This window comes from Arachis hypogaea, chromosome 20 (assembly GCF_003086295.3).
Source record: "Arachis hypogaea cultivar Tifrunner chromosome 20, arahy.Tifrunner.gnm2.J5K5, whole genome shotgun sequence".
Classification (NCBI taxonomy): domain Eukaryota; kingdom Viridiplantae; phylum Streptophyta; class Magnoliopsida; order Fabales; family Fabaceae; genus Arachis; species Arachis hypogaea.
In genome coordinates this window covers 45045184-45117272 of record NC_092055.1, presented here as the reverse complement: position 1 = coordinate 45117272, position 72089 = coordinate 45045184, and the positions used below count along the sequence as shown (strand labels likewise).

Sequence of the window (72089 nt, the reverse complement as noted above, 5' to 3'; positions counted from 1 at the left end):
CTTAAGTCAAAAATAGAATAAACAGAGAGTGAGTCTAGTGATGGTTTTTCAGATGATGAACTTGTGTTTTTTGTTAGGAGACTTAGAAGGATAATGAGGAACAAAGGCAAGTACAAGGGTTCAAGCTCAAAGGAATACAAGAAGGACTTGAGCAAGGTGATTTGTCATCATTGCAAGGAGGCTGGACATTTTAAGTTCAATTGTCTGAAGCTCAAGAAAGAAGATAAAGGGAAGAAAGAAAAGAAGAGAGTGCTCATGGCATCTTGGGAGGATCTTGAGAATGAGTTCGATGAAGAAGAAGACTCCGAATGTGAAGATAAAATCTGCTTCATGGCTGGTAATGATCAACTTGTTGAGGTAAATTATTATGACTTGTCCATATATGATTTACATGCTATAATTGATGATCTCACACTAAATTCCTCAAAATTGTTGGATAAGTACAATAAATATAATCTGAAAAGGAAATGTTGAAAGCTGAAAATGATTTTTTGAGAGAAAAGGTGAAGGAAACTGAATGTGTCTTGGATATTATTGAAGAAAACAGATTTCTAAAATCTGAAATTGAAAAACTAAAAGGAAAGCACATTGTGGATCCTTCTCAAGAGCTTATTGCTGAAAATGAAAGATTAAATGAAATGATTAAAAGGCTGAATAGTGATTTAGCAAAATTTACTCAAAGTTCTAGTAACTTAGACAAATTACTTGCAAGTCAAAGACCATTGTTTGAAAAATCTGGTTTAGGTTATTGTTCCGAGGGTTACCTGAAACTGTAGCTCGATCTCGGACGAGATCTTCTGTGCTAATCGGCGCTGACGTGTCTGACTTGTAAGTGGTGGCCGGAGCTATCGCGTCCGATTTGTTGGACTGGTGGTGATGCTGATCCTTTGTCACCGGAGGGTGGTGGTACTTGCAAGGGACTCTGATGCTTAAGTTAGCAAGGGTATTAAGCAGGTTTTTAGTAGAATCAGAGTATGAGTTATACCTGGGTGCTCAAGTGTATTTATAATGGTGTGGAGTGACCTTTCTGGAGATAAGATAGTTATCTTATCTTATCTTATCTTTGAGTGAAGTCATCTTATCTTTAAGGGAACCGCCCTTATCTTTCTAGGCTTTGGCTGCCTTTAGATTTGGGATGTGTTCCTTCGTTTGGGCCATCTTGGGTCTCTGTAGTGATTTGGCCAAGCTCTTGGAGAAGAGGTCGGATGTTCCTGACCTGAAGAGGTCGGTTGGCTTGTCGTCGACCATTCCAGGTCAGACATCTCGACCCAGGGTATGAACAATGCCCCCTGCTCGAGTATGGTCTTCCTTTTGAGGTCGAGTCCTTAGTTTTAGGACTTTTGAATGCAGAACATTTTTCCTTCTTCTTCTTTAATTTTTGGAAACGCACGTTCCTTACCTTGGGAACATGTGATGGTTTTTAATGCCCTATTAATTCTTTAATGTTCCGTTTCCTTTGCCTCCCGCTTTCTCATTTCATTTTGAATTACACCAAAACTTTCTCCTTTCTGTTTCTTCTTTCTCTTTTCTTGCTGTAACTTCCCCCTTTCTCTTTTATTTTTCTATTTCGTTCGTGCCTCTTCGTTCTCTGGCCCCCAAGTTTTTACGTCTTCGTGCCTTCCTTGGAGGGGTTGTTGGTGTGGGCTCGCCGTCCGTCTTCATCGCCTTTCTTACTTTTACAGGTTGGTCCTCTTTTCTTCTTCTTTCTTCCCGCATTTTTGAAAAGTTTTGATCTTGCTTGGTTTCGTGTTAAAAAGCTTGAATCTTTTCTGTGTTTGTCGTGCATCTACTTATTACTGTAATGTGTGCTCTGGGAGTGTCTTTGATTTTGAATGATCCTTCTGCATTTAGGGTTTTTGCGTGCCATTTATTGTTTCCAGTTTGTGTCCTTTGATATGAACTGCATGTCGTTATTGAGGCTTATGAATCTGCTTGCTTCTAAAAAAGATTGCTCCTTTGATGACTTTCGCCATGTTGGTAGTTTTCTTTGCTGATAAATTTGTAGAAGATAGCAATTTTCTGATGGCTTGCTTTGATTTTCTTCTCGTGTCATTGCTTGTTTGGAAGGGGATTATTTTTGCTGTGAGTTTTGTTGGGATGTAACCTTGTAGACTTTTTTCTGAGTCCTTACTGTGTCCCTGCCTCCAAAGGATGCCCCTGGACCTTGGTGTATGTCCTGTGATTTTCCTTTTACTGTTTGTATGCTTGAGTCATGTTTTGTCCGAGCTGATTTCTTTTTTGCCCGAACTGTTTTGGTTAGTAATCCATCTTCTTTTTCTGGCTGTAGGACTAGTTGACCATGTCTTCTCGCAAAAATATTGTCGAGACGTCTTCCAAGGTTCCTGAGGGTATGTCCGACTGGCTGGACTCCCTCGTCCTGATGTGTGTTTCTGTAGTTAATTCTGAATTCTGTGCGGAGCTTAGAAAACATCATGGAATCTGTAGTAGTAGAGATCAGGAGAACAACTATGAATTGGTAGCACCTGATTCTGATAAAAGGGTTTGCTTCCCTGTTCTGACCCAGGGGGAGCGCCCATTCTTTTATGTGTATGACTTCTTTTTCAGCCAAATGAACATCACCCTTCCTTTCACCCCTTTTGAGACCGACTTGTTGTGGTCGTGTAATGTAGCTCCATCCCAGCTTCATCCAAACTCATGGGGCTTTATCAAGATCTTTCAGTTGCTTTGTCAAGAATTTGATGTAAAACCTTCTCAAACTCTCTTCCTTTATCTCTTTGTGTTGACCAAACCTGGGACTACCAAAAAGAAAGCTTCTTGGATTTCTTTCAAGTCTGCCCAAGGACACAAAGTTTTTTCTATGTATGATGAGTTTTTTAGGGATTTTAAGAATTACTTTTTTAAGGTCCGAGCTGTTGAAGGAGCTCGACCTTTCTTTTTGGATGAGAATGGCGCGCCCAGCTTTCCTTTAGAATGGCAAAGGATTGTAGTGGTGTCTAGGTACACTTGGGAGATGTTGGATGAAATTGAGCAAGCTTTTGTAACTATGTTGGAAGAGAACTGGGGCCAGCCTCCCCATCTTGATACTAAGAAATTTTTAGGAAATCCTTTACTTCTCCGAGCTGAACTGGGTAGGGGTCGACTTCCTTTATATTTATCGTACTTGTTTATTTTGTTGAGATCATTCCTTTTCCTTCCAGTTTATAACATGGTTTCTTGTGTATTTTCAGAGATGATTAAAAACAACGAATCTATGAAGGCCTTTAAGAAGGCGAGAAAAGCTACAACAGCACAGCACATCTCGGGTAAAGTTGCTGGGGAAGGATCTTCCCAGGTTCCTCCCAAGAATTTGGAAGGTAAAGAGGCTGGCGTAGGCGCCACAAAAGAAGACTTCCAACATCTGCTTGGAGAATTAAAGAATCCAACAAGCGACGTCTATCTTAGGGTTTTAAATTAAAAGCCCTGGAGAAGCATCCCCGCTAATGGGGCAACCGTTACTCTTGGACAAATTCGCCAGCCACGAGGGCCAAATATCGAAATGTTAATGCGTCTGCAACCGTTGCAGCTAAAGAAACGGAGGACTCTAATGCAATACCAAGAGATAGAGTAATTAAATCCCCGCTCATGGGAACTCAATCTAAACACACTAACTCCTAAAGCACTAAGTCCATACATCAATCCTCAAGAGAATGCCTTTCAACGGCAGCATTTACTCTAGCTTCTACTTCTGAAGTCAGAAGCCGTAAAGAGATTGATTTCATTACTATTGAGATTGAGAGCTAAAGTCTTTCTATTGAGCAGAAAACCCAAGCAAGTATTGATATTTAGAGTTACACATCCTTAAGCTGCAAGCAGCAAGTAGTATTAGAATACAGGCAGTACTACTGGGCTAAGGAAGATGATTCCTACGCCTCAGGTCTGTTTAGTTGATCCCCCCAAGACTTCCACTGCTACCTCTTCTCCCTCTGCCGGCCCTCTTCCAAAAAGACAAAGGACAGTGGAACCTTTTAATCTGGATGCTCCCGACTTCGATGCTGTTGGTTTTGTTGATCAACAAATTGCTCCTTACGGTGTTATTCCTACTAACAATGTCTCCCTTCTTTGCCATTTGGATTTCATCACTCGGAGTAGTATTAAAATGGCTCATATGGGAGCAGCTTTATATCGGACTGCTCAAGATCTTCTCATTTATGCAACCAAAGCTTTTATGGAAGAGGCCAAATCAGAGTTCGACCGGATTAAGGGTTTGAAGGAGGAGTTTGAGGTGTAGGTGGCGAAGCTGGAAAAAGATTTGGAGAGTGAGAAGACTCGGGCTATTGCTGTTGTGGCTTCTGCAAAGTTGGCTGAGGATATGGCGCTGAAGCATAAGGAGAGCTATGTCTTGACTTATAGGGAGATGATGGACCTTAGGGAGAGTTTAGAATCAGCTCGGGCTGATTATGCCGAACTCCAGGGTCATCTCGTAGGCAGTGTGACTGCTGCTTACGAGAATTTGAGGGATTAGGTTCGAGTTCTTGCGCCCGAGCTCGACCTAACCCTTTTTAGCTTGGACAAAATTGTAAGAGATGGTAAGATTGTCCCTGATGACCCTGATGATGATGATGATGATGATGATGATGAGGTTGACCCTCCTCCTGTACCATCTGCCAAAGCCTCTGTTGCCCTGCCTTCCTCAACTTCAGCAGCTGAAGTCGGTTAGCCTGAGTTCGATCCTGACGTCCAGATCCTGATGTCCAGATCCTGAACCAGGATGATGAGACGGTAGATGCGGTACCGCTTCAGACTCGTCCTCCTTCACCCCGAGATGCTGCTATTGGGAAGTCTTTGGATCCTTTATAATTTTTCTCTGACATATTATGTACAGCCCAGTCTGTGGGCTTTTTAAACTTTTATTTCTGTAATTGGTGGTTTGCCCGACTTTGGATACTTTAGTTGCTTTTCCTTTACCAACCTTATTTTGAAAAAACAAAGTAGTTTCTCTAGCTCTTGGGGTCGGCTTCAAGCGGCCTCTTGAGTCTGTTTATCATAGTAATCTTGTTTTTTTTGCAATATGCTTGTCGATTGCTTGCTTTAGCACTCTTCAGGGTGTTGGAATCTTGTTTTTCGACCTCCTTTGATTGCCTTTGTACTTTAATACTTGTAGATTTTTTGGGTCCAATTTGGAGTCCCTTGTGGCGCATATCTTCTGTCGATCGATGTCTTTGAATTATTTTTAGTAATCCTTTGAGGTTTACTTCTTATACTTCTGTAGCTTTGGTCCGACTTCTTCATCTCAGTTTGTCTGAAGTTATTTCTAGTAATCCATTTTATTTAGGTCTTTTTTATGGATTACTTTTTATAACTTTGTAGGTTTGTTTGGGTTGACTTCCTCATGCCAATCCCTTCTAAGTTATTTCTAGTAATCCATTTTATTTGGACCTTTGTCAGATCTCTTTTTATGGATTACTTTTTATAACTTTGTGATTTTGTTGGGCCGACTTCATCATGTCGATCCCTTCTAAGTTATTTCTTAGTAATCCATTTTATTTGGACCCTTGTCATGTCTCCTTTATGGATTACTTTTATAACTTTGTGATTTTGTTGGGCCGACTTCATCATGTCAGTCCTTTCTAAGTTATTTCTTAGTAATCCATTTTATTTGGACCCTTGTCAGGTCTCTTTTATGGATTACTTTTATAACTTTGTGATTTTGTTGGGCCGACTTCATCATGTCGGTCCCTTCTAAGTTATTTCTAGTCATCCTCTTTTTTAGGGCTGGCCAGGCCTCTTTCTAGGGATTTACTTTTTATAACTTTGGTTATTGTGGTCGACTGGTCCGACTTCTTTACGTCGGTCCATCTTTAAGTTATTTTTAGCAACCAATTTTTATTAAGACCTCGTCAGGTCCTTTCCTATGGATCACTTTCGATAACTTCTTGCATTATTCTGTTTTTGCCGTTTTTCATCTTTGCCGATTTTGTAGAAATTGAGTTTGATCCTCGTTTGGTCGACCTTTTGATGAATTCATCTTCGTTGGTCTTTATCGTGATCGAGCAGTGAATTTAATTTTCACTTTCTGCGGATCTGTAGGTTTGTAATCGGGCGATGATTTTTTGTATTTCAGATTAATGCATCTTGATAAGAGGATTTGTAGAAAATATAAAAACTTTATTCAAAATAAAGAATATGCAAATATATACATGTGGGCGTTTTATCCCTCTAAGTCAGGTAGTTGATGGATCTTGGCTCGGTGCCTCGTTAAAAAACCTCTTTTCAGGAAAAAGAGTACACCTCATCCTAAGATCTTTATTACATCATAACTGTAATACCATCTTAAGTTTCAGGCGTGCCATGACCTTGGAAGCTCTCGCCCTTCGAGTTCGGTCAGCCTGTAGTAGCCATTTTCGAGTACTTCTACAACTCGGTAGGGTCCTTTCCAGTTTGCTGCCAACTTTCCTTCTCCAGGTTGATTTGTTCCGATATCATTTCGGATTAGGACGAGGTCGTTCTCGGCAAAACCTCACTGTACTACCTTTCGGTTGTATCTTGAGGCCATTCGACGTTTTAACGCCTCTTCCTTGATCCGAGCTCTTTTTCGGATTTCTGGAAGTAGGTCGAGTTCTTCCTTTTGAAGTTGGGAGTTGGCCTCTTCACTGTAGTGGATTACTCTGGGCAATCCTTCTTCGACCTCCACTGGGATCATTGCCTCCATTCCGTAAGCTAATCAGAAAAGGTGATTCCTTTGTGGTGGAGTGTGGAGTTGTCCGATATGCCCATAGGACTTGTGGGAGCTCTTCAGCCCAGGCTCCCTTTGCATCCTGTAATCTCCATTTTAGCCCGGCTAATATAACTTTATTGGCGGCTTCTGCCTGTCCATTGGCCTGGGGATGTTCTACGGATGTGAATTGGTGCTTTATATTCAAGTCGGCCACCAATTTTCTGAAGTCTGCGTCTGTGAATTGAGTGCCATTATCTGCGGTGATGGAGTATGAAACCCCAAACCTTGTGACAATATTTCTATATAGGAATTTTTGACTTCTTTGAGCAGTGGCATTGGCTAGGGGTTCTGCCTCAATCCATTTTGTAAAATAGTCTACCCCGACGATGAGGAACTTGACTTGTCCTGATCCTTGAGAGAAGGGCCCAAGGAGGTCGAGTCCCCATTTTGCAAATGGCCAGGGTGAGGTTACGCTGATGAGCTCCTCTGGTGGGGCAATGTGAAAATTAGCATGCTTCTGACATGGTAGACATGTCTTTACGAATTCCATTACTTCTTTTTGTAAAGTTGGCCAATAGAATCCGGCCCAGAGTACTTTTTTGGCGAGGGCTTGTGCTCCGAGATGGTTGCCACAGATGCCACTGTGTACTTCTTCTAAAATTTCCTTTGTGTTGGAAGTCGGCACACATTTTAATAGCGGTGTTGAAATCTCTCTCTTGTATAGAGTATTGTTTATGATGGTGTAGTATTGTGCTTTCCACTTTAACCTCTTTGCCTCCTTCTGATCTGTAGGGAGTGTTTCTGTTTTGAGGTTGTTAATTATGGGAGTCATCCATCCTTGATCCAGACCTGTTATGGCTAGGACCTTTTCTTCTTCCGAGATTGACGGGTTCTGCAGCATCTCTTGGATGAGGCTTCTATTGTTGCCCCCTGGTTTGGTGCTGCTAGTTTTGAGAGTGCATCAGTTCGAGCATTCTATTCCCGAGGTATGTGGCGGACCTCATATTCCCCGAGTTGTCCGAGTTGTTCCTTGGTTTTATCCAAGTACTTTTCATGGTTGGATCCTTGGCATGATAGCTTCCTGCTATTTGTGAGGTGACTACTTGTGAGTCACTGAAGATGATAAGTTTTTGAGCTCCAACCTCTTTAGCCAGCTTCAAACCGGCCAGTAATGCCTCATATTCAGCTTGGTTGTTTGAAGCAGGGAACCCAAATTTGAGGGAAAGTTTTATTTGGGTTCCCTGGTTGCTTTCTATTATCACACCTGTGCCACTTCCGATTTTGTTCGAGGAGCCGTCTACGTAGAGATTCCATTTTGTACGGATTTCTGGAGTGTCGATAAACTCTGCAATAAAGTCGGCCAGATACTGTGATTTAATGGCTGTCCGAGCTTCATACTGAAGGTTGAATTTGGATAACTCGACTGCTCACTGTAAGATTCTTCCTACTAAATCTGTTTTCTGCAAAATGCCTTTTATGGGATGGTTGGTCCGAACTTTGATAATGTGGGCTTGAAAATATGAGCGAAGTCGTCGAGACGTTAGTATGAGAGCATAGGTGAATTTTTCTATTTTTTGGTATTCAGTTCGGACCCTTGTAGTGCTTTGCTGATGAAGTATATAGGTTGTTGTCCACTTTCGTCCTCTCGGACCAGTGCTGAGGCTACTGCCCGATTTCCTACTGCGAGGTACAACACAAGTGGTTCTCCTTCCCGTGGCCGAGTTAGAATAGGTGGTTGTCCTAGGAACCTTTTAAAATTCTGGAAGGCCTGTTCGCACTCCGTTGTCTATTCAAATTTTTTTCCCCTCCTTAGAGTGGCGTAGAAGGGGAGAGATCTTATTGCTGATTCGGCTAGAAATTTGGACAAGGCCTCCAGTCTTCCATTGAGTTGTTGCACTTCTTTGACACAGGTCGGACTCTTCATGTCGAGTATAGCCCGGCATTTATCCGGATTTGTCTTGATTTCTCATTGCGTAAGCATGAAACCTAAGAATTTGCTAGCTTCTACTGCAAAGGTACATTTTGCAGGGTTAAGTCGCATACCATGCCTTCTTATAGTGTCGAATACTTGGGTGAGGTCCGACAGTAATGACTCCTCACTTTGGGTCTTTACTAATATGTCATCCACGTAGACTTCCATGACTTTCCCGATATGATATGCGAAGACATTATTCATTAATCTTTGATAAGTGGCTCCTGCATTTTTGAGTCCGAATGGCATGACGACGTAGCAGTAGTTTGCTTTTGGGGTTAAGAATGAGGTTTTTTCTTGATCAGGTGGGTATATTGGGATTTGATTATATCCCAAATAAGCATCCATAAACGAGAGGTATTTATATCCAGAGGAGGCATCTACCAGAGCATCGATACTTTGGAGTGGATAAGGATCTTTTGGGCAAGCTTTGTTGAGGTCGGTGTTGTCGGTGCACATCCGCCACTTCCCATTTGATTTTTTCACCAAGACGACGTTAGCTAGCCATAGTGGGTACTTGACTTCCCTTATGAATTCTGCCTCCATTAAAGCTTGTACCTGCTCTTCCACAGCTTGGGATCATTCTGGCCTGAGCTTCCTATGTCTCTGCTGTACTGGCCGAGATCCTGGGTATACTGCCAGCTTGTGGCACATCATCTTGGGGTCTTTGCTTGGCATGTCTGCGGCCTTCCATGCGAAGAGGTCGACATGATCTCTTAAGAACTGTATGAGTGTCTCCTTTACGTGTCCTTTTAGGATTGTGCCAATATTGGTTGTTTTATCTGGGACATCTCCGATCTGGACTTTTTCTATTTTGCCTTCGGGTTGTGGACGAAGTTCTTCCCGCCCTCGAACTCCCTTGAGTTCGATGGTGTGGAATTCTTCTCCTCTGCCTCTAAGGTTTAGACTTTTGTTGTAACAGCGGTGCCGTCTTCTGGTCTGCTTTTATCGTAGCTATCCCTTCTGTGGTTGGAAATTTCATGCACAGATGTGGAGTCGAGACTACTGCGCCGAGTTGATTTAACTTTGTCCGACCTATTATGGCATTGTAGGCTGAACTCACGTTGACCACGATGTAGTTTATGTTGAGTGTCCTTGACCGGTTTCCTTTTCCAAAGGTTGTGTGCAGTGAGATGTATCCAAGTGGTTAGATTGGAGTGTCTTCCAGCCCGAATAGGCTGTTCGGATATGCTCTGAGTTCTTTTTCCTCCAGGCCGAGTTTGTCGGAGGCAATTTTGAACAAGATGTCAGCCGAGCTTCCCTGGTCTACCAGTGTGTGGTGGAGATTAGCGTTGGCCAATATGATAGTGATGACCATGGGATCGTCATGTCCCGAGATAATGCCAGCCCTCTTTAGTAAAAGTGATAGTGGGGATGTCGGGTGCTTCTTCTCCTCCGTCGACATGATATACTTCTTTAAGATGTCTTTTGCGAGATGATTTGGAGATTCTTCCTCCCGCAAATCCTCCGTGTATCATGTGGACATGTCTCTCCAGGGTACGAGGTGGTCGTTCAGTTCGTCCGACATCTTCGTCCCTTCTTCTTTTTCTTGGATCATCTGCTCTGCTGGCTAAGTACCGATCTAGTTTTCCCTCTCTCACCAGTTTTTCTATGACATTTTTCAAGTCGAAGCATTCGTTGGTGGAATGTCCATAGATTCGATGGTATTCAAAGTATTCAGTCCGATTTCCTCCTCCTTTCTTGCTTTTGAGTGGGCGAGGTGGGGGTATCCTTTCAGTATGGCATATTTCTCGATAGACATCTACAAGAGACACCCGAAGAGGGGTGTAATTGTGGTATTTCTTGATCTTTTCTCCATGCTGATCATCTTTTTTCTTGGACTCTTTATCCTTATCTCAGGAGGAATAGGAGAATCCGGACTTTGAGGTCTCTCCTAGTCGAGAGTTTTCCTCCATATTAATTTATTTCTCTGCTCGTTCTTGAACTTCATTCAGGAATGTGGGATAGTTTTTCGATATTGAGTGACTAAAAGGTTCCTCTCGTAAGCCATTGATGAGACCCATAATGGCTGCTTCTGTTGGTAGACTTTGTATGTCCAGACATGCTTTGTTGAATCTTTCTATGTAGCTGTAGAGACTTTTTCGATCTCCTTGCTTGATCCCTAATAGACTTGGGGTGTGCTTAGTTTTGTCTTTCTGGATAGAGAATTTACTTTTAACCAAGTAGGTAGAATCATTTTTGCATGTAGTTGCATTCATATAGATAGGTCGCATTTAATAAGTCCTACCACCCCTCTTCACTCTTTTGGTTCTCTTGAGCTTAGCATGAGGACATGCTAATGTTTAAGTGTGGGGAGATTGATAAACCACTATTTTATGGTTTATTTTATATGGAATTGAGTAGATTTTATCCATTATTCTCATACTTATGCATATAAATCGCATGTTTTATATTTTCCTTTCTAATTCTGTACTGTGATTGAAAACATGCTTCTTTGGCCTTAAAATTGCTAATTGTTAATCCTCTCTTATTACCATTTGATGCCAAGATATGTTTGTTAAGTGTTTTCAGGATTTATAGGGCAGGAATGGCTTAGAGGATGGATAAGAAGCATGCAAAAGTGAAAGGAACTCAAGAAATTGAAGTTTTGAGAAGCTAGCAGCAACGTGCACGCGTGGACGACGCGTACGTATGACCAGTGCAGCAGGAAAGCGACTTGTACACGTGACCAGGAATTTGTGCAGCGATGCGTACACATGGGCGACGCGTTCGCGTGACAGAGCGTCACGTGCTGAATTAACAGGCTTGCTTTGGACCCAGTTTTAGGCCCGAAAATACTGATTAGAGGCTGCAGTGTGAAGCTGGAAGGGGAATCATTCATTCACACTTCCATTCACACAATTTTAGGTTTAGATGTAGTTTTCTAGAGAGAGAGGCTCTCTCATCTCTCTAGGTTTATGGTTTCTTCTTTCAATTTCTCCTTAGGTTCAGGTTCAATCTTCCTTTAATTTAGTTTTCTCTTACTTTTATTTGTTTAAGCATTTTAGTTTATCTTCTTCTCTTGTTAATTTTCCTTTTTTGCCATTTTTATGTTTATGAGCTCTTGTCACATTTGATTTCTTTTAATACAATTTATGTTTTCCATGTTTATTGTTACTCTCTTTAATTGTTAGTCATTGATGCTTGCAATTGGTTGTTTAGATTTAATATTCCTTGTTAATTTTATCATGCTTTTATTTTGTGCCTACCAAGTGTTTGATAAAATGCTTGGAAAGATTTTAAATTAGATTTTTGTATTCTTAGCTTGGATTGAGTAATTTGGAGACTCTTGAATTGTCAAAGTCTCTTGTTGGTTGGCGATTGAAAGTTGCTAGTTGGCTTAAGCTTCACTAACTCTAGTCTTTACTTAGGACTTGTGAACTCAAGTTGATTTGCTCACTTGACTTCCCTTCAATTGTTAGAGATTAACTAAGTGAGAGCAATTTACAATTAACATCATAATTGACAATGATAATGAGGACATGAATTCCAATTCTCAACCTTTGCTAGGACTTTTCTTAGTTGTTAGTTTATTTTCTTATTATTTACATTCCTTACTTCTTAAACTCAAAGCCCAAAAAAATACAATCTCATAATCAATAATAAATACACTTCCCTGCAATTCCTTGAGAGACGACCTATGGTTTAAATACTTCGGTTAATTTTATTGAGTTTGTTTAAGTGACAAACAATCTAAATATTGATTGAGGTCTAATTTTCGGTTTAGAACTATACTTGCAACGCGACATTTTTGTAAAAATCTTTATCGACATTTTTCCTCCATCAGAGGCGCACATACTCGTCGCCATGAAATCAAAACAGATAAAACCGAAAAACTCCATTTTCCATCGGTGTTAGCAATCTATATTCAACCCTTCCAACCTCTTTTCTCCTACTAGCACTAATGCTCCTCAATATTAGATTCTTTAACTCGGACAACGGACTTATTTGTTTAGTGCGCAACAGAATGAGATTATCATACTCAAATGTCACCCCAGAGATATTGTTTCTTATATGACAATTCAGATACACACTTACAACTATATATCTACTACTACTAGATATTTTTCTTAATTTTTGGAGAAAAACGGAAGAGAAGAAGAAGTGAAATATTTGTGGAGAATACAAACGGTTGCAGTTTCTTTTATAGCTGCTGAATAGTTGTCGTATTGTATTTCGTTTAGGGTGTAAACGTCATAATTGATCGTTTATCTCGTTTATAGTGTAAACGAAATAATATTGTGTATATCTCGTTTATAGTGTAAACGAGATAAATAATAGAGTATAAATCGATAAAAACGCTATAAATTACATATTTTTGTAAATAAATTTTTTTATTTATTAAAAAAAATCCCTTTAGTTTACAACTTTATATGATGTTTATGAATTGCTCTATTTTTGAAAATTGGCCAACTCTTGGCCTGTGCTATCTTAATGTAGCGGTCTCTGTTAATACTTAATAATGATAGAAAAAGTTATACATTTTTTATGAGTTATAAATTTTTTACACTAAAATATACTAACTTCAATTTTTGTTAAAATTCATTTTTTAGTGTAAATAATTAAAATAGTAGTAGAAATGTCTTTTTCCTTATCCAGTACATTTCAATTAATATATGTGCAGTCTTGTTGTCCATGTATGGAATTATTTTATGAGTTATTAGACAATAAAAAATAAAAAAAATAAAAAACTCAGTTTGGTGCATAAAATTTTAAAAAAGACTTCTATGCTCTTACTGAAACTTTCTTTTATTAAGAGTATTGTATTTTTTATTACATAGCATATCTTAATCATACGTCCTACGTTTTATATATAGATGATTTAAATTTATAAAAACAATCTATTTTAATAGTTGACCAAATTTTGAGAACCAACAGTTGTGATAATAAAAATATAAATATCAAATATTAAAATTTGAATATTTAATTTAGTATATAAATATAAAAAATATAAAACTACACTTTTTTTTATTTCTTAAATATATTAACATTCTCACGCACAGTAAAAAACACATTTAGTATTGTCAGATTTTATCTATCTCTATCACTGTCAAAATTATCGTCAGAATTTTCAACAATAATATACAGTTAACGAAATGTTAAAATATTACTTGTAGAATTGAAAATCTATTGCTAAACCTGACAGTAAATATGACACCAAATATCATGTAAAGTGACGATAAATTCTTTTAGATATGTCCCCTAGTCTACTTTTTTATTTTATCTTTGGGACATTTTACTGCTATATTTTACTTATTTCGTACTTCTTTGTATTGACATTTATCGTAATAATTGATATTGAATTATTGGATTGTTAAATAATTTTCTTAGATAAAATTTCTATAGTAAGTTTTTGAATATTAGAAATAAATTTTTATATTAAAAAATATCCTATTTATTACCATCATGAAAATCTGACAATAAATGTGTTTTTATATTTTTTTTCCCATGAATAAAAAGATATCGTCAAATTTTGTGTTAAATTTTTTGTAAAATTTACCGTAGGATAAAATCTAACCTAATAATATAAAAAAGTCTTTGTAATTCTTCCAACTTATTTGCGTCAGATTTGTCTAACAGTAATTTAGCGTCGACTAGGATAATCTGACAATAATATATTTCTGTAAAAAAAAAAATTTAGCACACCGTAATCGTTTTTCAAAGGGTTAAGTATGATTTTGGTCCTTAAGATATAGGACGAAAATTTTTTTCGTCTGCAACCTTTTTTTACATACAAAATCGTCCCTAAGATTTAACTTAGTTTTAAAACGGTCTTTCGAACCAAAATACCCTTCTCCTTCCTCACCAAAATACCAGTTTCTATTCTTCTTCTCCATCACAGCAGTATCTCTTCTTTTTTTTCTTCCTCATCACAGCGCCAGCAACAACAATAACAATAAAATCAAAAGCACAACCTATGTAATAAACATAAAAACTAGAATCAGAAATACAAGGCTCAGAGGATTGATTTTGTTTTCTCATATATACAAAAATAGAATTGGAGTTTGTTTTTTCTATTGGTAAAGCACCAGAAGATCAAAGAAATCAGAACATAAAAAATCAAAAGAACAAAACACAAAGAGATCAATGATCAAATCAGAAGCAGAAGAAATAATGAACAATAAAATCAAAATCAGAAGTAGAAGATCAAATCAGAAGTAGAAGAAATTAGAAGCAGAAGCAGAACGAATTAGGAATAGAATCGGAACCCTAGCTAGGGAGGACCAGCGGCGAAGACGCAAAGCGACGACGAGGACCAGAAGCATCAGCGGTAGTGGTGGAGCGCGACGGCGACGAGGCACCCCTCTTCCTCTCCCTGGTCGTGCATTCTCTCTCTCTCTTCACGAGCTCTTTGACGGCGGCAAGGTGAGCGGCGACGAGCAGCGGCAACTGGCGAGAGGAGGATGAGCAGAACGAACGACGACGAGCCCTTCCCCCCTTCGCGTGATTCCTTTCTCCCCCTTCTTCTCCTCCCCTTATTCCCTTTCCCTTCTCATCCGTGTTCTTTCTATTTTTTCCTTTTCATTTTATAATTTTTTTAGTTATGGGTAATTTGGTAATAAAAATTAAAATTTTGAAAAAAATGACGATTTTAAAACTAAGTTCAACAGTAGAAACGATTTTATATGCAAAAAAATTGAAGACAAAAAAAATTTTCAACCTATACTTTATAACTTTTTTTCAAATTTATTTTATTTCATGTGCCTTAGTTGCTCAACCTCACTTAATCATTTCTTCCAAAACTTTAATTGCAATAACAAAGAGAAACATATCATGCATATGAAGAAAATACATAAATTTTTTGACAATAAACACAAAATTTTTATAATGGTAAACGCATTTAAAAAAAAGAATACATTAAATACATAAAATTTGTGACACAAATGCATAATTTTTTGAAAAAAAATACTAAAAAAACATAGATTTTTGGACAAAGCTTAGAAATTTTTTTTTATCAAAAACATATAAATTTTGAAAGAAAAACACAAAAAAACTTAGGAAGAAAGAAGTAAAAAAAATATTTAGACAAAAAACACACAAATTTTAAAAGATAAATATAAAAACTTTTTTATAAAATACTTAATTTTTGCATTTTTATTTAGCTTTTTTTTATTTCTCTTTCTAGGGTGTACATGACCTGGCTAGGTCCGAAGATCTGACCCAAACTCGAACACTTTAGGGGCTAATTTGGTGTGATTTCACCGGGTTTAAGGTCGGGTAAGAATTTTAAAAATTGTTCCGATCATTATTTAGGGGCAAATCCGGATTAAAGCGAACCCAATTTCACCTAACCTATGTACAACCCTACCTCTTTCTTTTCTCTTATTTTTTGTTTTTATTTTTTTTTTTTTGAAAAAAAAAACAAAAAAGAAGAAAAAAATGCAAAGCAGAAGAAACAAAATAAAAAAGATTTAATTATTCTTTTAGTTTTTATAATTTTACCAAATTTTTAATTAGATCTCTATATTTTTTTTTCAGTTAGGTCTTTATATTATTTTTAATTTTATAATTAGTTTTTTATGTTAAAAATGTTAAAATTAATAGAATGTTTATCCTAAAATATATACGGTCAAAAATCTAATTAGGTTTTTAATTATGAATACTTTCAATTTGCGAAGAAATATTTAGTTAACTAATAATAATTTTTATACTGAAAAAGACATAATTATAAAATTAAAAATAGTATAAGGACCTAATTAAAAAAATATAAAAATCTAATTACAAATTTAAAAATATTATAAAGACCAACAAATAATTAAACTAATTAAAAACTTAGCAGAAGAATAACTTTTATTAGATCAATAAATTATCAATTATTCTCCACATACAAGTCATTTACACATACAAGTCTATACAAGTCATTTACATTCCCGCGCCCTGCATGTTCTTCTTCTTCTTCCTCCTCCTCCTCCTCCTCCCCCCCCTCCTCCTCCTCCTCCTCCTCCTCCTCCTCCTCCTCTTCTTGACACTTCGTCTTCTTCTCTTTTTTCGTTATCGTCGTCACTAACACCTCCACCACCACCTTCTTCTCCTTTTTTCGTTGGATTTTTTTCTCATTCTTTCTTTTTCCTCCTTCTTCTCCATCATCTTTATCATCATGATCATTATCGTTATAGCATCGCCGTTTCTTCTTATATGTATCGTCGTTATCGTTATTATCGTTATTGTAGAAACTTTGTCATATTAATGACATTTTATGATCCAAAATTTTTGCCACAGAATTTTCTCAATTTGTGTAGTTGCAGCAAATTTTGGGGTAAAACTAAGACATTAGGTGTATTATTTAAGAATTTTCGATAAATTTGTACTGATAAATTCTGCATAATTCAAAGCTCTTCCTCTTCCCCCTCCTCACCTTCTGCTACTTCTTCTTCTTTCTTTTTTTTTTTATCATCATCACCATCTTCTTCTTTTTTCTTTTCTTATTCATCTTTCTTTTCTTATTTTACCTTCTCAAGTTTCTTCTTGATTTACTCTTTCTTAACAAGAATAAAAAAAAATCAAACATAGAAGAAGAAGAAACACATAATGCTGCAAAATTACTTAGAAGAAGATGAACATACATTCATTCAACTAAAAGAAAGAAAAAAATAAGGAAAAAAAAGAAGAAGAAAAAAATGCAACATTAGAGAAAATATTTTTGCGTAATTGCAGCAAATTTTGGGGTAAAACTAAGACATTTAAGTGTATTGTTTAGGAATTTTTTGTGAATTTGTACTGATAAATTCAGCATAATTCAAAATTCTTCCTCTTCACCCTCCTCATCTTCTGCTGCTTCTTCTTTTTTTTTATCATCATCACCATCTTCTTTTTTTTTTCTTATTCATCTTTTCTTTCTTGTTTTACCTTCTCAAGTTTCTTCTTGTTTTACTCTTTCTTAACAAGAATAAAAACAAAAAAAAATCAAACAAAGAAGAAGAAGAAACACATAATACTGCAAAATTACTTGGAAAATGATGAACATACATTCATTCAACTAAAAGAAAGAAAGAAAAAAGAAAAAAAAGAAGAAATAAAATGCAGCATTAGCATAGAAAACATTTTTACGTAGTTGCAGCAAATTTTGAGGTAAAACCAAGATATTTAGGTGTATTGTTTAAGAATTTTTAGTAGATTTGTACTGATAAATTCTGCATAATTCAAAACTTTTTCTCTTTCTCCCTCTCATCTTCTGCTGCTTTTTCTTCTTTTTTTTTCTCATCATCACCATTTTTTTCTTTCTTCTTATTCATCTTTCATTTTTTGTTTTACCTTCTCAAGTTTATTTTTGTTTTACTCTTTCTTAATAAGAATAAAAACAAAAAAAAATCACACAAAGTAGAAGAAAAAACACATAATGCTGCAAAATTTATTGGAAGAGGATGAACCTACATTCATTCAACTAAAAGAAATAAAGAAAGAAGAAAAAAAATACAATATTAGAAAAAATATTTTTGTGTTGTTGCAGCAAATTTTGGGTAAAACTAAGACATTTAAGTGTATTGTTTAAGAATTTTCGGTGGATTTGTACTGATAAATTCTATATAATTGAAAACTCTTCCTCTTGTTCCTCCTCGTCTTCCGCTGTTTCTTTTTTTTTTATCATCGCCATCTTCTTTTTTCTTTTTCATTTTTCATTTCTTGTTTTACCTTCTCAAGTTTTTTCTAGTTTTACTCTTTTTTAATAAGAATAAAAATTAAAAAAAATCAAACAAAGAAGAAGAAGAAACACATAATGCAGCAAAATTACTTGGAAGAAGATTAACATACATTCATTCAACTCAAAGTGTAACAGCCCAGACCACCCGCTAACACGATATTGTCTGTTTTAGCACACAAGGCCTCACAGTTTTGCCTTTGACGATAGGGATGATAGCCGAAGCCCCCCCCACACTCACTCGTAAAAACGCGTCATGCTAGGGAAAGGTATCCACACCCTTATAAGGCATGCTTCGTTCCCCTCCCTAACCGATGTGGGACCCCAGCGCCCTCACTGGCACATCGATCCAGGCTCCGGTTTTGATACCATCTGTAACAGCCCAAACCACTCGCTAGCACGATATTGTCCGCTTTGGCACACAAGACCTCACGGTTTTGCCTTTGACGATAGGGATGATAGCCAAAGCCCCCACACTCACTTGTCAAAATGCGTCATGATAGGGAGAGGTATCCACACTCTTATAAGGCATGCTTCGTTCCCCTCCCCAACCGATATGGGACCTTACACAAAGAAAGAAAGAAATAAGTAAAAAAAGAAGAAAAAAATGCAGCATTAGAGAAAATATTTTTGTGTAATTGCAGTAAATTTTTGGGTAAAATTAAGACATTTAGGTGTATTGTTTAAGAATTTTTGGTGAATTTGTACTGATAAATTATGGATAATTCAAAGTTCTTCCTCTTCCTCCTCTTCATCTTCTGCTGCTTCTTTTTTTTATCATCATCAGCATCTTTTTCTTTTTTTTTCTTGTTCATCTTTCCTTTTTTGTTTTACCTTCTCAAGTTTCTTGTTGTTTTACTCTTTCATAACAAGAATAAAAACAAAAAAATCAAACAAGGAAGAAGAAAAAATACATAATGTTGTAAAATTACTTGGAAGATGATGAACTTACGTTCATTCAACTAAAAGATAGAAAGAAATAAGAAAAAAAGAAGAAAAAAAATGCAGCATTAGAAAAAATATTTTTGTGTAGTTGCGCAAATTTCGGGATAAAATTAAGACATTTAGGTGTATTATTTAAGAATTTTCAGTAGATTTATACTGATAAATTCTGCATAATTCAAAACACTTCCTCTTCCTCCTCTTTATCTTCTGCTGCTTCTTATTTATTTTTTTCTTCTTATTTTACCTTCTAACAAAAATACATAATATTGTAAAATCAATAAAAAGAGGAGGAAGAAAAAAGTGCAGCAACAACAGTAGCAATAAAAAGAACGACAAAAAAGATGAAATACGCAAAGAAGAAGAAGGAATACGAAGAAAAAGGAGAAAAAACGCAAAGAAAAAAGAGAAAAAAGAGGAGAAGGAGAAGGAATGCGAAATACAAACGTTGGAGGAGAAACATCATAATTTTACGCGCGCGTTATAATAGTAAATTTTGTTGAGTTAAGATTAACTTATATAAACTTATATGTTAAAAAAAGCTTGTATTTATAACATGTCTCATAAATTATTAGATCAATTTAGTTGAGGTTGAAAAAGATTTATAAGTAGAACAGGCCTGAAAATATAATTGGTTTCCGTAGTAGTTATTTACTTTTAATTAACATCATGCTATTCAGCAAGGATAATGCAAACTTTTCAATCATTTCGATAATTTTCCCTATTTTTAAATCTAGAAGAAAAGTGCTTCTTGTTGCTATTTGCCTAAACACCTAATTAAGTTGTTACATGTGGCAGTCTTTGCTCTTTAAAGAAATCATATGATGTATTGAAAAACATGACTCATTTGATATGAAATTTATAAATATATCTATATAAACATTCATCAATTTAGTTTAATTTTATTCCTTTGGGGGGCCAATAGGCATTCCTTGTATTTGAAAACAAAATTTAAATATAATGAGTTGATGGGGTACTTATCTATATACACTTTTATTTATTAAAAAAATATTAATTAGCAAATTTTCAGAGGAGTGAAGTATCGAAAATTCAAAACTGCTGCTAAAATATAATGTTGCGAATAAGCAGTTTTTGTCTAGTTATACCTAGGATGTTTTTGTTTGTCATAAATTCATAATGATGTTTGGATTTTCTTTGATTTTTCTTTTTTTGTTTTTAATCAGAGATGCTTGGGTTATTTATCATGGATTTGAAAATTTAACAATAGGGCTTGGGCCCATAATGCTGAATCATATTTTGATAGCTTTCTGAATGAAAAATGTAAATACAAAACTCAAACAAATACATCATTATTGTCACCTCCAAAAAAAAAAAAAACGAATACATCATTACTGTCATACTTGGTTAACAGCTTTTTGAACTCAATTAAGTAAATTTTTTTTTTTTGCTTTTCTTTTATAAAATTGTACTAAAGGAAGGTAATCTGTAAGATATTGCCAAATACCATAATAACAGGGCATGGGATTTTTATTTATTTGTCATATGACTCATAATGTATAGCAAGGAGTATTGTATTGTATTGTATTGTATTGTATTATTTGTGTAAAACATAATTATATATGTTAATCATAATAATCAGCAATGGATTGCAGTTGAAGGGCAAGGTTTATGGGCTTGGACATCATGACCATGTGATCAGATCCAGCAATCTCAACCGTGCGATTTGGGGGATTGTTTTCAATCATAAATTGTTGAAAATCTAGAGTGGCAAAAAGATCATTTTTAGACACAATGAAGACACGATTTACAGAACCATATCTTGTGGTTGATGGGGTTACCACCCGTACTATATCATCAAGACTGAATAATTTTAATGGTCTCATCAACGTTGTTGCTAGAATCCAGTCCTGTAAATAAAATTTGACGTAATTGATCATCAATTCATTTAGGTGTCCATTTTGAGTTTCAATTGAGTAAACATATTAAAAAAACACACACACACAGGAAATATATCACATGAAAATGACATTTTTATACGAGAATATAAAAATGTATTTATAGTTATTGAATTAGTTTTAATAGTTAAGATTAAACATACCTAATAAATAATACTATAAATGCATTTAATAAATTCATGACAACATATTTAAGAGGAATGTCACGGAACCAGATTATATAATTTATAGCCATTAATTAGTAATTAATAATGTTTTTAATGGTGTGAGATTACTTGATAAAAGTGTCCGTCAGAATTTAATAAAAGTATTGGCCCCTAGACTTTTTCTATATTTAAAGCCGTTGCATTTATGGTCATTATTTTTAATTTCTATTAAAATATATCTAATAAAGATATTAAAATAATTAATTTTATATATTCATAAAAAGAACATAATTAAAAAAATGTACACAAACAATACTTTTTAAAAAAATAGAATCATATAATAATTAAAAATATTTTATTTCAATATATATTACAATTTTATTTTTGAGATAATTGTTATAAGAATTATTTCAATATATATTTCCTCTTGAGAGAGAAGCTATGAATTCTTATTTAGTTATTTTGTTATTTTTTTTATAAAAAAGAAAGGAGCGGATAAACAAAGAAATAGGAAAATATACTTGCCTGCAGATTTCTAAACTTGTTCGGCAATGATAAAGAAAGGATCTTTTTCCTATCAGTCAAAATTAGATGCCATGATCATGAATAATAAAATCAATAATAGAGAAGAATGATGAATCCAAGATATGGAATCTGTGTTGCAAGCTTGCAGCTATGGAAGTTGGCGACAGGAAGCTCATTCGGTGAATCTAGATTCTTTACACCATAAAAGTGATCAAGTGGGAAATTGACCTTGTCATTAGAGGCAGAGAGGAGATCAAGTGAAGGAAAGCTCCAACGTTAACGCCAGTGCAGATGGCAGCGTCAAGGCCACAAGCGTAGCTGCCAAGCACAGCACTGTACAATGATATTGATGAGAGTGTATTGAGTATTGATATTGACGAGGGTTAACGAGAATTGTTGATGATTGTGGTGGTTGATGATGATAGTAGTTTATCATGATGAAATTGTTGAATAATATTTGTAATTTGGATTGAAAATTGTTGAGTATATTGATGAGATTATAGGTATGGATGATGAGAAATGATTGAAAAACAGATGAATGATGATTGTGTGGTTGTTTTGGTTATAAACTTATGCTATAGGATTTAGAGTTTGGAAAGCACAGGGATTGTGGTATTTTTGGCAAAAACTTTATTTTTATCCAATTTAGTGAGTCATAACTTGGCTTTCGAACTCTTAAATATTGTCAAACTTGTTTTAAATGAGAATTGGGTCCGTGAAATTTATGCCGTTCGAAAAACAGATAAAAAATCATTTAAATTGAAAAAGTTATGCACATTTGAAATTTGGTGCAAAAATATGATTTTTCTGCAACTTAGCCATTTTGATGAGAAAGGGGGACATGCGTACGCGAGAACCTGCACGCGACGCGGAAATTGGGCACTGTCCAGACATCCCGTGTACGTGGAACAAGACCTACGTACGCAAAACCCAATTTTAAAAGCTTCCGTAAGCGAGAACGAGTACGCGATGTGAAAAAGATTTGCTGTTTTCCTGACTCGCGTACGTGGAACAGGGGTCACGTACGCGAGATGACCAATTTTCACATTCCCACGTACATAGAGCAAGGCCGGCGTACGTGGAACCCCTATTTGGCAGAAATGTGATTTTTTTTTTCAAAGTTTAACCAATCCTCTAGCTTTCCAAACCTCTGTAGCTATCCTCTATGGTGTGCTACCTAGTTTTTAAGATTAGGAAATAAAGTGAACCTATAGGAGATATTAAGTGACAGTGAATGGGGTTACGGAGGATAGATTTCTAACTGAGAAAATGAAAACGTACTGATTATGATATGAATGAGAACTATATTGATGTTGATTAATTGAGAATGATGAAGTATTGATGAAATATGATTAATGATTAAGTTAATGTGGATTATTTTGGGGAGTGCAAACATATTATGGATGTATCAATGATGAATGAGATATAATTGATGATGAATTCAAAGATTATTATGACTTATAAATTGAGACAATTGTTAACCCTTTGTACGTAAGATGTGATCACGCACTTTAACTTCTTGGGTTTCTCCATGGGCATGCATATAAATGAATTTGAGCTTGGAGTTTTGTCTTTCCCATGGTTGAGTTTGGGATATTTTTCATGGATAATTTTGAGCTTGGGGATGCGCGTACATAAGGACTGTCCACGGTTAGCTACCAGGACATGTCGAGCTGGCTATGTAACCGACAGATGATATCATCAGCCATAGGACATGCATGCATTATGTGCATTTGAATGATTTGCTTGAGTGTACATTATCTTGGTTTGTCTAATTGCTTGACTATGTTCATCTGTTAATTGCTTATTTACTGTATTTGAATTTATTTGTGTTTTTCTTGTTTGAATTGTATGTCTGTGCAACTGAAAGACCCTCGTAAGGCGGAGGCATGACGATGGCAGTTTCACCGGTATTTCAGAGGATTGAAGGAGGTAAAAGTGAAGTGTTGAGTTAAGATTAGATTCAATACTTGAGAACCTTAGGCAGTCTACTCAATTTCTAGTTTTGTTTAAATCTGAGTGTCAGAGTTCTAGGATTGCCTCTTTTTCCGAGACCTTATATATTATGTACGTTGGCACCATTACCATGCTGAGAATTTCTAGTTCTCATTCCACACATATGTTATTGTTTTCAGATGCAGGTCGAGATGCATCTTGGTGAGCGTCTGGAGGTTCCTATGGAAAGTAAAATGGGGATGTTATATTTTGTCATATTACTATGTATATATATGTATATAGACTCTTCTCCACTTGTACCTTATATTTAATCTTTCTATAGGCTTTTTGGAGAACTAGGAGCTTATTTTATGTCTTTTGGAATACTCTGGGATATGATTATATGTATGTAATTATTCTAGTTACAAATTCTTCAACTATATCTATGTCTACATATATTTTTCTTTTTTAGAGATCGTAATATCTCACCACCTCTATTTTACAACTTAAGCGTAAAACTCTGCGTAGTAGCGTATTACAGAGGTGATTATAGTCGTCGGCGGTGGTTTTTGAAAAGAACAACAAGGTGATTTTTTTCCTTTTCTTTTGTTATTGATGGAGGTTTAAAAGGGAAAAAGAAGGTGGTTATGTGTCTTAGACGGGATGGAGAAAAGAGTGAAGGAGTTATATGTCTTTTTAGTTGTTGTCCACTTCCACATCTGCAATGTTATAGACATGTGGCTTCGTTACATTCACGTCATTCCGCATCATTACGTGTTAGAGAATAAAATAATACACGGAGGAATCTAGATGTCCTGGTTGATTTTGAAGAGATCAGAAACTTAAATATATTTTTTAATTTTTAGGGACTTAAATATCTGCGTGACAAGAAGGCATAGACCTATTTATCATTTACTCTATATTTTTACATGATAAAAGATATGCTAGTATCGAGGATATCTATGCTAAAAAGTTAGAGTCTAATTTTCCGGAATAAGATTAAAAAATAAAAGATATATAAGTGATTTATGGGACTTTGTCTTAGAAAAAATCATTTTCTTTGAAACTATGCCAATCTAAAGTCATCCATATTCGATGAGTTTTTAATGTCTAGATTCGAGTACTGTTGTTAGACTTTGTTTTTAAGATGGAGTTCACTAGCATTCTTCGAAAGCTCTAGTACTAGTTATCAGAGAGAAGTTTAGCTGCTCTTTTCCCGGTCCGATTCATCGATCGAGTCCATTTCTGGCTAATTCGCGCATTGATAGAATAAAGGAAGGCAGTTTGCTGATTGAGTCCTATGGTACCCTCCTCAAATTTCACTAACTGCGAGCGATCACTCAGCAATGAACACTAACTGAAGCCGAGGTAGGATATCCATCATATCCATACGAACAAAGCAGCGCAGGTAGCAGTGGTTTACGTAGGGGCTCGACTTAACTACTCTATTAGAAAGTAGAATTACCAACTTTTACACTAATTTTCAAGTGGATGAGATCGGTCGTTGTTAACAAGCAAATGCGAAGGAAAAGGCTTCAATCTCACATTTCGATGTCCCTAAGTGTGTGTGTTTGGATTATAGTTTGTAAACGGGAGTTTGTATAAAAGTGATTTTGCAAACTTGATCTTGATGAAAAGTAAGTTTATGTTAACGTGATTTATGTTTGGCAATCTTTATATCAAAATGGATTATAGTAAAATAAATATTGTTTGGATTATACTACTCAAAATCACTTAGCTTTTAGATAAAAAATTATTAAAAGAGACATCAATTTAAATAATTTTTTATATTATCCTATCATTTTACTTTAGATATTTGAATAAATCTTATTAATTTATTTTATAATAAAATTAATATTTACTTACTAAATTAAAGTAACATATAAAAATTGATAAAATATATTTTAATACATAAAAACATTAAAGAGAGTACTATACATTTTATAATATCAAATAAAAAGAAAATGTTCTATATTATTTTAGTACCATTACTATTCTTTAATTTAGTATCATTTTGGATTATAAATTTTTATAATTAGTATATAATAAAAATGAAAATAAAGTACAATAAGAAGTACAATAACAACAAAAAAATTTCGTAAAAACATAGAATATAATAATTACAACTAACAACATATATCATATGAACAAAAAAATTAAAATAAGAACTAAATAAAATTCATACGAATAAAATTAAATAAAAAATAAAAAATTTTATACATAACATAAATATAGTGCAATAAAAGATAAAAAAATTTATATAAACAAAAAATAATAAAAATATCATAAAAATTAATAAAAATAAGAATTTATATCAACAATAGTTGTCATATGAATAAAAAATACAATAAAAATATGACATCAGAACACTAAAAAAATAATATCAGAATACAAAAAATAATATAAAAATATTTATATATAAATAAAAAATACAATAAAAAACATAAAAATCAAAATATGAAAGAGAGTACTAAAAGTAATAAAAAAATTAAAATATTTATCTTGGCAGTGATTATAACAAATCTGAAAGATTTGGATGAAAAAAAAAATTGGAACTAAGAACATACACAAAGAATTATTGTGAAAATTATATGGTTATTTACATCATTTTTATAGAAGAAAATGAAGGATAGGATTGGTAGAAGAGGAATAATTTTCTTACTTAATTTCTCAATTGTAATTAGCTTTCTCCAACGTGAACGCAGAAGCTAGAATTTTTAGCTTCTTATAAACGTACGTTTAGAGGTAAAATCACTTCTAAGTTGAGAGTTTTAAAGAGTTACCAAACATTCAAAACATTCAAACGAGCTTTTCTTTTCTCCAATGTGAACTCCAAACACACCCTAAGAAATTGGGAGCTGAAACACTAGTTCCGTAAGGCGAGTTCTTGTGCAGATGGTCTCGCCAGTTATATTCATAGCTTGCAGTTGGGTTTTCATGTTTTCTTTACTTTGTTGTCTTATATTTTTCTTTGCTTTCAAGCTAATTGTATAGGCACCCTCTTCTATAGAGTGGTTGCCATTTAGTTTTATCTTTTTGGGCGTTTAAGTCTCATTTTTTCATAAAAAATAATTAAAAACTGTCTAATCTGTTGTGATAAGGATAACTACGTGGATGCCCATTTCTATGAGAAGCTAACATTCTCAAGATAGATTATAATTAATAATGTTGAAGAAAGTTAGACTTTCACAAGTATAAATAGAAGGCTTGATCAGAAGCCATTTACACAACAATAAATAAAATCTTCTCTCTCTTATACGGACACACTCTTCTCTTTCTCTTCTTTTATTTTATAAGTATTTTAAATTCTATTTTCTATTACTCTTTACATATAATATTAATAGCAATATTAATCATCTTTATTATATTGAGATTGTAACAATAAACAAATGCGATTCTCTCTCTCTTTATTTTTAATACTCCTTTCTATCTTTGTATATATATACACATTACAACATATAATATTATTATATATATATAAATTATTATTGGGCTAATTATTTTAATACTAGAGTCTTCTATTTATACACCTCTATTATATATATATATATATATATATATATATATATATATATATATATATATATATATATATATATCTTTTATTTCATAACACGTTATCAGCACGAAGCTCTAACGAAATTTTAGGAAGACTCCAGGTAACAAATTTTTATTATGTCGAAACTCTTTCATCTTGAATATAATGCTTTTGATATATTTGGAAACAATTATTTACTATAGATACTAGATGCTAAAATCCATCTTGATTCAATGGATCTTGAAGATACCATTAAGGCTGAAAATAATACATCCCAGAAGGATAAAGCCAAAGTCATATTTTTCCTTCATCGTCATCTTGAAGTATGATTGAAAAATGAATATCCCACATTAAAAGATCCTGCAGATCTGTAGAAAGACCTTGAAGAAAGGTACAATCATATGATACTTCCTCAAGCCCGATATGTTAGAGAAAATTTTCTCGACCTTCCATGTCTCGAATGTGCTCCTGCAGCAGCAGTATCGAGAAAAAGAAATTAAAAATATTCTGAGTTAATTTCTTGCCTTCTTGTTGCTGAATGCAACAATGAGTTGTTTTTAAAGAATCATGAAGCGCGCCCAGCTGGCGCCGCCCCATTTCCTGAAGTAAATTCGGCAAATTATCCTAGAAGAGGTAAATGGCAAGGTTTTAGTAACAAGAAAAATTATGGAAGGAAAAAGAAATTATGTTCATAAGAAAATATCTCACCAGAAGTGGGATAAAGAAAGAAACAATGGGCAAAGTAAATCAATTGAGGATAAATGCTTCTGTTGTGGTGGAAAGGGCCATTGGTCACGTACCTATCGTAACCCAAGGCACCTAGTTGATTTTTATCAAGCATCCTTAAAAAAAAAAGGATGACAAAGGAAAGGAAACAAATTTTGTTTCAAATAATGAAAATTCCACCACTCATTATGATGTATTTAATTTCTTTGAGGATCTTGAAAGAAATATTGGCTATTTGATCAATGATGGAATAGTTTGATATATGTATATGTTTGTTAAGCATTCATGTGAATAATTTTTACTGTGCATATACTTTTGCTCATTTTATTATTATTATTATTTTTGAAGAAAAATGGCAAGGACATATTCTGAAGATATTTGCCTTGCGGATAGTGCAAGTTCGCACACTATTCTTAAAAGTACTATATATTTTACCCATCTTGTGCCAAAAGAAGAGTATGTTAATACTATTATTGGCTCAGGCAATGTGATAGAAGGCTCCGGAAGAGCTATAATTTTGTTTCCTGGAGGAACAAAATTTATAATAAATAATGCACTATTATCTACCAAGTCTCTGAGAAACTTGTTGAGTTTCAAAGATATTCGCCGAAATGGATATCATATTGAAACAATGAATGAGGGAAATCATGAGTATTTATGTATCACAACTCATGATTCAAATAAGAAAGTTATATTAGAAAAGTTACCCTCACTTTCATCTGGATTGTATTATACCAAGATTAGTGTAATTGAATCACATGCCATTGTAAACCAGAAGTTTACTAGCCCAAATGAATTCATAACTTGGCATGACCGATTGGGTCATCCGGGAACAACCATGATGAGGAGAATTATTGAAAACTCTCATGGACATTCACTAAAGAACCAGAAGATTCTTAAATCTAGTGAATTTTGTTGTGCTGCATGTTCTCAAGGGAAGTTAATTTTAAGGCCATCACCAATAAAGATTGGATTTGAGTCCCCTGAATTCCTAGAAAGGATTCAAGGTGATATATGTGGGCCTATTCATCCACCATGTGGATCTTTTAGATATTTTATGGTCCTAATAGACGCATCTTCGAGATGGTCACATGTGTGCTTATTATCTTCTCGCAACCTGGCGTTTGCGAGATTACTGGCTCAAATTATTCGATTAAAAGCACAATTTCCAGAAAATCCAATCAAAGCAATTCGTCTTGATAATGCTGGTGAATTTACTTCCCAAGCTTTTGATGCTTATTGTATGGCTAATGGAATAAGTGTTGAACATCCAGTAGCTTATGTTCACACACAAAATGGGTTAGCAGAATCACTTATTAAGCGCCTCCAATTAATTGCTAGACCCTTGCTTATGAGAACAAATCTCCCAACCTCGGTTTGGGGGCATGCTATTTTACATGCCGCAACACTTATTCGTTTGAGGCCAACGAGTTATCATCAATTCTCTCCTATACAATTAGCTTTTGGCCAGCAGCCAAATGTTTCCCATTTAAGAATATTTGGGTGTGCGATATATGTTCCCATTGCGCCACCTAATCGCACCAAAATGGGACCCCAAAGAAAATTGGGGATATATGTTGGATATGACTCTCCCTCTATAGTGAGGTATCTTGAGATACAAACTGGTGATGTGTTTAAAGCCCGGTTTGCGGATTGTCATTTTGATGAATCAAAATTTCCAACATTAGGGGGAGAGAATAAGTTTCCTGAAAAGGAACTTAATTGGAATGCATCATCATTGATGCATTTAGATCCTCGATCAGGGCAATGTGAACTGGAAGTTCAAAAGATTATACATTTGCAAAGAATAGCAAATGAATTGCCTGATGCATTTTCCGATACAAAGAGGATAACCAAGTCGTATATACCAGCGGAAAATGCCCCAATTCGAATTGATGTCCCAGTAGGACAAGTAGCCACTGAAGCAAATTCACGCCAGAAGCGTGGTAGGGCGGAAAATGCCCCAATTCGAATTGATGTCCCAGTTGGACAAACTACCACTGAAGCAAATACACGCCAGAAGCGTGGCAGGCCTGTCGGTTCCAAAGATAAAAATCCTCGAAAGAGAAAAGAGGTAAATACGATTCCTGTTGAAAAAGACATAGTAAAGACGCCTGCAGTTGTCCAAAATTCTGATATAACGCCAGAAGACGTTCAGGTACCTGAAAATTGTGAAAATGACGAGATCTCGATAAATTATGTCTTTACAGGAGAGAAATTGGACCGAAATAAGACAATTGTCAATGAAATATTTGCATATAATGTGGCATTAGATATCATGCATGAAAGAAAGGATCTTGAGCCAAGATCAGTTAAAGAATGTCGACAAAGAAATGATTGGCCAAAATGGGAAGCAGCCATGAAGGCTGAATTAGACTCACTTGCAAAACGTGAAGTCTTTGGACCTGTAGTCCGTACACCTGAAGATGTAAAACCTGTTGGATATAAGTGGGTATTTGTGAGAAAACGAAATGAGAAAAATGAAGTTGTGCGCTATAAAGCCCGACTTGTGGCACAAGGTTTTTCACAAAGGCCCGGCATAGATTATGAAGAAACGTATTCCCCTGTAGTGGATGCGATAACATTGCGTTATTTGGTCAGTTTATCTGCATATCATAAACTGCATATGCATTTAATGGATGTGGTAACAGCCTATTTGTACGGCTCATTAGATCGGGATATCTATATGAAAGTCCCTGAAGGACTAAAGATATCCAAACCATCCAATGAATATTCGCAAGGGTTATACTCAGTCAAATTGCAAAGATCTTTATATGGTCTAAAGCAATCTGGACGAATGTGATATAATCGTCTTACTGAGTATCTGGCCAAAAACGGATTCAAGAATGATGATATCTGCCCGTGTGTTTTCATAAAGAAATCTGCATCTGGATTCATTATAATTGCTGTGTACGTTGATGATTTAAATATCATTGGGACTCCTGAAGAGATTCCAACAATTATAAAAACTCTAAAAGAAGAGTTTGAGATGAAAGATCTTGGAAAGACTAAGTTTTGTCTCGGCCTGCAGATCGAGCATATAAAAAATGGGATCTTTATTCATCAAACAACATACACAGAAAAGATCTTGAAAAGATTTTACATGGATAAGTCACATCCATTAAGTACCCCAATGATTGTAAGATCTTTAGATGTGAAAAAGGATCAATTCCGTCCTAAAGAAGAAAATGAAGATATCCTTGGTCCTGAAGTACCATATCTTAGTGCCATTGGAGCACTAATGTATCTTGCTAATAATACGCGACCTGACATATCATTTGCTGTGAATTTACTAGCAAGATATAGTTCCTCTCCAACCAGAAGACATTGGAGTGGAATCAAACAAATCTTTCGATATCTTCATGGGACGGTTGATATGGGTTTGTTTTATCCCTGTGGATCCAAGTCACAATTAGTTGGCTATGCAGATGCTGGATACTTGTCTGATCCACATAAAGGGAGATCTCAAACAGGATACCTGTTCACATATGGTGGTACAGCTATATCTTGGAGGTCCACGAAACAGACGATTGCTGCAACATCCTCTAATCATGCTGAAATACTAGCGATTCATGAAGCTAGTCGCGAGTGTTTTTGGCTGAGGAGTCTGATTCAATATATTCTATCATCATGTGGACTGATTGATCATAAGATAGCTCCAACTGTCCTGTTTGAAGATAATGCAGCATGCATTGCTCAACTTAAGGGTGGATACATCAAAGGTGATAGAACAAAGCATATTTCTCCCAAATTCTTCTTCACTCATGACCTTCAAAATCAAGGGACAATTGATGTCCAACAGATCCGTTCAAGTGACAATCTGGCAGATTTATTTACAAAGTCACTCCCAAAATCCTCCTTTGAAAGATTGGTACATGAGATTGGAATGCGCCGATTTCGAGACATTAAATGATGTCGGCAAGAGGGGGAGACTGTACTCTTTTTCCCTTGGTCAGGTTTTTTCCCATTGGGTTTTTCTTGACAAGGTTTTTAATGAGGCAGTCCCCATCACTAAAGGATATTGTACTCTTTTTCCTTCACTAAGTTTTTTCCCACTGGGTTTTTCTTTAGTAAGGTTTTAACGAGGCAATAATCCTAAATGGTCATCCAAGGGGGAGTGTTGTGATAAGGATAACTACGTGGATGCTCATTTCTATGAGAAGCTAACATTCTCAAGATAGATTATAATTAATAATGTTGAAGAAAGTTAGACTTTCACAAGTATAAATAGAAGGTTTGATCAGAAGCCATTTACACAACAATAAATAAAATCTTCTCTCTCTTATACGGACACACTCTTCTCTTTCTCTTTTCTTTATTTTATTTGTTACCTCTCCTCTTCCTTATTTATTTATTTAGTTATTTTATAACATAATCTATTTAACAAAAAAAAAGTCATCCACATTTTGGCAAAAAAAAAAAAAAAAAATCATCCACATGATTCACCAATTGTCATTGGACGAAAATATTTTTACAAATAGTTGCCTATCTATCAAGTTAGATTTTTCATGGTTTACAGAAAAATAAAATCCCTTGACAAAAAAAAAAAAGGAAAAAAGAAAAAAGAAATAAAACCCATAGGTGTAATTAAGGACTAAGGAAATTAAGTATTAAAATTTTAATCACCATTTGTGGTCTAATGATAGTGTTAGCATTAAATGAGTCTAATTTAATTTCAAAAATTAATTTAAGAGGTGTAGAATGTCAAAAAGTAACCATTTACATTCTAGAGTGTGAATATTTGTGAAATATGTGTCCCAGGGTTAGATAAATTGATATTATATTATAAAATTATTTATTATAAAAATTTAAGTAAATAAAAAAAGATAAACAAATAATTAGATATTCAACAAATAACAAGAGATTTTAAAGTTTGGTAAGTAACCTGCTTCGGACTGAGCTGATACAATCGAGACCTGAGAAAACGCGGTCCAAATACAATTGTTGTGGGCGGATTGTTTGGACCATCATCATAAGTAAAAACATTATCTTGAATAGGTTCTAATTTGCTCGATGCCTTTATAAAAAATAAAGATATCAACAGTCAGAACAAAAAATAAGAGAATTAAATTATAAATAATCAAATTATGTAAGTAAGTATTTTTTTCTCTTCCTAATATTTAGTTTAATTCTCAAATTTGTCCTTAATTTTTTTTTATCATAGTTTTATCTCTAAGGATATATGCTTGTCCTATTTTTATCTTTTACTCACAAATTAGCTATTAAATCAACTTCCCTAGCTTACTTAAACAGCAAAGAGAAAGAATAGTAGCTTTACCATTTGATAGACAACGGATACGTTGAGTGTTGGACCAGGCATGAAAGCAGTGACAAAGACTGCCACAGAAATTTTGTTAGGAAAATGCTCCATGGCATAGGATATGGCCAAGCCACCAAGGCTATGACCAACAAGAACCACTCTTTCACCTTCACCCACTGATGAATTCATGAACTCAGTCAGAGGTCCAAAGTACTCAGAAATTGAATTAAGCTCCAAAGCCTGCTTTTGGTTCACTCCTGAAGCTGCCAAGTCTAAGGCAGTTACATTGTGACCCCATGATTTGAGAAGTGTAATAACCTTGTACCATGACCATGCTCCGTGGCACGCTCCATGCACTAGAACAAAGTGATGCTTTCTATTTTGTGATGACTCCGGTGATGATGATCCTGATGTGCTTGTTAAAGATAATATGATAATCAAGAACAAGATGAAAACTCGTGTTTGGTGATGCTTGTTCTTTGCTTGTTCCATTTTTTCAACTTCTTTTCAATATTTTGGGTTATTGTTTGGTTATAACTCTATTATCTAAATAGTGGGCCATGGCAAGGTGTTGGCATATATTTGGTAATCCTAAAAATATTCTTTCTCTTAAGTTTGAATGATTCAATTATCGGTTCCGCTAAGTTACCAACAGCATATCTGCCAACTTCTGCCAACTCTTATTTATAATTGTGTTTCATGGAAGTGTGTTCGTGGATGTGTCTAATAAAAATGTCTTTTTTATAGCTATGTTTAATAGAAGTGTTTTTATAGATATATTTTCTAGATGTGTCTCTTTATATATGTATTTAAAATATATTAATTATTAGACACATCCACGATCACACTTCCATGAAACACAATGTTAGAATATAATTAGGATAAATTAGGATCAATTAGCATATCTGGATATTTATTATAGGATATTACGTCTTTATTATTACAATTCTCATAGCACCTATAAATACTCTTCTATATTGTATCGTTCTAGACAATTTGAATAGACAACTTGAATACACTCAATAATATACCATCATTTTTCTAGTTTAGTCTCTTGTTTCTAACACACAATTATAAATAAGAGTTGGCAGAAGTTGGCAGATAATATTAGTTTATGTAAATCTATCTATCTATCTAGTTATTATTATCAAGTTACATCGTTATACAACTCAGTTGTTTATTCCACGTGACAATTCCTTGTGCAATAATTTCCTTACTCCATATTCAAACCCAGCCATCATTTCACTCCCAAATTTCAGTCTCGGCTAATTTTCCTTTACGTGCAATCTAGCCACATTTAATTAATGGACATTAGTTCACACTAATATTCAAGCCACGTTAGTTTTTGTTTTCATTCTCTGATTGTCATGTTCGAATTTGTCAAAAATAAACATAAACAACTTTCTACCTATTAGGTGTACTACTTTTATAAAGTGTTGGGTTTTATTAAATGAAATTCAAATAATATTATAATATAAGAGTATTGATAAAATTTACTAAATATAAAATATGTCAATACATAAGTAAATAAATACCTTTTTATTTTTATATAATATATTTTAAATAAATAAACAAACATGAAATCTATTACTATCCTATATAAAAAAAATTATAAATCTTTTTTTATTTACTTAAGTTAATAAGTATGGAGCAAAACTTTTATTATATTAAAAATATTTTTTTATTACAACATATAAAATATAAAATAATTAAATTTTATTTTATATTACTTGACAGATTATATTATATTATTTCATATCAAAATTAGGAGCAAATAATTATCCAAATCAGTCTTTCTAGAATTTTTAAAATTAATACTTTAATCTCTCACGTTCTAAAATATACAAAATAATCTCCAACATTTATTTAATATAGTCTTTTACCATAGTCACTAACAGTAACTGTTGATGTAGAACGTTAATTGATACACATGGTCATTATGTGTTCAAGTGTTCAAGTATTCAAGTAGGACAAATCAGTCCACATGGTAAAGTATAAAATAGTTCCAGGATGAAGTACAACACAATTTCTAAAGAGTTAAAAAAAATAAGCCCACAACAGTCCCTAAAAAATTTTAACAAATCCAAAATAGTCATTTCAAATATTTTTAATCATTTTCAAAATAAACTTAGAAAAATATTCCTAAGTTAAAAAAATATTTTTTTTTTGGCATCATTGTTATCTATGCTAGTACAAACATCTTCAATAGCAAGCATATTTTGTGTAATATTACAACTAGTGAATTCCAAAACTTTTTAAGAAACACAAACAGTACACTTAGATTTGTCAAGATATTTTTTTTTCAAATATTGTAAAATATTAGGAGCTTCACATTGAGATTTTATAAATCATCTATATTAATCTTGTAGTGAACCAAAATTTACAAATTTGACTTTAGAGATAGCTTGGTTTACATTGCACACAAGTTCTAAAGTGTTGTTATCACAAGCATTTGCACAAATATTTTCGATTGTTTATGTGAAAAAATTTATGTTAAATGAGAGTTCTCACATATCTCTTCAAACAACATCAACTTATTATCTTCTTCATTATTAAAAAATAATTATGGAATATAGTACCTACAAATTAAATTAAATTAATATCTTATATGTTCAAAAATAAATATGGATTCATTTTTTTAAATTATTTTTTAAAATAATGTCTTATCAAAATTAATTTTATAATTTATTTTGAAAATACATAAAAAAATTTGCATATAGAAATAATTAAATTTGAGATAAATAGGTAAAAATTTTTAGAAATTAAAATTTATTAATTTAGGAATAATTATATATAAATAATTTGAAGAAACTATAATAGAATTTTTAAAATTTTATAGGAATTGTTTTGAGATTTTTTAAACTTTTTGAAAATTATTTTGTCCTTTCACGCTAGGAACTGTTTTGTTCAAGTCGCACACATAAATGCTTAACAATTACGTGTACAAGTTAATATTCCACATTAGCAGTCACCATTACTGACTAAAACAGAAAGAGCTGCATTGTTTAACGGAAGTAAACATTGAGATCTGTGTATATTTTAAATCCTAGAGACTAAAGTATTCGATTTTAAAAATCTCAGAAATTAATTTAGATAATTACTCTAAAATTAAAAATATCTTAAATGACTTTTTTTTTGGTTAAAACTACTATTATCTAATTATAATTATAAAAAATATTATTAAACAAAATATATTTTTATTTAAAAGATTATACATACAATTACGTAGGAACATTGATCTTTTCTTTATAAAAAAATAGAAATTTAATCATTTTTTATTTTTTGAGTTTGTTTATTATTTATACTTGGAACGAAATAATTGAAAAAAAAGTAATATTATTTTTTTAATAATTTGAAATACTTATAGAATCTGATTAAGATATAATAGGTACATGGAAGTTGAAGTCATGCTATCATTTTTAAATTTTACTTTTGGAAGAAGTAAGTTTCTGCTTAATGTTCAAACAAATTTGAATTCTAAACTCCATAATATTATCATTCTTATTATTTTTTATTAGAATAAACTATTATTTCTATTCTAAATTTTATATTGATAAATCTATATGTTTGGTTAGCTGGGTAATGAACGGGTCGGACGAACGAAATGGGTAGGTGAGACGAGGGGAGTCTGGACTGGGTTGTTGGCGAATGGACGGACCTCTCAGGTTCGTGTTGGAGAGTGGAAGACTGGAATCTCGCAACCTCCCGAGTTGTGGTATTGGAGAGGGGGAGCCACCTGCAAAAAGGACTCTGACGCTCAAGTCAAAATCCGTACAGATGGCAGTAAAAGTGAGGGAATCGTGACGTACTTTGGGGAGGGGTAGGGCCCTCCCCCTATATACCACGTACCTAGGACGGGTCCCACAAGAGCAGACCCGCCTTCCAGGAAGTTTTCTTTTCCTCCAGCTGTCAGGTGCTGTGCTGGAGGGGTGGAGGTATCGGGTCGGTCTTCCGGTTCGGGTTCGACAACCTCGTTAGTCTGAGCGCACGGGACGGGGCATAGTGCCAGCTGGGTCGGGCCGGAACAGTGCTCCCAACGCGCCAGCTAGGGTCGTGAGTGTCGTTGTTGGCGCGTTTTGTAATTGCATCATCGTCGGGTCGGCCGCTCGTGATTGGGACGTGCCCCCTACGCGCGAGCAGGCTACACCGCTTTGAGAGAGCGCTGTTCGTCGCCTCGTTCTTCGCACCTGCAATTAAGTGCATTTATGACTGATTTGAAAGCATGGAGGAAAAGGTCCATTTTACCCTTGACCTTCGCGCTTCTCCATGGCAGTTACTCTTTTGTTTTGGTTTTCTTCTCTTTTCCTACCATTTCCTTTCCTTGTTTCCAAACTATTCTTGCACTGCATCCTCCGTTTCCCCTTGAGTTTTCTAGATTTCGCTGTATTGGTCTGCTTCCTATCCATCTGCAATCGCCTTCCTTCGAATTTTCCCACTACTCCTTTGCAAGTAATCTCTCTGGTAAGCACGTCTCTTTCGCTGAACATTTTTGCTTCTTCAGATTGGATGATTGCCATTGTTTCTATTTCTTGTGTGTTGAGTAGTGCTTAAGTGGTTCATGCACTTAGTGGGGGTTACCATTTAGATTTCTGGTAGTTAGCTTTTATTTTGACTGTAGATAGGCTTTGCTGTGGTGCTTAGTGTTAGTTCCCTTCGTTTGTAGTATTAGTTCTAGTTTTCCCGATTTTCCAACCTTGTAGCCTGAATTTGTAGTGCTCCCACTATAGGTATGGTGCAATTTCCTCTCCTGAGGTCCCGTGTTGACAGATACGCCTGAGTCACCTCAGATGTGAAGGATACACCTTCACAAATAACCTTAGAGGAGCTCACGGAGTTCCGTGTCCGTGACCAACTGTGTGGGGGAGGTGACGAGGAGGGGCGCTATGAGGTGTTTGTTCCCGCCGCCCATGAGCGCATATGTCAGCTTAATCTAAACACTCCCCGGGTTGCCAACTAGATCTGGATGTATAAATCCATGTTTACTGTCTTGGGGGTTCGCATCCCCTTCTCCCCTTTTCAAATGGCTCTCCTCAACCGGTGCGACGTGGCCCCGTTGCAGCTGCACCCAAACAGTTGGGCCGCGATCCGGTGTTTTAAGATGGTTTGTGAATACCTAGACTTGCCGACCTCTGTGGGTATTTCTATGGTTATTCATCTTGACAAATCCTTCTAAGGAGGGAAGGCATAAGAAGGGGTTCATGTCCCTTCGGTCTGCTCAGGGCAGGCGAATCTTCGGGGTATTTGAGGATTCATTTCATGGTTCCAAGGACAAGTATTTTAAGGTCCAACCTGCCGAGGGAGTGCATCCTTTCTGGTTAACCTTAAAGGGTGAGCGGCGGATCCCGACCTACTGGAGCTTTGGGGCCGGGTCCAACGCTTTTACGAAAGTAACCTACAAGGGCCTGACCCAGCGGGACAAGAACATCGCGGATGTGTTGCTGGCCATTTTTAATAAAAATAATATCAACCCTCATCTTTTAATGGGTGATCAAGAGATGGGTACGGGTTATATAGGTGAGTGGTCGGCTGGTTGTGTTGTCCTTTCTCCCCCTTTTTTTCATATATATATATATACCGGCCTAACGACTTGTGTGTCGCAGTGAGTATGGCTGTCGAACATACTGGACTTGGAGATTTGATGTCTCAGTTCCTCCCTGGCCATAGCGAGGATAGCTCTGCCACCTAGTCTGTCGGGCAACCGTCTTCTCCTAATGCCGAGGCGCACTCAGCTCCTCCTTCCCTACCGTCAAAATCTTCCGGTCCAATCATTACAAATGGTCCAAGCAGCAGTAGAATGGTACCTCCTGAGGTCAAGCCGGCTGAAGAGGGTCCCAATGTCGCGATAGTCGACAACCCTCATAAGCGGAAGCCGACCTCTAGTCGTGAGGGGTCACTCACCGTAATGGAGAAGAATTTTGATGCTGGGGGCTTCATTGACTCACAGCTTATGCCTGGTACAGACGAATTCTTTCGTGACGGGGACCTCGGCGCTCAAGCTCGGTGGATCTACCGATGTATGTTAAGGGCCGCGACTATTGCCAGGAGAGCTGAGCCTATTTTGACTCAAGCTGGGACGTTGGATGGGAAGTATCGCCAATCCACTCGGGAGGTCGAGAGCTTGAGGTTGGAGGTCCAGGCCTTAAAAGAGAAGTTAGCTGACTCGGAGGGGAAACTGAAGACCTCCGACGAAGCGGTCGGCTGTCTTACCGAGCGGGAGATGACCTTGGAGTCTCAGCTCAACTCCGCTTGCGGCGAGACTTCTGTGGCCCAGACCAAGGTTACTACTTTGGAGGCAAAGCTTGAAGAGGTCGAGAAGTCGGCCAAGAGTGCTAAAGATGAGGTTGCCGGGCTGAAGGGAGAGGTTGCCGGCTTGAAGAAGAAAAATAAAGACAACGTGAAGAAGGCGAGGGAGGTGATCAATGGGACCGAAGAGGCGATTAAGGCCTAGGTCAAGCTGCTTTCTCCCGACTTTGAAACTTCTGCGATTGGAGCTTTCAAGACTATTCGGGATGGTCGGATTGTGGACATCCCGAAGAAGTGATGTAACTTTGTTGTATTTTGTTTTGAATTCTGCAATAGTTTATGTAGACCTTTAAACCCTTAAGTAGGTTTAATGACTTGTTTACCGCTTTGTCGGTAGTTAACGAATTGTTTTCTTACCGTTTGTTGGTAATTAATCACTTGCTTGCCTTTAATGCGTTTACTTACCGTTTTGTTGGTAATTAACGACTTATTTACCGCTTTGGTCTTTCCTGGTAATTAGCTAATTGCTTACGATTTGTTTTGTCGTTGATAATTGGGGAAGCCGACTCGTGGCTGGCTGGCTCCCGGGGTGATCAATCCCGAGAGGCCATAACCGTAGTAGGCCGGTTAGTTGGTAAGTAAATGAAGTGAAGAGAGGGTAGTGATGAAAAAGAAACTTGTTATGCAAATATCAGAAATTAACAACTGGCAATAATTACTTGCAATAATTTCACATAAAGTAAAACAGATATTACTAAATCGGCAGGATGAGTGGTCGCCCCGGTCCCTAGGGGTAGAACCTTGTCAAGTTTGTCGCGTTCCATGTTTGGGGTACCTCCTTCCCGTATAGGTGTTCCAACTTGTATGCCCCATTGCTGACCACTTCTTTCACCCTGTATGGTCCTTCCCAATTAGCTGCCAGCTTCCCTTCCCTAGGGGTAGGGAGCCCTACGTCGTTGCATCGTAGCACTAGGTCGTTTGGCTCGAATCTCCTTCTTAGCACTTTGGTGTTGTAGCGAAGTGCTATTCTTTGCTTCAGCGCCATTTCTGACAAGTGTGCCATTTTCCTGGTTTCATCAATCAGGCCCTTCTCTACAGCCTCATCTACTCTGCCCAGGAGTAGTCGTGGACTAGGCTTCCCGATCTTTACGGGGATTACTGCATCAACCCCGTAGGTAAGTCGAAAAGGCGTTTTCCCGGTGGAGGATTGGGGCGTTGTTCTATATGACCATAGGACCGACACTAGTTCGTCTGCCCACGCTCCCTTCTTCTGGTCGAGTCGCTTTTTCAAGCCTCGAAGGATGACTTTGTTTGCGGCTTCGACTTGGCCGTTGGTTTGGGGGTGTTCTACCGATGAGAATCTTTGTTTTATCCCTAGACCCGCGAGGAACTCCCTATATTTCTTGTCCACAAACTGTGTCACGTTGTCCGATATCACATACTCTAGGATTCCAAACCTGGAAATGATCTATCTCCATACGAACTTGCGGCAGTTGGCTAATGAAATACTAGCCAACGGCTCTGCTTCAACCTACTTCGTGTAGTAATCAATGGCCACAATCAGGTATTTTACCTGTCCAAGGCTAACTGAAAAAGGTCCTAGGAGGTCAATCCCCCACTGGCTAAAAAGTTGGGAGGCCATTAGCAAGCTAAGTTTGGATGCCGGGGCCTTGTGGAAATTGGTGTTTTCCTGGCACTTCTTTCATCTCCTAACGAATTCTTGGGAATCCGTCATCATCGACGGCCAAAAGTAACCGGCTCTCACGAGCTTCCGGGCTAAAGCCTTTCCCCCGATATAATGGCCACAACAACCCTCATGGACTTTCCTGAGGACGTAGTCCATCTAGTCAGGTCGTAGGCACTTCAAAAGGGGTTGATTCAGTCCTCTCTTAAATAGCTGGCCTTGCACTATCACGTACTTGGCTGCCTCCATTCTCAATGCCTTCGCCGCCTTGTGGTCGTCAGGGAGCTTGCCGCTTTCTAAGAAGTCAATGATTAGGTCGATCTATGAGGGATCGATGTCCGCTCGGGATGCGCACAGGGCGACTGTTGGCTCTTTCACTAAGCCCTGAATCAAGAAACAGTTTCTCGTTCCAGGCTTTGTACTGGCCAGTTTAGATAAGAGGTCGGCTCGTGTGTTCCTCTCCCTTGGGACATGCTGTACCACAACCTCTTTGAAGTCCTTGCTCAAGCCCTTAACCTTTTCCAGGTATTTTTGCAGTAGAGGGTCCTTGGCTTGATACATTCCGTTGATCTGGGAGGTGACGACCTGAGAGTCGCTATTCACCTCTACCCTTGTCACCCCCACTTCCTTTGACAATAGCAGGCCACCAATAAGGGCCTCGTATTCTTCCTGGTTGTTGGAGACCGGGAACTCGAACTTGATGGATTGTTCGTATACTACCCCCGTCGGGCTCTCTAGGATTATCCCCCCACCTCCAGACGTTTGGTTGGAGGCTCCGTCAACGTGGAGCTTCCACCGTGTGCCCGGGGTCTCGTGGGGTCTCCTGTGACCTCCATGAGGAAGTCGGCCATGGCCTAGGCTTTGATCGCATGTCTGGGCTCATACTGCAGGTCGTATTGAGATAGCTCAATTGCCCATGTCATCATCCTTCCCGCCAGGTTGGGTGTTTGAAAGACCTGACATATCACTTGATTTGTTCTGACGACAATGCAGTGACCTTGGAAGTATTGTCGTAGCCTTCTGGGTGAGGTTAATAACGCATACGCTAATTTTTCCAACTTACTGTACCTCAGCTCTGCCCCTTGTAGTGCTTTGCTAACAAAATATACCGGCTACTGGGTCTTCCCTTCTTCTCGTATTAAGACAGCCGCCAAGGCTTCGTCGGTTACGACAAGGTACACATACAGCATCTCAGAGTCCTTGGGTTTGCCGAGGATCGGGGGTGCCGATAGTATTCTTTTGAAATGGTGGAATGCCTTTTCGCATTCTGGGGTCCATTCGAACGCTATTCCTTTTTTCATCAAGTTGAAGAATGGGAGGGCCTTAGTTGCCGACGCGCCGAGGAAGCGGGATAGGGCAGTAAGCCTTCCGGCTAGCCTTTGTACGTTCTTGACGCATCCTGGGCTCTTCATTTGCAGGATTACTTCACACTTTTCAGGGTTGGCTTCCACTCCTCTCTGAGTTATCATGAATCCTAGGAACTTCTCGGTCTCCACGGCAAAGGCACACTTGAGAGGGTTAAGTCTCATGTTGTGTCTCCGGAAGGTCGCAAACACAGTTTCCAGATCACTGATGAGATCTTCCGGCTAGGTTGTCTTCACCAGGATGTCGTCTACGTACACTTCTACTGTCCTGCCGATAAGATTTCTAAAAACCTTATTCATCATCCTTTGATAAGTAGCTCCTGCATTTTTTAGTCCAAACAGCATCACCTTATAGCAGTATGTACCCCCTGGCGTTATGCATGTCGTTTTCTCTTCGTCTAGCCGGTGCATCGGAATCTGATTGTAGCTAGAGTATGCGTGCATGAAACTCAGAAACCAATACCCTGCAGCCGCGTCTACTAGAGCATCAATGTTAGGGAGGGGGAAGGAATCCTTGGGGCATGCCTTGTTGAGATCGGAATAGTCCACACACATCCTCCACTTCCCATTGGCTTTCTTGACCAGGAATACGTTTGACAGCCAGGTCGAGTAGTCCAATTCTCGGATAAACCCCGCTTCTAGCAAGCTGTCCGTTTGCTTGGCCACCTCGTCAGCTCTCTCCTGGGACATCTTTCTTCTTCTCTGTGCCACGGGTTTAGCCTCTGCCTTTACAGCCAGGTGGTGTGACATGAACTGGGGGTCGATCCCCGGCATGTCAGCTGGGGTCCAGGCGAATAGATCGCCGTTTTCTCGAATCATCGCCACCAACGGCTCTTTCAAGTTGAGGGGGAGGTTTCGGTTCACAAAGGTGAACTTGTCTTTCAAGTCACCGACCCTGAACTTCTCGAGGTCTCCTTTAGGTTCTGGCCTCAACTTGTCGTCGACCCTGGCATCTAGATCAGTTAGAAAAACCCCGGATGCCTCTTTTGACTTCTTCCTTAGGGAGAGGTTGGCATTGTCGCATGCGACCGCCATTTTCAGATCTCCCCTGATGGATCCCACCGACCCATCGTCAGCCACAAACTTCATCATTAGTAGCTTGGTACATATTACCGCTCCAAACTCATTGATTGTTTTTCTTCCCAAGATAAGGTTGTAGGCCGTGGTGTCTCTTAGAACAACGAACTCCGCCATTAACGACCTCTTTCCTTGACCTCCTCCTATGGAGACTAGTAGGGAGAATATTCCATCAGGCTTGATAAAGTTATCCCCTCAGCCGACCACCCCGTGCTGGTGTGTTTTTAGGTCGGCTTCTCGAAGTCCCAAAGCATCAAACACGTTTCGGAACATGATGTTCGAGTCGGCTCCGGTGTCAACGAGGATTCGTCTGACCAAACCAGTTCTCACTCTTGCTATGATCACCATGGGAGGGTTCTCCGGTACGTCGTGGAACCATTGGTCCTCTGGTCCGAATGATATTGTCAGGACTCTCCTGGAGGAAGGCGCAGGACTAGATGATGACATGGTCAAGATTTTGGCGTCTTTTTTGCATGCTGATGATGCACCACTATTTCGTGGTACATTTTGTACTTAATTGAGTAGATTTTATCCACTAAACTCACACTTATTCATATAATTCGCATGTTTTACATTTTCCTTCCTAATTTTGTGCTATGATTGAAAATATGCTTCTTTGCCCTTAAAATTGCTAATTATTAATCCTCTCTTATTACCATTCGATGCCGTGATATGTTTGTTAACTGATTTCAAGGTTTATAGGGTAGGAATGGCTTAGAGGATGGAAAAGAAGCATGCAAAAGTGGAAGGAATACAAGAAATTGAAGGAATTGCTGAGCTGTCAACCCTGACCTCTTCGTACTAAATCAATCATAACTTGAGCTACAGAGATCCAAATGAGGCGGTTCCAGTAGCGTTGGAAAGCTAACATCTGGGGCTTCGAAATGATATATCATTTGCCATAATTTCCATGATTCTAGGCGACGCGTACGTGTGGATCACGCGTACGCGTGACCTTGCGAAAGTTCAATCGACGCGTACGCGTGGACGACGCGTACGCATGACAGAGCCACATGCTAGACGTATCAGAAATCGCTGGGGGCGATTTCTGGGCTCTTTTTGGCCCATTTTTAAGCCCGAAAAACACATATTAGAGGCTACAGAGTGGAGAAATCTATTCATTCATTCATAAAACTTTCATTCACATAATTTTAGATTTTAGATGTAGTTTTCTAGAGAGAGAGGCTCTCTCCTCTCTCTAAGTTTTAGGGTTCCTTTTAGTTCTTCTCAATTTCAGTTTTTTATCTTAGTTTAATTTAGTTTTCTCTTCTACTTCTATTTGTCTTAGCATTCTAGTTTATTTATTTCCTTTGTTGATCACTTTATGTTGCTATTTGGTTTATGAATTCTCTTGTTAGATTTGATTTCTCTATTTAATGCAATTTGAGGTATTTCATATTTATGATTGCTTTCTTTAATTTGTGTTGTTGATGCTTGCAATTGTTTGGATTTTATTATCTCTCATTGATTTTCTATGATTTTATGTTATGCCTTCCAAGTGTTTGATAAAATGCTTGGGAGGATTTTAAGTTAGATTTCTCTCCTTTTGGCTTTGGTTGAGTAATTGGAGACTCTTGAGTTATCAAAATTCTTTGTTGATTGATAATTGAAAATTGCTAGTTGATTTGGATCCCTCTAAAGCTAGTCTTTTCTTAGGAGTTGGCTAGGACTTGAGGAATCAAATTGATTCATCTACTTGACTTTCCTTCATAGTTAGAGGTTAACTAAGTGGGAGCAATGGATAATTCTCATCACAATTGATAAGGATAACTAGGATAGGGCTTCTAGTTCTCATACATTGCCAAGAGCTTTATTAGCTATTAGTTTAACTCTTGCAATTTACTTTTCTTGTTCCTTATTCAAAATCCCAAAAAGATACAATCTCATAACCAACTATAAGTACACTTCCCTGCAATTCCTTGAGAGATGACCCGAGATTTGAATACTTCGATTATTATTTTTATAGGGGTTTGTTACTTGTGACAACCAAATTTTTTGTATGAAAGGATTCTTTGTTGGTTTAGAAACTATACTTGCAACGAGAATTTATTGTGAAATTCTTTACTAGCAAAAATCCATTCATCAGCCGACTTCGACCTAGGTGCAACGTCTCTCCCGACTACGACGTTCACGATGGTGAGGCCACGTTTACTGTCCTCCACGGGCTCTTACCTTGGTATCACGGCGCGGCTCCTGTCATTGCTAGATCGGTCGCGATCTCGCCTCCTGGGTTCTCTTATGAGGTGAGAGAACTCTGCCAGCTTATCTTCCCGGATCGCCTGCTCCAAAGCATCCTTCAGGTCGAAGCAATCTTGGGTTTTATGGCCGAAGCCCTTGTGGTAGTCGCAGTAAAGGTTCTTGTTCCCTCCAGTTCTATCCTTGAGCTGGCGAGGCTTCGACAAGATGCCTTTGTCGGCTATCTGCCGGTACACCTCGACGATCAGGGCCGTCAGGGGAGTGTAGTTAGTGAACTTCCCTACCCGGGGGAACGGCTTGAAGGCTTTAGCTGGCCCTCTGTCCTTGGAGTGCTCCTTAGGCCTTTCCCTGTTACTGGGCTGATGAGAAGAGTGATAGGCGGGCTGCTGCTTGTTGGCTGCCACGACTTAGCTGACCTCCTCGTCGTTGATGTACTCCCTAGCTACATTTTGGATTTCTTGCATTGTACACACGGGCTTAGTGCTAAGGTATTTTCTGAAGTCCTCGTTCAACAGCCCGTTTGTCAGACACAAGCTGGCCACCGAGTCGGTCAGGCCGTTAATCTCCAGGCATTCATCATTGAACCTGTCCAGATACTTTCTGGTCGGTTTCCTGCTTCTTTACGTCACCCCTAGCAAGTTGATTAGGTGCTTATCTTTAGCAATACGTGTGGTAAACTGAGTCAGGAAAGCACGGGTTTGTCCGTAAAAGTTGTCACGGAGCCTTGGCGGAGAGCGTTGAACGAGCGGATTGCCGGCCCTGCTAAGGTTACGGGAAAGGCACGACATCTCGCTTCATCACCCACACCTTCCAGATTCATCCTGGCCTCAAAGGCCGCTAGATATTTCTAAAGGTCCTGGGTTCCGTCGTATCTCATGTCCATTGGCTTATCGAAATGCTTCGATAGCCGGACCTCGAGAATGGAGTGGTGAAAAGGGGTTGCTCCATGATCACAGGGTGTCGCCGTCTCCTTGGTCTTTCTCTGCTATCTTATGGATTTTCCTCCTCGGTTTGTCTCGCTGGTGGTCGGTTGAAGATTATAGGGTCTTGCCGTCTCCTCGACACCTCTCTACTTTCCCCTTGACTTTCTGGCTCGGACCGGGGGGTCAGTGTGCGTCTGGAGCAGTCTCTTCGGGGACTTCTCCCTCTGGTTTCCCCCTCCTTTGAGGAGACCGGAAACGATATTGCCTCGGAGCGGGCTGGTAGCGCTCTCTACTCGCTAGCTCCCGCTCCAGGTTCTGCACCCTGTGGCGCAGCTCCTGCATTATTCTAGCGTTGTCGCTCCCCTCCGAAGGGATGCCTTTCCTGGGAGCGGGAGGGAAGCTCATCTCTTTGAGGGGGGATTTCGTGCGCTCACGGGAGGAAGCCAAGGAGGCTACCCTACTGGTTCGGTGAACCACTTCCTCCCCACATGGCTCGCCTCCATCATCTCCTTCCACAGGACCCAACAGAAAATCCTTTCAGGCTAGTCCCCACAGATGGCGCCAATGTTCGGTTAGCCGGGTAACGAACGGGTCGGATGAACGAAATGTGTAGGTGAGACGAGGGGAGCCTGGACCGGGTTGTTGGCGAACGGACGGACCTCCCGGGTTTGTGTTGGAGAGTGGAAGACTGGGATCTCACGACCTCCCGAGTTGTGGTGTTGGAGAGGGGGAGCCACCTGCAAAAAGGACTCCGACGCTCAAGTCAGAATCCGTACAGATGGCAGTAAAGTAAGGGAATCGCGACGTACTTTGGGGAGGGATAGGGCCCTCCCCCTATATACCTCGTACCTAAGGCGGGTCCCACAAGAGCAGAACCGCCTTCTAGGAAGTTTTCTTTCCCCCCAGCTGTCAGGTGCTGTGCTGGAGGGGTGGAGGTATCGGGTCGGTCTCCCAGTTCGGGTCCGACAACCTCGTTAAGCCGGGCGCCCGAGTCAGGGCGTAGTGCCAGCTGGGCTGGGCCAAAACATTATCTATAAAAAATAAATCAAAGTTGTATTCATAAAAAGTGGGTTCCGTATAGTAAAATTATTTAAATACTGAAAAATCTCCTAAAAGTTCTAAATTATTCTTTTTCTAACCCTGCCTAATCTTAACCTTCCTTTTCCTAACACTATCATTACCATCACTACCATCACCACTACTTCCACTAACTGTTAGTCTCACATTTCTCCTTCTCTATTGTCACAACTATAAACAACAACAACAACAACAAAAAATCAAACTACCAAAGTACTCAGATTTTCTTTAAAAAAAATAGCAAAAGACAGATTGTCATTGCAACCATAAGAAAGAGAAAAAGAGAGGAATTTTATGTTCAGATAAGCAGAAAAATCCATAAGTTTATTAAATTTAAGAGCAAGATAATTAGAGAAAAGAAGAGAATGACGAAGCCTACCTATTTAGGCATTTTAGCCAAGCCTTTACTAAGTTGAAAACATAGAAGTGTCGTAAATTGAATGGAAGTTGGATTGAAAAATGAATTTCTGGTAAAAACTCTGCAAGATAGGATGAACTTTAACTGAAATCAAACAAAGGAGGCACAAAAGATGGTGAATAGAAAAATTGTCGAGTACAACAAATAAGTACTACCCTGTTTCTTCTTCACTATGGGAGAAGAACAAGACGAAGAAAAGGTCAAGTGAAATAAGTGTTGTTTTATTGTTGTTATTATGTTCCATTATCACTGCCATCTTTTCTTTTATTTTTTTCTGAAAAAGAAAATTTGAATGTTTTTATAGTTTGATTGCTTGAAATTATTATTGTTGTTTATGGTTGTGACAACCAAAAAGAAGAAAGGTGTAACTGATGATTGGTGATAGTAGTAGTGTTAGCAAAAGAGGTGGTAAAATCCATGATTTTTACTTTTTGTTAAAGCAAAGTATTACATATATTTAAATAAAGTGAAAACAATAATGTTACTTCTTTTCTTACTTTATTTTTTTTGAAGTATTAAAAAAGTTCAAAATAGTTTTTTTAACAAAAAATTGTGAAAATAAAAAGCTCAATGCTTTTACGTATTATATATAATATTTAAAAAAATACATTCTTAAAAAATATTTTGAAAAATATTTGCATTATATAACATTTTTCACAAAAATAGCTAATTATGTTTTAAATTTTTTATGAAATAATATAATCATTTATTAAGTAATATAAAATAAAATTTAATTATTTTATATATTTTAATTAAAAAACACTTTAGTATGAATTTAATATTAAAATAAATTTTACTGTATAATAATTTATATTAATGGATAAAAAATATTTATATTTTTATTTTACTTATACGTTTTATATTTTTTTAGTTACCTACAGTATTTTTGGACTCGACAAACTAAAGATTAATTCATCACAAATTTAAATTTATTTAAGGATTTGTTGCTAACTTTTAAGTGAACAAAAAATTTATAATTATTTATTTGAAAGTAAAAAGTTACACTTGTCATTTTAAGAATTCTATAGTAAAATATACTTATTTGTTTTTATACTAATATGTTCCATTTTTATTAATTATTTGTTCATCAATACTCTTATTTTATAGTATATCTTTTGATTTTCATTTAATAAAATCTAATAGTCTATAAAAATACTACATCTAATACACAAAATTTGTTATTTGTGATTATTTTATACACACCTGTCATGTTCTAATTATTATCAATTATGTTATTTATATATTAAAAATTAAAAATTAATTATTAAATTAGTCACTTATATAGAATATATATTAAATATAAAATATATATTAAAAATTATCTAAATAATTTATATACTTATATATAAATATACGATGACTAATTTAATGATTAAATTTTAGCGTAAATATAATACTTTTTTAATTATTATTATTCCCAAGTATACTACACAAGCTTTTTTGACTTACAAGTCTTATAAGTTGGCACAAGCCCAACAAAACACACGTGCATTACACTCCTACATTCAAGAGTAAATACACGTACGTTACTCAACCATTTCCTATTTCCAAAGCGCGCTACTCACCATTATGAACGACTCTTCTTCTTCTTCCTCGATGAAAACCACAACTGTCATTTTTCTTTGCGTTTCTCCTCCTCCTCCTCTTCTTCCTTCTTCTTCTCCTCCTTTGTGTTTCTCCTCCTTTTTCTTCCCGTGTTTCATCTTCATCGTCGTGTTTCTCCTCCTTCTTCTTTTGATTTTGCAATATTATGTATTTTTTTCTTCTTTGTTTGATTTTTTCCTCCAAAAAAGAATTATGAGAATATGAAATAAGAAGATGAAGAAGAAGAAGCAGCAGAAGATGAGGAGGAGGAAGAGGAAGAGTTCTGAATTATGCATAACTCATCAGAATAAAAATACACCAAAATATCTTCGTATTACACCCAAATATCTTCGTTTTTATATCCAAATTTGCTGCAGATACAGAAATAAGTTATGTTATGTGTACACTAAAATCAGCCGCCAAAGTCAGCAAGGGCGGCAAAATACACCCAAAATACACCACAAAAAGGCTGCAAAATACACCTAAAAATACACCATATTAAAACAAGCATAAACTATAGAATGCAAATACAACTATAAAACCATCATAAAAAATAACAAAAACCATATTCATGAATCATAACTAAATAAAAACTAAAACAATTCAACTAAAAAATAAGACAATTCACCCTCCGTCAGATGTAAAGTCATAAACTGTAAATACACTCAAACTTTTATAAAAATAAACCTAAATATTCTTGATCTACACCCGAACGTCTGATATAAAATGGACAAGATTATATTAATTCTACTCAGAACTAGTACATTAGATTCAATTCAAACAAGGAAGAATTAACAGCAAATTTTATAGGCAAGGCTCACGCACTGGTTCATTGACAATCTGAAGTTAAATTATCCATATTATCTTCAAAAACGATTTCAGAGCTTGATATCAAAAAATAATGAAAATCGAGAATAACGAAGAAAGAAAACGGAGAGAGAAAATCACGTAAATGAAGAAGGAGAAAGAGAAGGCAAGAAATTCGAAAAAGAAAATGGAATCCTTTGAGAAATTAAAAATCTGTTAAAGGCGCGTGAAACATATGTGCATAACAAGCGCGTTTGAACGTAATATCAATTAGAGAACTTGTAAGACTTGTATAGCAAAATTATTTGTATGTAGAGATTAATCCTATTATCACTATTGTGATAGGAATAAGTTAAATATGCTTGATACTTCTTTATTTTTTTTTAAACTATTGTTTTATGAATTTAATTTAAATGTACTGTCAGTATAAAATTATTGTATACATGTGTCTAATTATAATTATATGACTGTATAAAATATTTTATTTTATTTATATATCAAAATTAAACTCGTTTTATTAGCATCCGAACTTTCAAACATATTTATTGCAGTTGCTATTATTGTCAAATGGCATCATTCAAATATTGTTTTTTTTCAAACATATTTATTGCAGTTGCTATTATTGTCAAATGGCATCATTCAAATATTGTTTTTTCATGGTCTTTCACGAGTGACAAAACTTTATTCAAAGTTGGCCGAATATTATAATGCTTGCCATTTATTAAACCACATGCTTGTGATTAATTTTTCCACTGCAATAATAGAATGAAGAGTATATATCCATTTTGGTCCTTAAAGAATTTTAAATTAGATATTTTAGTCTCCAACTAAAATTAATTATTCGATTGGTCCTTAACAATTAATTTCGTCAGTCACTTAGGTCCTTTATTCCGTTAACTCTAACGGCAGACAAAATAGTCCTTAACAACTCTAACAGGGGACAAAATGGTTACTGACAACTCTAACAAGGGACAAAATGATCCCTGACCCCTTTATTCGAAAAAGACACCGTTCTTCCCTAATTTTTATCATATCTCGCATAACCCTAACATTCATACTCTCCTTCTTCACCTTCACAGTCTTCTTTTCCATCTTTTCCTTCCTCCTCTTTAGCTCCAAGATTAAGCTATGGTGTAATTGTCACACGTATCGTACCTACCTCAACATGTCATGGACCACATACTTCTTAAATCTTTGTGACTGGTACATCCACCTTCTCTGCACTTCACCCACCAAAAACATCCACTTCCATGTCTTCGATAACATTACCTCCAACCCTGACATGTCCACGACATCCTCAAAACCAAGTTCCACAACTACTCCAAGGGCACGCCTTTCTCCACTCTCCGGCAAGCAATATAGATTGTTGGACATTAGGACATCATGAGAAGATTCTCCTTCGATATCATATGCAATTTCTCATTTGAAATAGACACCAAGTGCTTCATTCCTTTTTTTCCAGAGTCCAAATTGGCAGACAGCTTCAACCTCGCATCCAAGCTATCAGTACAACGAGCAATGTCGCCGTTGCCGCTCATATAGAAACTGAAGCGATTATTGAATATTGGTTCGGAGAAGAAGCTGAAGGAAGCGATCAGAGTGGTGGACAATGTGGTCATGGAGATGATAAGGCAGAGGAAGAGGGAGATGGCAACGACGACAACGGATCTTAACAAATCAGACTTGCTGTCTAGATTCATGGGATCCATCGAAGACGATAACTAGTTGGGAGACATAGGCATTAGTTTCCTGAGTAGGAATTGATTGAGAACAAGTTGAGGATTTTTTTCTTGTGAACATTAAATTTATAGAGTGTGCATTGTGTAGTTTGAAGTTACAGTGTTAGACTGCTAGTGTTATGCGAGATATAATAGAAATTGGGAGAGAACAGTGTCATTTCTGAACAGAGGAGATCAAGGACCATTTTGTCCCCTGTTAGAGTTGTCAGGGACTATTTTGTCTTCCGTTATAGTTAACAGAGTAAAGGACCTAAGTGATTGACGGAATTAATTGTTAGGGACCAATCGAGTAATTAATTTTAGTTGGAGACTAAAGTGTTCAGTCTAAAATTCTTTGAGGACCAAAATGGGTATATACTCTAGTATGAATAAGAGTCCAAGAGCCCGGTTATGACCTGGTGAAGTTGGTTAAAAATAGACGTTTTACAAATTTTCCACAAATGTTCATTTTGACCACTTTTCAATCCAATTCAACTTTAAACCACTCTAATACCATTTCCAAATATTTGAAACATTCATTTATCCATTCTCTACCCTTCCTAGTCATTCAACACCTAATTAACCAATCTTCTCAATCCAACCTTCAACCAAAACTCACATAACATTCAAACGTTCATCCAAAACTCATTAATTGAACAACAATTCATACAACTTACCAAATAGGGGATTTCTCATCCTATCACAGCCTCCGACCCATTATCCACATCAATTTTCATTATAAACAATCAAACCATAGCCTTATACTCAAACTCAATTCACACATATGCATTTATATTACTCAACAATAATTACAACTCATAAATCACAATCAATTAATCATAATAACCACCATTTTCATTCAATCCTATCCTAGGGTTAATTAACCTAAGCATTCATATAATTTTATATAATGCCTATCCGAAATTAAAACCCGTACCTCTTAGATGGCGGTTCTAAACCTTTGAGTCCTTCCTCTGGTCAATTCCAACATCCACCAAAATCTTACCGCTTTGATCCGTAATTCAACCCTGCACCAGACCAACCAAGCAAGCCAAGACAATCCACACAATCTAATCACAACAATTACTCAATATTCATACTAGGATTTTAATAAAAAAGTATGGATAATAAAGGGAGTTAAGCTTCTTTACCTTAATCCATTCGAAATTGGGATGAAACTCACTTGAAATCCATGCTAGAGAACACTAAAGAACCAAAATTATAAGATTTTAATACTAATTACCTAAAAACGTGAAACAGTTGAGAAATTCGAAAATGGAACAGGTATTTCGAATTTACTCACCACAGTAGTTAGATAAAGTTGAAGAGATAAGGAGAGCGATGTGTGGCTGCAAACGGCTCGTCAATCGGGACTCCATATTGGAAGTTATGAGCAAATTGAAGAAGATGGTGAATAGTGATCAAGGGTTTGTTTTTTTCTCTCTTCTCTCTTCTTTTGGTCTCTCAATAAATGGGGAGGATGAGGCTAAACTTAGCTAAGTGTGATTTTATAATTCGTACTCTAAATATTTTTCTCATTATTTTCACAATTCTAATTTAATTATTATTTAACTCGGTTTGACACTTAGTAATATGATTCTTTTACAAAAAAAAAATTTCATTATAATTATTTTTTTTGTTCTTAACATTTATAGTTGGTTTAATTTTATCTTTAAAAATTAATTTTAATTTTATCCTAACATTTCAATATACATTAAAAATATTTTTAGACGTTGACATTATATGAATACAAACCAAACACAAAATTTTGTAACGATAAGATAAACACATAAAATTTTGATGAGAAACACTAAAGAATATATATATATATATATATATATATATATATATATATATATATATATATATATATATATTACGTTAAATACATATATTTTTTCATGACAAATAGAAATTTTGTGATAATAAATATAATTTTTTGAAAAAAAAAACAGAAAAAATACATTAAATTTTTGACAAAAAATTTAGGAATTTTTTATGACAGAATTTTCGGAAGAAAAATATAGGAAAAAATAGAAGAAGAAGCAGTATGTAGACAAAAGACATATAAATTTTTGAAAATAAACATAGCAATTTGTGTATAAAAAAAAGTTAATTTCTGTATTTTTTATTTTTATATTTTTTTTCACCTATTTCTTCTCTTGTTTTTCTTCTTTTTTTTTCTCTCTTCTTTAAGAAAAAAATAGCAGAAGAAGAAATATAATTTTTTTAGATCAATAAGCTTTTAGTCGTCTTATAAAAAAGAATAAAATATATCTTTTGTCTTTGAAATTTGTTAAAAAAATTTAAAATATTCCTAAATTTTATTTTGCCTCAATTTTGTCTTAGAAATTTTCAATTTACATCAAATATACTCTTGGTGGCTAATTTTTCAAAAACTTTAGCACTAATTTGACAATAATTTTACAAGAACAACTTTCAACACAAGCAAATTTGTTATGCATTATTGTTGGATTAGTCCTAAATTTTTTAAAAATTTAGCTATCGAAAGTATATTTGATGTAAATAAAAAATTTCAGGGATAACATTAAAAATAAAATAAAATTTAGGAGTATTTTTGAAAATTTTGACAAACTTTAAGGACAAAAAATATACTTTACCCTATAAAAAATTATAAGTAGAGCAAGACTGAAAATATAATTGTTTTCCAAAAATTACCAAAATCACACTCGATTTATGGAAATATCGACAAAAATAACATTCATTTTTTATGATGACAAAAATATTCTCAAAATATTATACAACGGAACAAAAATAACAAAAAATAATATTAGTTTTTACAAATGACAAACAACTTGTATTTGGCAAACAGTTTATGCATTTGATCCAAAATTTTTAGAAATATTTAATAACTATTTAGAAAATACATACAAAAAACTAGATAAAACTTTTATCTCTAGATTTTTCGTTTTTTAAAAAAAAATTTGGTCATTGACAAAAAATCGCAAAACAAATCTACTTGTCATAAAATCACCAAATTTTAAGGATAAATTATTTTACTTTTTGATCCAAAAAGTCGCATCAAAATTTAATATCTAAAACACTTTTTGAGAATATATATTTAACATTAGACATTTTTATTGTATTTTAAAATATTTACAATATGCTTTTATCATTAATAAAAAATTAAAATGAAAAGTCTTTTTGACAGCATGTTTAAAAATCGAGAATAATTTTAGCAATTTAATCTTATTTTCAATTAAATTGAGATAACACCGGATCATGCTATCCGGTAAGGGGTAATGCAAAATTTTTAATCTTTTGGACCATTTTCCAAATCTAGAAGAAAATAGTACTTCCTGTTGCTGTTTGCCTAAACACCTAATTAAGTTGCTACATGCGACAATCTTTTTTTTCAAAAACAATTAGATATTTTATTCCATCAGAAATAAAAATAAAACAAAGTGGGTGTCCAACTCTAGGACAAGTACAAAGAATTGGGTGTTTCTCAAAATATCACCAAAGTGATAAAAGACAGCAAAAATTGAAAGAAGAAAAAGGGAGGAAGTAGCAAAAACTTAAGGTTGGGGAGGATTTTGAATCTGTGAAGCTCGTTGGTACCCTCTCATCGTCGCTGCAAGAGTCTCTGGCAGAGCTACCCTTTTTTGTTCAAACACCAACAAATTCCGCACCTTCCAAATTTCTACACAAAGGATGCCAATGCCAACTACATCATTTGTCGCGCTTCTACCACTGATGGAATTGCTTGTAAGGCCCCAGTAAGCTTCTTCTCCAAATAGCTTATGATTCTCTACAATAAACTAAACAATGAATAACTGGTTTTTGATCTTGTTGACATCTCGGGCAGATTGGGGTTATTGTCAGAATTCTCTAATGGATGAGTCATCGGATCGAGAGTTGACCATGGAGAGCCTTCCAAAGGTGAATTTTCATTCTATTGGGGATGCGTATTGATGAGCGGATAATTTATACGCTTTTTGGCATTGTTTTTAGGTAGTTTTTAGTATATTTTAGTTACTTTTTATTATATTTTTATTCGTTTTTAAATAAAAATCATATTTCTGGACTTTACTATGAGTTTGTGTATTTTTCTGTGATTTCAGGTATTTTCTGGCTGAAATTGAGGGACCTGAGAAAAATCTGATTCACATGCTGAAAAAGGACTGCAGATGCTGTTGGATTCTAACCTCCCTGCACTCGAAGTAGATTTTTTGGAGCTACAAAAACCCCATTAGCGCGTTCTCAATTGCGTTGGAAAGTAGACATCCTGAGCTTTCCAGCAATATATAATAGTTTATACTTTGCCCGAGATTTGATGGCCCAAACTGGCGTTCCAAGTCAGCATAAAAATTCTGGCGTCAAAACGCCAGAACTGGCACAAAAGCTGGAGTTAAACGCCCAAACTGGCACCAAAGCTGGCGTTTAACTCCAAGAAAAGTCTCTACATGTGAAAGCTTCAATGCTCAGCCCAAGCACACACCAAGTGGACCCGGAAGTGAATTTCTGCATTAATTACTCATTTCTGTAAACCCTAGGCTACTAGTTCTCTATAAATAGGACCTTTTGCTATTGTATTTTCTTCTTGGAATCTTTGATTAGCCTTATGCTATCTTAGACCTTTATGGGGGCTGGCCATTCGGCCATGCCTGGACCTTCATTACTTTTGTATTTTTAACGGTGGAGTTTCTACACACCATAGATTAAGGTGTGGAGCTCTGCTGTTCCTCATGAATTAATGCAAAGTACTATTGTTTTTCTATTCAACTCAAGTCTATTTCTTCTCCAAGATATTCATTCGCACTCAAGAACATGATGAATGTGATGATTATGTGACACTCATCACCATTCTCACCTATGAACGCGTGCCTGACAACCACTTCCGTTCTACATGCAAACAAGCTTGAATGTGTATCTCTTGGGTTTCTAATCTAAGATTGGAACCTTCGTGGCATAGGCTAGAATTATTAGCGGCCATTCCTGAGATCCGAAAAGTCTAAACCTTGTCTGTGATAAGTAGGATCTGGGAAGGGATGACTGTGACGAGCTTCAAACTCGCGAGTGTTGGGCGTAGTGACAGACGCAAAAGGATCAATGGATCCTATTCCAACATGATCGAGAACCAACAGCTGAATAGCCGTGCAATGACAGCACATTTAGACCATTTTCACTGAGAGGACGGGAGGTAGCCATTGACAACAGTGATACCCAACATAAAGCTTGCCATGGAAAGGAGTATGAATGATTGGATGAAGGCAATATGAAAGCAGAGGTTCAGAAGGAACAAAGCACCTTCATATGCTTATCTGAAATTCTCACCAATGAATTACATAAGTATCTCTATCTTATTTTATATTTTATTCATCTTTTAATTATCAATTATCCATTACCATTTGAATCTACCTGACTGAGATTTACAAGATGACCATAGCTTGCTTCAAGCCGACAATCTCCGTGGGATCGACCCTTACTCACATAAGGTTTATTACTTGGACGACCCAGTGCACTTGCTGGTTAGTTGTGCGGAGTTGTGACAAAGAGTTGAGATTACATTCGTGCGTACCAAGTTGTTGGCGCTGTTTTAGAGATCACAATTTCGTGCACCAAGTTTTTGGCGCCGTTGCCGGGGATTATTCGAGTTTGGACAATTGACGGTTCATCTTGTTGCTCAGATTAGGTAATTTTATTTTTATTTTAATCTTTTTGTTTTTATTGTTTTTATTTTTTAAAACTTTCAAAATATATATATAATTTATATTTTCATTCTTCAGAATTTTTAAGAATGAATTCTAGAGTTTCAGATGATGCTTTTATCATCACATGAGCTAGTTGATTCCCATCAATTTGGCTGTTGTATGTAATGTCCTGCTGAAGTTTGGCTAGCCATGTCTAATCTTTTTAAACTGAAGCTTTAGACTAACATTGCATGATTCTTGGAATTCTGATTAAAAATTTTGAATTTAATTATTTTCTCTTTTTCAAAATAATTTTCGAAAAATAAAAAAAATTATAAAATCGTAAAACCAAAAATAATTTATGTTTCTTGTTTGAGTCTAGTGTCAATTTTAAGTTTGGTGTCCTGCATGTTTTATTTAATTTCTTGCAATTTTCGAATATATGCATTATGTTCTTCAGTAATCTTCAAGTTATTCTTGATGATTTCCTTGCTCTGATCTTTAATCTCTCTTGTTCTGTGTGTTTTGTTGTTTTTCATATGCATTCTCAAATTATTAGTGTCTTTAATATGAAAAATTCAAAGTTTGGTGTCTTGCATACATTGTTTGTTTAATCTTAGTTTTCCGTGATTAGTTGCAGTTTGATTGTTTCTCACCATTAAAAATCCAAAAAAAATTTTCAAAATTATGTCTTTTCAAGTCAATAATACAGAGAATTAAAGATTCAGAACATACAGCAGAAGAATTACAGAGAAAAAGTTGGGCATTCAAAACGCCCAGTGAGGAAGGAAAACTGGCGTTTAAATGCCAGCCAGGTACCCTGGCTGGGCGTTTAACGCCAGGAGGGCACAAGAGGGAAGATTTTGTTTTTAATTCAAATCTTTTTCAAATTTTCATAATTTTTCAAAATCAAATATTTTTCAAATCATATCTTTTCAATCATATCTTTTCAAAATCAAATCCTTTCCATTTTTTTTACTATTTTCGAAAATCCTTGCTAACAATTAGTGATTTGATTCAAAAATTTCTTCCTTGTTAAGAAAGGTTCAATAATTGAATCATATCTTTTAAGTTTCTTGTTAGCCAAGACATTAATTTTAAAAAATCAAATGTTTTTAATTGTTTGTCAATCATATCTTTTTAAAACTATATTTTCTCAATCATATCTTTTCAACCACATCTTTTTCAAAAAAAAATTGATTTTCAATCATATCTTTTTGATTTCTAATTTCAAAATCACTTAACTACTTTCTCAATTTTAATTTTCGAAAATCATCAACCAAATTTTCAAATTTTCTTTTAATTATTTCAAAATCTTTCTAAATTTAATTTCGAAAATTCTTTCCCCCCCTTTCTCACATTCTTCTATTTAAGGGACTAACACTCCTCCTCAATGTGCAATTCGAACTCTCTGCCTCTTGATACGTTCAAATTCTCTCTTCTCTACCTTATCCTTCCATTCTTTTTTTTTCCTCTGACACCTCAAGGAATCTCTATACTGTGACATAGAGGATTTCATACTTTCTTGTTCTCTTCTCTTTCATATGAGCAGGAGAAAGGACAAAGTCATTCTTGTTGAAGCTGATCCTGAACCTGAAAGGACCTTGAAGAGAAGCTAAAGCACAACTCTCTGGAAAGGACCTAACAGAAATTTTCAAACAAGAAGAAGACATGGCAGCCGAAAATAACAACAATGCCAACAATGCAAGGAAGGTGCTTGGTGACTTTACTGCACCTACTCCCGACTTCTATGGGAGAAGAATCTATATCCCTGCCATTGGAGCAAACAACTTTGAGCTTAAGCCTCAATTAGTTTCTCTGATGCAACAGAATTGCAAGTTTCATGGACTTCCATTGGAAGATTCTCATCAGTTTTTGGCTGAATTCTTGCAAATCTGTGACACTGTCAAGACCAATGGGGTTGATCCCGAGGTCTACAGGCTTATGCTTTTTCCATTTGCTGTAAGAGACAGAGCTAGAATATGGTTGGATTCACAACCTAAGGAAAGCCTGAACTCTTGGAAAAAGTTGGTCAGTGCTTTTCTAGCCAAATTCTTTCCACCTCAAAAATTGAGTAAACTTAGAGTGAAAGTCCAGACCTTCAGACAGAAGGAAGGTGAATTCCTCTATGAAGCTTGGAAAAGATACAAGCAATTGATCAGAAGGTGTCCTTCTGACATGCTTTCAGAATGGAGCATCATAGGTATCTTCTATGATAGTCTGTCTGAACTGTCCAAGATGTCATTGGACAGCTCTGCTGGAGGATCTCTTCATCTGAAGAAGACGCCTGTAGAAGCTCAGGAACTCATTGAAATGGTTGTAAATAACCAATTCATGTACACTTCTGAAAGGAATCCTGTGAATAATGGGATAAATCAGAAGAAAAGAGTTCTTGAGATTGATACTCTGAATGCCATATTGGCTCAGAACAAAATATTGACTCAGCAAGTCAATATGATTTCTCAGAGTCTGTCTGGAATGCAAGCAGCAACAGGCAGTACCAAAGAAGCTTCATCTGAAGAAGAAGCTTATGATCCTGAGAACCCAGCAATGGAAGAGGTGAATTATATGGGAGAACCCTATGGAAACACCTATAATCCTTCATGGAGAAATCATCTAAATCTCTCATGGAAGGACCAACAGAGGCCTCAACAAGGCTTCAACAACAGTAATGGTAGAAGAAATAGGTTTAGCAATAGCAAGCCTTTTTCATCATCTTCTCAGCAACAGACAGAGAACTCTGAGCAGAATAGTTATGGCTTAGCAACCATAATCTCTGATTTAACTAAGACCACTCAAAGTTTCATGACTGAAACAAGGTCCTCTATTAGAAATTTGGAGGCACACATGGGTCAGCTGAGTAAAAAAGTTACTGAACTTCCTCCTAGTACTCTCCCAAGCAATACAGAAGAAAACCCAAAAAGAGAATGCAAGGCCATAAACACGCCCCACATGGCCGAATGCATAGAGGAGGGAACGACAGTGATTTCCACTGAGGAAGACCTCAATGGACGTCCACTGGCCTCCAAGGAGTTCCCTAATGAGGAACCATGGGAATCTGAGGCTCATACAGAGACCATAGAGATTCCATTGAATTTACTTCTGCCATTCATGAGCTCTGATGAGTATTCTTCCTCTGAAGAGGATGAAGATGTTACTGAAGAGCAAGTTGCTAAGTACCTTGGAGCAATCATGAAGCTAAATGCCAAGTTATTTTGTAATGAGACTTGGGAGGATGAACCCCCCTTGCTCACCAAAGAACTGGATGACTTGACTAGGCAGAGATTACCTCAGAAGAGACAGGATCCTGAAAAATTCTCAATACCTTGTACCATAGGCACCATGACCTTTGAGAAGGCTCTGTGTGACCTAGAGTCAAGTATAAACCTCATGCCACTCTCTATAATGGAGAAGCTAGGGATCTTTGAGGTACAAGCTGCAAGAATCTCACTAGAGATGGCAGACAATTCAAGAAAACAGGCTTATATACTTGTAGAGGATGTCCTGGTAAAGGTTGAAGGCCACTACATCCCTGCTGATTTCATAATTCTAGACACTGGAAAGAGTATGGATGAATCCATCATCCTTGGTAGACCCTTCCTAGCCACAGCAAAAGCTGTGATTGATGTTGACAGAGGAGAGTTGGTCCTTCAAGTGAATGAGGACCACCTTGTGTTTAAGGCTCAAGGATCTCTCTTTGTAACCATGGAGAGGAAGCATGAAAAGCTTCTCTCAATGCAGAGTCAAATAGAGCCCCCACATTCAAACTCTAAGTTTGGTGTTGGGAGGCCATCATCATGCTATGAGTATCTGTGAGGCTCCATGAGAGCCCACTGTCAAGCTATTGACATTAAAGAAGCGTTTGTTGGGAGGCAACCCAATCTTTACTTATCTATGTTAAATGTTTATTTTCCATTGTTTTTTCATGTTTTCTGTAGGTTGATGATCATGTGAAGCCACAAAAACAACTGAAAAAGTAAAAACAGAATGAAAAACAGTATTAAAAAATAGCACACCCTGGAGGAGAAGCTTACTGGCGTTTAAACGCCAGTAAGGGTAGCAGAATAGGCGTTAAATGCCCAGAGCTGGCGTTTAAGCGCCAGAAATGGGAGAAAAGCTTGCGTTAAACGCCAGAAATGGGCAGCAACCTGGTGTTTAACGCCAGGATTGGCAATCAAGGGGGCGTTTACACGCCAACATGGTGCAGGGATGAGAAATTCTTGACACCTCAGGATCTGTGGACCCCACAGGATCCCCACCTACCTCATCTCTCTCTCTTCTTCACACCTTCCCATAACACCCTTCCCCAAATACCCCTCACCTATCAAATCCTACCCTCTTCTCTATAATCTCTTCACCAATCCACATCCATCCATCATAAAACCCCACCTACCTCACCATTCAAATTCAAACCACTTTCCCTCCCAAACCCACCCGTACATAGCCAAACCTTACCCCTCTCTCCACTCATATATAAACCCATCTTCACTCCTTCATTTTCACACATCATACACACTACTCACCTTCCTTGGCCGAACCACTAAACCCCCTCCATCTCCTCTATTTTCTCTTTCTTCTTTTGCTCGAGGACGAGCAAACCTTCTAAGTTTGGTGTGGTAAAAGCGTTGCTTTTTGTTTTTTCATAACCATTTATGGCACCAAAGGCCGGAGAAACCTCTAGAAAGAGGAAAGGGAAGGCAAAAGCTTCCACCTCCGAGTCATGGGAGATGGAGAGATTCATCTCAAAGGTCCATCAAGACCACTTCTATGAAGTTGTGGCCAGGAAGAGTGATCCCCGAGGTCCCTTTCAAGCTCAAAAAGGGTGAATATCCAGAGATCCGACATAAGATTCGAAGAAGAGGTTGGGAAATTCTCACTAACCCCATTCAACAAGTCGGGATCTTAATGGTTCAAGAGTTCTATGCCAATGCATGGATCACCAAGAATCATTATCAAAGTGTGAACCCAGACCCAAAGAATTGGCTTACAATGGTCCGGGGGAAATGTTTAGATTTCAGTCCAAAAAATGTAAGGTTAGCATTCAACTTGCCCATGATGCAAGGAGATGCATGCCCCTACACTAGAAGGGTCAACTTTGATCAAAGGTTGGACCAAGTCCTCATAGACATTTGTGAAGAGGGCACTTAATGGAAGAGAGATTCAAGAAGGAAGCCAGTTCAACTAAGAAGGCATGACCTCAAGCCTGTGGCTAGGGAATGGTTGGAGTTCATCCAACGCTCAATCATTTCCACTAGCAACCGGTCTGAAGTTACTATAGACCGGGCTATCATGATCCATAGCATCATGATTGGAGAGGAAGTAGAAGTTCATGAGGTTATATCCCTAGAACTCTACAAGGTGGCAAACAAGTCCTCTACTTTGGCAAGGTTAGCCTTCCCTCATCTCATTTGTCACCTCGGCAATTCAGCTGAAATTGACATAGAGGAAGACATCCTCATTGATGAGGACAAGTCCATCACTAAGAAAAGGATGGAGCAAACAAGAAATCCCACTCATGGACAAGAGCATGAGGAAATTCCTCATCATGAAATCCCTGAGATGCCTCAAGGGATGCACTTTCCTCCACAAAACTATTGGGAGCAAATCAACACCTCCCTAGGAGAATTAAGTTCCCATATGGGACAACTAAGAGTGGAGCACTAAGAGCATTCCATCCTCCTCCATGAAATTAGAGAAGACCAAAGAGTCATGAGGGAGGAGCAACAAAGGCAAGGAAGAGACATTGAGGAGCTCAAGCACTCCATAAGATCTTCAAGAGGAAGAACAAGCCGCCATCACTAAGGTGGACCCGTTCATTAATTTTCTTGTTCTTATTTTTCTATTTTTTGAAAATTATGCTTTATGTTTTATTTATGTTTGTGTCTTTATTACATGATCATTAGTGTTTAAGTGTCTATGCCTAAAGCTATGAATGTCCTATGAATCCATCACCTTTCTTAAATGAAAAATAATTTAATTACAAAAGAACAAGAAGTACATGATTTCGAATTCATCCTTGAAATTAGTTTAATTATTTTGATGTGGTGACAATACTTTTTGTTTTCTGAATGAATGCTTGAACAGTGCATATTTTTGAATTTGTTGTTTATGAATGTTAAAATTGTTGGCTCTTGAAAGAATAATAAAAAAGGAGAAATGTTATTGATGATCTGAAAAATCATAAAATTGATTCTTGATTTAAGAAAAAGCAGTGAAAAAGTAGAAGCTTGCGAAAAAAAATGGCGAAAAGAAAAAGAAAGAAAAAGAAAAAGCAAGCAGAAAAAGCCAATAGCCCTTTAAAACAAAAGGCAAGGGTAAAATAAAAAGGATCCAAGACTTTGAGCATCAGTGGATAGGAAGGCCTAAAGGAATAAAATCCTAGCCTAAGCGGCTAAACCAACCTGTCCCTAACCATGTGCTTGTGTCGTGAAGGTGTCAAGTGAAAAGTTTGAGACTAAACGGTTAAAGTCGTGGTCCAAAGCAAAAAGAGTGTACTTAAGAGCTCTGGACACCTCTAATTGGGGACTCTAGCAAAGCTGAGTCACAATCTGAAAAGGTTCACCCAATTATGTGTCTGTGGCATTTATGTATCCGGTGGTAATACTGGAAAACAAAATGCTTAGGGTCACGGCCAAGACTCATAAAGTAGTTGTGTTCAAGAATCAACATACTGAACTAGGAGAATCAATAACACTATCTAAATTCTGAGTTCCTATAGATGCCAATCATTCTAAACTTCAAAGGATAAAGTGAGATGCCAAAACTGTTCAGAGGCAAAAAGCTACTAGTCCCGCTCATCTAATTGGAGCTAAGTTTCATTGATATTTTGGAATTTATAGTATATTCTCTTCTTTTTATCCTATTTGATTTTCAATTGCTTGGGGACAAGCAACAATTTAATTTTGGTATTGTGATGAGCGGATAATTTATACGCTTTTTGGCATTGTTTTTAGGTAGTTTTTAGTATGTTTTAGTTACTTTTTATTATATTTTTATTAGTTTTTAAATAAAAATCACATTTCTAGACTTTACTATGAGTTTGTGTATTTTTCTGTGATTTCAGGTATTTTCTGGCTGAAATTGAGAGACCTGAGCAAAAATTTGATTCATAGGCTGAAAAAGGACTGCAGATGCTGTTGGATTCTGACCTCCCTACACTCGAAGTGGATTTTCTGGAGCTACAGAAGCTCAATTGGCACGCTCTCAATTGTGTTGGAAAGTAGACATCCTGGGCTTTCCAGAAATATATAATAGTTCATACTTTGCTCGAGATTTGATGGCCCAAATCGGCGTTCCAAGTCAGCATAAAAATTCTGGCGTCAAAACGCCAGAACTGGCACAAAAGCTGGAGTTAAACGCCCAAACTGGAACCAAAGCTGGCGTTTAACTCCAAGAAAAGTCTCTACATGTGAAAGCTTCAATGCTCAGCCCAAGCACACACCACGTGGGCCCGGAAGTGGATTTCTGCATTAATTACTCATTTCTGTAAACCTTAGGCTACTAGTTCTCTATAAATAAGACCTTTTGCTATTGTATTTTCATCATGGAATCTTTGATTAGCCTTATGCTATCTTAGACCTTTATGGGGGCTGGCCATTCAGCTATGCCTGGACTTTCATTACTTTTGTATTTTCAACGGTGGAGTTTCTACACACCATAGATTAAGGTGTGGAGCTCTGCTGTTCCTCATGAATTAATGCAAAGTACTATTATTTTTCTATTCAACTCAAGTCTATTTCTTCTCCAAGATATTCATTCGCACTCAAGAACATGATGAATGTGATGATTATGTGACACTCATCACCATTCTCACCTATGAACGCGTGCCTGACAACCACTTCCGTTCTACATGCAAACAAGCTTGAATGTGTATCTCTTGGAACCTTCATGGTATAGGCTAGAATTATTGGCGGCCATTCCTGAGATCCAGAAAGTCTAAACCTTGTCTATGATATTCCGAGTAGGATCTGGGAAGGGATGACTATGACGAGCTTCAAACTCGCGAGTGTTGCGCGTAGTGACAGACGCAAAAGGATCAATGGATCCTATTCCAACATGATCGAGAACCAACAGCTGAATAGCCGTGCGGTGACAACGCATTTGGACTATTTTCACTGAGAGGACGGGAGGTAGCCATTGACAACGGTGATACCCAACATAAAGCTTGCCATGGAAAGGAGTATGAATGATTGGATGAAGGCAATAGGAAAGCAGAGGTTCAGAAGGAACAAAGCACCTTCATACGCTTATCTGAAATTCTCACCAATGAATTACATAAGTATCTCTATCTTATTTTATATTTTATTCATCTTTTAATTATCAATTCTCCATAACCATTTGAATCTGCCTGACTGAGATTTACAAGATGACCATAGCTTGCTTCAAGCCGACAATCTCCGTGGGATCGACCCTTACTCACGTAAGGTTTATTACTTGGACGACCCAGTGCACTTGCTGGTTAGTTGTGCGGAGTTATGACAAAGAGTTGAGATTACATTCGTGCGTACCAAGTTGTTGGCGCCGTTTTAGAGATCACAATTTCGTGCACCACGTATCTTCCAGAGGTGATTCCAGAGGGATTTTTACTTCATGATGTCTGAGCATAACTAAATATTATTATAAAAGAATTGATAAGCAATATGGTACCCAGATGTAGCATTATACTTTCCTGACCTATGATATATCAATCTGATTTTACCGTCATTTTCTCCTAGTTTGAGTGATAGTATGCGGCTTCTGATGTCTGGAGGAAAGAGTATTTCGATTAAATGTTGGTTTCACTATTTATCTGTATTCATTAAATCCTTGACCTAAAGAATATTGTGATTCTGATATTGAGTTTTTTGTATTTTAGTGATGTTCAATAGGTACGGACGGCGGAGCCATGGATCTTGGTATACTTTGATGTTGCTGCTGTTTCCTACCTTCCATACCAGGCCTTTTTCCACCACACAGCGCCCCTATTGCACACTTCTTTATTTTCAGGAAGGTGAATTTTCTACCTCTACATTCATAATATCATGATATTTGTGGTACTTTCCTTTTAATACCCTAGTTTGGAATGCGTTCAGTTGAGTGGCTAGTCTCTAACATTGTTTGCCAAGGAGAACAAGGTTTTGAGCTCACAGATCCTTAAACCCAAGACTCCTTTCATTTTTTGGCCTCGTCATTGTGCTCCAACTAACCTAAGTCATTTGTCTTTCCATATCTTTCTGACCCCACCAATATTGTGTAAACATACTATGGATGTAAATAAGTAGGGAATCTGGTAGCCTAAAATAAAATAGGGTATACATTGGAATCACTTCCCCAATTACTCTAAGAAGCACATGCTTTCCTCCATTGGATACTGTGACTATGTTTGATTCTGATAGCAGGACAAGATATGACAATAAAAACAAAACACAAAAGATAGAGGCACAAAAATGAGTATTTTTGTATTTTATTTGGTGATAAACTAGAACAAATTATGAAAGTCTAATTTATTTTCTCTTTTTTCATTCAAAAAATTTGAGAAAAAAATATAATAATAAAAAATATAATTATGAAAAACTAAGAAAAATAATGAAAGAAAAAATAAAAAATAAATTGTGTCTTTTGTTAGTATTTTTGTATCTTTCTTGTCAGGATAGACACAAATAATACTAATTCAATATCTCTAAATATAATATTTTTATCTATGTCTCATCTATTAAATATAATTTTGTGTCTCTATATATTTTTTTCAGTATTCCATACTTATAAACAAATGCAACCTATGTGACAATCTTTGATCTTTAAAGAAATCATACAACATATTTGTAAAAATAGCTCATTTGATATGAAATCCGTAAATATATCCATATCCACATAGGCATTCCTTGTATTTGAAATCAAAATTTAACTATAATGAGTTCACGGGTACTTATCTATATACACTTTTCTTTATTAAAAAAATATTGATTAGCAAATTATCTGAAGAGCAGAGTATTAAAAGTTAAAACTACTCATAAAAAAATAGTATTGCCAATAATTAGATATTTTTGTCTAATTATACTTAAGATTGTTTTTGTTTTCGGTCATAATGATTTTTGGATTTTTATTTTCTTGTTTTTAATCAGATTTGTTTGGGTTATTATCATGGATTACAATAGGGCTTGGGCCCATAATACTGAAATCATATTTTGAACTGTTTCGAAAAACGACCCGTCCAAAAAAATATTAGAGGCATGCCGCATGCGTCCTTATGTTATTTACTTATTTTAGTTTTTCTAAAAACTACACCGAAACTAAATATGTTACCAAAATGAAAAAAAAAAATTCTAAAAAACGATACATCATTACTATCACGGTTGATAGCTTTCTGAAGTCTGAACCCAATTAAAGATTTTTTTTTTTTTTTTTTTATAAAATGGTCTTAAAGGAAGCTAAAGTTTTGAAGATGTTGTTAAATACCATAATAACAAGGCATGGATTTTCATTTATTTGTTACATGACTCATGTAATGTATAGCAAGGATTGGAGTATTGTATTATATTATTTGTATAGAACATAATTATATATTCAGTCAATCATAATTAGCAGCAATGGATTGTAGTTGCAGGTAAAGATCTTTCGGTTTGGACATCATGACCATGTGATCTGATCCAGCAATCTCAACCACACGATTTGGAGGATTGTCTTTAATTATCCGTCGTTGAAGATTTGGAGTGATCAAAACATCTTTCTCGGACACAACATAAACACGACTTACAGAACCGTATTTTGCATGTGATAGAGTTAGCACCTTTGTTACATCTTCGTTGCTGAATAATCTAAATGGTCTCATCAACGTTATTGCTAGATTCCAATCCTATAATAAAAAAATGAATTAAAGCAGTTGATCATCGCTTCATTTTAGATTCAGTTAAGGCAGATTAGCAAACATATTCAAAAAATGATAAGCTGGTAACAATTTATCAAAAATTCTGTGGGATAAATTGGGGTGACAATGTATAAATTTTTCATAGGTTAATTACTAGTTAATTTGATTAATATATATAATAAGATGCATGCTATGCTTCGCCGTCAACACGATCTCGTTTCTCGCAGCAACAAGACCACACACCATCTATGGCGTTTAATATCTCTAAAAGTGTCGTCATTATTACTTGTTGAAAGTTAACGTATTTGACCACAAATGACAAATGTAATTTAAATATTGTACGTAGTTTTTTAAACTAAAGCTTTAGCTCTAGAAAGTAAAAGAATCTTTGTTGGAAGACTCACAATGCCTTATTCTTTAGAAAGTTCTATTTCATATTTGTATAAATTTTTAAAAAATACATTCAATTATCAAAAATATTTTAATTTTATTTTAATAAATAAATATAATTATTTTAATTTATTAAGTATATTTTAATAAAAATTAAAAATATTGACTATAAATGTAATAATAATAAATGCATTCATACATAAATTTAATAACTATACTTGTATATTATTTATTATTAGATGCATTTGATTTTAACCATTTAAATTAATCCAATAGATATCAATACATTCTCACATTTTTATATAAAAATTTTATTCTTATATAGTGCAAATAATATTTTTCTATTTAAATGCCTATTTTTATTATATATTTTCTAATAGTAAAAAAATCTAGTATCTAGGACAACTCCGATGCTACTCATGAGACTCATCCATGCCCTAGATCAGGTATTCAAATAGAAGAGATATGAAATGAACCCTTTTTGTCCAAGACGAACTCATTTTTCTTCAAACTATATATGCCAATCCAAAGTCATCCACATGATTCACCAATTGTCAATGGTTTCCTTACAAATGGTTGCCTACCAAGTTAGATTTTTCATGGCTTCAAGAGAAATAAAACCAGTAGCTATAAGGAGCCACAAACTAAGTACTGCAATCTTAATAATCATTTGTGCCAACCTTAATTGGCGTTATATCAGATGTTGGAAACAAAATAACATTGGATTAGAAATACTTTGATATCATATTATAAAATTATTTATTTTAAAAATTTATATTAATAATAAAAAATAATAAATAAATAATTATATATCTAACAAATAATGAGAGAATTTAAAGTTTCGCAAGTAACCTGTTTTGGACTGCATTGATACAATCGAGATGCAAGGTAGTATGGTCCAAAAATGAATATTGTGGCCGATTTATTGAATCCTTTATCATAAGTGAAACGATTATCTTGAACAGGTTCTAATTCGCTAATTACCTTAAAAAAATCACAAGTATCAATTGTCAAAAAAAAAAAAAAAAACACAAAAATCAAATTATAATTAAAGACCAAAATATGTAAGTAAAGTGTCTTTTTTTTCTCATAATTTTTGTTCAAACTCTCAAATTTGTTCCTAATTTTTTTTCATCGTATTCTTTTCTCTAATGTTGTGTATATGTTTGTTCTACTTTGCTCTTTTACTCATAAATTATTCATTAAATTATTTATTTATATAAAATATATGTTAAAATATAAAATATATATTAAAAATGAATTAAAACATATATATACTTATACAAAAGTATATAATAACTGATTTAAAAAATCATTTTTGAACATAACAATTTTATACCCCTCCATTGTTAAATCACTATCTTCATTTATTTCTCTCTCTCCACATGAATAATCCTTTTTGGGGAGTGAAGGGAAGTAATTTCAGTTGAAGGCATAATAACACGAAAATTGAATGCTAGGAGCGTAAATAGAATAAATAAAAAAATTAAAGACAAATATGAGATTTAGAACAAATATTAGGAATAAAACAGTGGTTTACCCTGTCTATATATTTTAGGTGGACTTTAAAGTTTGAACATAGAATTTGCATTTTTTTTCACATATTTAAAATAAAAACAAAATGCATATTTAGGCATTATATCTTGGGTAAAAGATTTAACATTTGTGTCTTTTCTATTTAGAATAAAATCCTAACATACAAGTTACCAAGATTTTGAAATTATTGCTTTTTCAACTAGCTTTTTGGATTAAATTAGTTGTTGTAACTGTAATATTTTTAGTTGATGGCTACAGTTTTTTTGTTATGATTTTTAGTCACGGTCAAAAACTATGACCCAAAAAAAATATCTGTAGTCATCACAATTTAAAAAAAAAAGGTGATTTAAAAAGATTTATAATTATAATTTTTGAAAGTGATCTAAAGAAATCTATGTGGCCACAGTTTTAAAGAGTAACTATAAAAAGATTTATGGTTACGATTTTTTAAAAAATAGTGACCTAAAAAAATCTATGATCACTGTTTTTAAAGAGTGACTTAAAGATATCTATGGTCACGATTTTGAAACGTAACCTAAAATAATCTATGGTTACGATTTTTTGAATTTTATCCTAAGAAAAGTTTAAGAGTCAGCAATTTTAGTTTATATTGGCTACATTTTTAGACAGCCAATCAATACTTTTAGTGGAATAAAACTGTATTTCATAATTTTAGTCTATACTTTTAAATATTATTAATTAATTATTAGCTAAAAATAATAAATTGTACTGATCCTATAACATTACCAGTTTCATGGGAATGTCAACCCGTTTTGATCGGCCGCTGCTAGCCATACTTTCTAACATCTATAACTTCTTTTGACGTAGTTTACTTGAACAATAAAGAAAAAGAAGAGTAGTTTTACCATTTGATAGACGGTGGAAACGTTGAGTGGACTCGGCATGAAAGCAGTGATAAAAACAGCCACAGAAATCTTGTGAGGAAAATGCTCCATGGCATAGGATATGGCAAAGCCACCAAAGCTATGACCAACAAGAACTACTCTTTGACCTTCATCCACTAATGAAGCCATGAACTTAGTCAGAGGTTCAAAGTACTCAGAAATTGATTTAAGTTCCGAAGCCTTCTTTTGGTTGACCCCTGAAGCTGCCAAGTCTAAGGCAGTCACATTGTGACCCCGTGATTTGAGAAGTGTAATAACCTTGTACCACGACCATGCTCCGTGGCACGATCCATGCACTAGAACAAAGTGATGCTTTGTATTTTTTGATGACTCCGATGATGATGATCCTGATGATTTGCTTGTTAAAGACAATAGGATAATCAATAACAAGATAAAAACTCGTGTTTGGGGATGCTGC

General features: G+C 35.9%; 2 protein-coding genes and 1 long non-coding RNA gene across 6 annotated transcripts in view; 1 reads left to right on the top strand and 2 right to left on the bottom strand.

Moving 5' to 3' along the window:
• Nucleotides 1-20668: 20668 nt before the first annotated feature.
• LOC112782244 (methyl jasmonate esterase 1) lies at nucleotides 20669-33813 on the bottom strand. 2 transcript variants are annotated; one of them, XM_025824591.3, is made up of 3 exons: nucleotides 33271-33813; nucleotides 32878-33009; nucleotides 20669-21074 (listed from the first exon to the last, which is right to left on the bottom strand). In XM_025824591.3, exons 1-3 carry the CDS (start codon nucleotides 33742-33744, stop codon nucleotides 20790-20792), a joined length of 891 nt encoding a protein of 296 aa, XP_025680376.1. In that variant the 5' UTR covers nucleotides 33745-33813; the 3' UTR covers nucleotides 20669-20789. The 2 variants fall into 2 exon arrangements, with proteins under 2 accessions (XP_025680376.1, XP_072086254.1); XM_072230153.1 differs by lacking the exon at nucleotides 20669-21074 and adding an exon at nucleotides 27371-27890 and having other exon boundaries at nucleotides 33271-33802.
• A 21804-nt stretch (nucleotides 33814-55617) lies between these two features.
• On the top strand, nucleotides 55618-57089 carry LOC112783954 (uncharacterized). Of its 2 annotated transcripts, none has more exons than XR_003816557.2 (3): nucleotides 55618-56072; nucleotides 56173-56246; nucleotides 56429-57089. It is a non-coding gene; the product is annotated as an uncharacterized lncRNA (long non-coding RNA). The 2 variants fall into 2 exon arrangements; XR_003193664.3 differs by having other exon boundaries at nucleotides 55790-56072; nucleotides 56173-56318.
• Nucleotides 57090-68347: 11258 nt separating this feature from the next.
• LOC112784423 (methyl jasmonate esterase 1) overlaps nucleotides 68348-72089 on the bottom strand; it is a 3883-nt gene continuing 141 nt past the window's right edge. Inside the window, exons 1-3 of one of the 2 annotated variants that reach the window (XM_025827621.3) lie at nucleotides 71633-72089; nucleotides 70083-70214; nucleotides 68348-68828 (exon numbers count right to left, since the gene is read on the bottom strand). The exon at nucleotides 71633-72089 is cut by the window's right edge and continues 141 nt beyond it. In XM_025827621.3, the coding sequence (XP_025683406.1) occupies nucleotides 68544-68828; nucleotides 70083-70214; nucleotides 71633-72089 (874 nt within the window). In that variant the 3' untranslated portion in view covers nucleotides 68348-68543. The remainder of the gene's footprint in view (nucleotides 68829-70082; nucleotides 70215-71632) is intronic. The other variant, XM_072229730.1, reaches the window with a different exon arrangement.

What these genes read in the sequence shown, in the direction of transcription:
- LOC112782244 (XM_025824591.3), bottom strand. Translation starts at nt 33,744, where the DNA reads ATGGAACAAGCAAAGAACAAGCATCACCAAACACGAGTTTTCATCTTG. An exon ending in TATCCGTTGTCTATCAAATG is followed by an intron (nt 33,010 to 33,270) that starts GTAAAGCTACTA and finishes TTTTTTATAAAG; the next exon opens with GCATCGAGCAAATTAGAACC. An exon ending in ATCAGCTCAGTCCGAAGCAG is followed by an intron (nt 21,075 to 32,877) that starts GTTACTTACCAA and finishes TTTTATTTACAG; the next exon opens with GACTGGATTCTAGCAACAAC.